Here is a 72,089-nt window from a genome sequence, read left to right as displayed (position 1 = left end):
CAAACGACAGAGGAGTAGCCATCTATGTTAAGAACAACATAGAATGAAACCAGGTTTTGATGGATACACACCATTTCGAAAGTGTTGGAATCAAAGTAGGTATAGCTAATATCTTTTCAATTTACAGGAAGCACTCGGAAGAACTAGCCATAGAAGAACTGGATGCCTTACTCAACTCTGCACCAACCGTAGTCGTAGCAGAAGATTTCAACGCCAAACACACAGCATAGGGATGTATGACGGACACAGCACCAGGAACAACTCTACTAAGATACTGCGAGGACAGAGATAGGATGTTATTCGCTCCAGACGAACCAACAAGGATCAATCCAATAAGAGGACACAACAACTCAACACTGGACCTGTTCATCACCAAGGATGTAATAATGGAAGACGTCAGAACATACTTCGAATGCAGTTCGGACCACAAGCCAGTAATAGGAAGGATGACATCGAGAGTCGACTTGCCAAGAATAGAACCAGTAGAAAGATGGAGATGGAAAGATGCTAACTGGCCTAACTACAGAAGACAGCTAAACCAAATGGAAATGAAGAGAGAATTCCAATCAACAGAAGAAGTAGAAGAAAAGATCGAAGAAATCACAAGAAGAATCCAACGAGCAATGGAAGCCAACATCCCAAAATCAATGACGAACAACAGAGGACTGATCATCCCAACAGAGCTACAGGACATCATCAAGGATAGAAACAAGGCCAGACGAGCATTCCAAAGAACCAGAAGACAGGAATTCAAGGACTATGGAGACATCCTATCCGAAGAAATAAGAGTAAGACTGAGAAGTCTTACTGAAAACCAGTGGCACAACAACATCAGAAGAGCTGAAGAAAATCATGGAAACGTTTGGAAAATGCTGAAGGCAAGAAGAAGAGGAAAACAAAAGATGCCACAAATCATGGACAACGAGGGAACACACTACGACACCCAAGGAAAAGTTGATGCAATATCAAGGAAGATGGCAGCCACACACAGACAAAACCAGGATATGTCGGATGCAAGAACAAAGAGGAAAGTCGAGCAAGAATACAACAGGATCAGAAGAAGGAACGAGTTCCAAATAGACGAGGAAGACCATATCAGCCCAAGTGAAGTCGCAAAAATCATCAGGAAACTGAAAGGAAGCAGAGCACCAGGACAAGAAGGAATCCACAACATCACCCTCAAGGAACTTCCGAAGAAGATCATAGTACAGCTGTACTATATCTTCAAATACTGCCTGGAAAAAGGACATTTTCCAAACAACTGGAAACACGCCAAGAATATACCTCTTCTGAAACCAAGGAAAGATGGAAGAAGACCGGAAAGCTACAGGCCCATATCACTCCTGGAAACGATGGGAAAAATCTTAGAAAAAATCATCTACAAGAGACTGGTGAAGCATACAGAAAGAAGAGGAGTCATCCAAGAAGACCAGTTTGGTTTCAGAAAAGGAAGAAACTGCGAACTCCAATTAGCAAGGATCATCAGCGACACGAAGATAAAATTCAACAGGAAACAGAAGACAGGATTAGCCATACTGGACATAGAGAAAGCATACGACACGGTTTGGAAGAAGGCACTAATCTACAAGATGGACAAAGCTAGACTTCCACACTACCTCATCAACATCTGCGACATGTATCTATCTAATAGAACATTCCAAGTTTCAGCTGACCAAAAGATGTCGACGATTCAAGAAATCCAGGAAGGAATGCCTCAGGGCAGCATCTTATCACCCATTTTATATAACATTTTTGTTTCAGACCTCCCTACAGATCCAAGGACTTCTACAGCCCTGTATGCAGACGACACAGCAGTGTATGCATCCGGAAAAGACGAAAGAAGAATCATAGACAACATGGAGAGCCACCTGGAAAGAATCACGGACTACACCGAAAAATGGAAAATCAAGATTAACGCCGAAAAAACGCAGTTCATCATTTTCGGCCAGGATAGACGACAACTACGGAACCAGATCACAGTAGGAGACAACAGAATTCAGGAAACAGAGACGGTCAAATACCTAGGAGTCCACCTCGACAGAAAACTCAACTTCCGGTTGCATACACAAAAAACTAAGGTAAAAGCTAATGCAGCTAAAAAACTAATACTTCCTTTCATTTTTAGGTCCAGTCCACTCTCGAAGGCGAAGAAAATTCAACTCTACCAAGCATATGTTAGGTCGGTGATTCTGTATGCTATACCAGTCTGGAGCTCCATTGCGGAATCACACTGGAAAAAGTTGGAAGCAACTGAGAACTCATGCTACCGAATCATCGACGGAGCAGCATGGGAGGATAGAGTTACAAACGCGACGATCAAGAACAGGTTAGGATACACGCCACTAAGGGAAGTGGCCGAGAACAGAACCAGGTGGTTCTTCAACCAGGCCACTCGAAGACTGCGAAAGACCAGGGATATCCTCGAGAAGAACAGGATCCAGAGGATACACAGATCCACCCATAGACTGATCGACCACCTGATCAGGGTCTAACCAGGCGTGCAGGGAAGTAGGTACGTTTGCCGATTTTAGTACCTACAGAAGCAGACGAGGACACCACCCAGGAAAACCCAGGAACCGAAAGGAGAAATCTTCAAGCGCTGGCGGTGCACGAGCGGGACGTCGAGGAAGAAAGAAGGCTAAAATTTCTCAAGTTTTGACATGTAAATATCTTAGAATGGCAATAAACGTTTTTATTTTTTTATTTTTATTTTTTTATTTTTATTTTATACGTCGCTACCACGCAACACAACTTATCTGTTCTATGGTGCAGTGTGTGCATATTGTAATCACTTGTTTCTTTTGCATTCTTTTGCAATTTTAAAATTAGTGTTTCTCTTCAGTTTATAATAAACTATTTCGACAGGGGACTTATAAATCAAGGTTTGTATTAATTTTTTAATTCATCTGCTAATAAAATCATTTCAAAATTTTATTTTCTCTTTTGAGGTTAGGTGCATCATGAACTTATATTATAGCCTTGTTATTCATTATTTTTCTCAGTTACTCAATTATTAGGCTTCGAACTAAATTATTTAATAATTAAATTATAATATAAAATTATGCATAAATTTTAGTATGACCATTGTTTCAGAACAATGGCTCATAGAAGCAATGGTAGAAGGCGTTTTTTAACCTCTGCTGAAATGGAACAAATTTTGAATAAAAGTACTACCGACAACGAAGATTTTAGCTCGGATGATAACTATAATGATCCAAATTGGACGCCAATCGTAACCACTTCTGTCCAAGTACACTCGCGTCCAAATTCTGCTTCTATGTACATGGGGGAAACAACTTCGGTCAATCAGCCCCCAGACAAACCAGCTGTCGACAAGCCTGAGAATACAACTGCGGTCTATCAGTCCCAGGACACGACTGCTGTCAATCAACCTAAACACACGCTTACGGTAAACCAACCTCTCGACACAGCTGTGGTCGAACAGCCCCAGGACACACTTACGGTCGACCAACCCCAGGACACACCTACGGTCGACCAACCCCAGGACATAGCTGCGGTCGACCAAACTGAGGAATCCATTACTAGGTTATCCAGAAAAAGAGCACCAGCTTGTAAGAGACGGACAGCTAAAAAGAATCGATTGATGGGAAAAACATACATTGGCTTCGAGAAAAATGAAAAAGGAAAGATAACTCAGGCAGTAGAAAGACAGGAGAGAGGTGTACTGCCAAGATGTAAACATGACGATGTCCAACAGAAAACAAAAAGAACTCATTTATGTGCCCAAATAACAGACGACGAAAGAAAAGAGATTAACATTATGTTTTGGAATTTAACAAGTTGGGAGGCAAAAAGAGTTTTCGTACAAAGTAATGTTGACATACACTCTCCGAAACAAAGAAAAAGAGGTAATCAAAACAATGTCGAACCGAAGAAAGCCTGTTCACGTGATTGCCATTTAAAATCACCTTCGTCAGGCAATCGAATCTTTGTGTGTCGAATGTTTTTTTCTAAACACACTTAATCTTGGTCATGATACATTTTTACGATGGACGGCACCAGCAAATACTACAGGCACAAACGATGTAACAGAGCCAGCTGTAGAAGAAGAAAGCAACTCTGTATCAAAATCAGAAATTAATCGTAAAAATGTTGAAAGTTGGATTGAACTCTTACCGAAAGTTCCAAGTCATTATTGCAGGAATCAGACAGAATATCAGTATGTTGAAAGTAATTTTAAATCATACAATAATATGCACAAAATCTACAAACACTGGTGTGTAGAAAATAATATTGATTCAGTGTCACGTAAGATTATGTGCCAAATATTAAATAAAAAGAAAATCTCCATACATCATCCCCGCAAAGACCAATGCGACAAGTGTGTTGAGTTTGAAACTAGAAATGTAAGCAAGTCCGAGTATGATCTTCACATTGTAATGAAGAATGAAGCACGTGAAGCCAAGGCAGCTGCAAAAGAGTCTGCTTCAGAAACAAGACTTGTAGTAACGATGGATTGATTTGCAGTGTGTTCTATTGAGTCCAAAACTGCTCGCATCTCTTGCTTACTATAGGCATAAACTTCAGTTGCATAATTTTACATTATATAACCTGAAATCAAGAGATGTATTCATGTACGTATGGCACGAAGCCGATGGCAAGGTATCATCAAACGAATTTACGTCATGTATTGTGGACTTTATTCGTAACTGTCCGCGTAGTTATACAGAGTTCATTTTGGTATCCGATGGTTGCAATTATCAGAACCGAAACAAAGTTTTGTGCAGTGCTCTAAGTGATCTGGCTAAAGAATTGAATATCACAATTGAGCAGATAATACTTGAATCTGGTCATACTATGATGGAAGTAGACTCGGTTCACTCGACACTGGAATCTGTGTTCATAGCTCCAATATGGACGCCATCTCACTATGTAACACTAATGAAATCAGCACGACCGCCCCAGCCTTATTTTGTGAATCAAGTACATTACGAGTTTTTTTTAAACTATGAAAGTGTCCCATCAAATTTCAACAGCATAAGACCGGGGAAGTCTGTAGGAGATCCACGAGTTGTCGACATACGAGCACTCAAATACACTCCTGATGGGTGTGTATACTTCAAACTTCGACATCCTGAGGACTATGCTTTGCTGCCACAAAGACGCCCTAACACACTCTTCAACCCTATACCTAAGCTTTATGATAGTCCACGACCTATTAACAAGCAAAAATATGATAATTTGCAAAATCTCAAAAGATTTATAGACCGGGAAAGTCATGCATTCTATGACAGTTTGACACACAAATAAGTTTAAACTAAACTACAAAATGTTTCAGTAAATCTAATGTTTCGTTTAGAAATTTCTAATTTTTGTTTCTGTTTTTGTTTAATTCTCAATAAATGTAGTTAAATATTCATTTGTTTTATTTTTAAATCAATAATAAAAGAAACAATTTGTTTGAACATGTTAGGCAAAATCTGATATTTACTAAAATCTCCCAAGTAAAATCTGCTATGTAATTTTTTTTTCACAAAAACAAAAATAAATCTCAGTGCCTATTTCAGACTTAGTAAAATACGCTTTTACATTAACCATATGATTATTCTACATATGTCTTCCATAAACAACTATCTTACACAACGTACCATTTTCAAACAAAACAGTTTTATGTCTCCCCTGTAAAATTTAGTTTTCTACACATAGCAGATTTTGCTCGCGCAACGACGATATATATATATATATATATATATATATATATATATATATATATATATATATATATATATATATATATATATATATATATATATATATATATATATATATATCATCATCATCATCATGTGCAGCTTTATCAACCGTTTCCAATTACGGTGCAGCCTCCCTTATTTCAATGTTATTTTATGTTCTTATTATTATTCGACGATGTCTTAGTTATACGTTGTTCTAATAATTTGCGCTCATTTGCGCCCATATTTTTCTATCTTGTGCTATTCGAGACCACGTTGTTCCTGTTAATTTTCTAATATCATAATCCCATCTGAGATTTGGGCGCCCCTTTGGTCTCTTAGCGTTCCTGGGGTACCACATAGTTGTTCTAGTGGTCCATCTGTTATCTGTTCTTCTTGCCATATGTCCTGCCCATTGCCATTTCAGGGATTTTATTCTTTGGATTACATCAGTCACCTGGGTTTGCCTCCGTATCCATTCAATTATATATATATATATATATATATATATATATATATATATATATATATATATATATAATATATCATTTATATATATATATATATATATATATATATATATATATATATATATATATATATATAAACTAAGGTACACTCGAAGAGTGGTGGGTTTTTCGGTCAAAGTGGAGAAATAAAAGACAAAGAAGGTGGCTACTTCATCTATTTATTGAAGACGTTTCGCTTTCTGCTCAGAAAGCATCATCAGTTCATCTAAAAAGAACAATATGAAACCAAACATCCATAGAGAAGTTACAACAAAAGTGTGTTACCTTACAAAGACATGTAGCAGTCAATGATGTTAAAAATATGAAAAAACTTACGAAACTGGACATTCAGAGTTAACGTTGTATAAAATAATTAATTGAAACTAGGTATAGTTTGCAATTTAACAAAATTAGCACAGCAAAAGAGCATGTGATAAAAATACATGTATTAAAAAGTTATTATAAAAACTTAAGTAAAAAACATTAAGGTTTATTTTAAGTGTAAAGAACTAAAAAGATCATACGAATGCACTTCCAACAAATTTATTTAATAAATTAGATTTTAATTTTAACTTTAGGTAACATTATAAGTTATTTAGATTAATAGTAATAAGATAAAATGAAGTTACCAGTCTTTAGCTTACTGAGTCTCGCCAATAAATGAATTTACAAGTTTAACACCCACGAAAACACGTGAAAATAGGTGGCCTTGAGGTCAAAGTGACATAAACAGCAAGGCAACCTACCAACCTCTATATATAAGGCGGTATATTCAAAATTTGTGATAAATTTGGTTGACAGCTTGTCGTTAAAAAACCAAACAATGAAAGGAAAAGGTGGTTAAAATCACCACTCACCCCAACAGTGATTGATCTGTCAACAAAGAACAAAGCATGCGAAGTCAATCCAAAATATCATATATTATAATATTATGACGTCACTAGTTAGCCAGCTAACAGGTGAAGATTAATACAACTTCCACAGTCCAAAGGTTCAAACATTTAGGACCGTAATGAGAAAGATTCTATGAATCAATTTCAGTTTAATTTTATCAAACAAGTTTATCAAAAAGAACAATTACTTAATTATGTGAGTGATATTGACAAATATTAATAAAATATAAGTTGATAAAACTAAGTTAAGGAAGGAATAATTTATTTTATTTTATTTTTATTTAAATTTATTATATGAAAATGTAATAACAAAACCCCAATGTGGGACAAAATTTAAGTAAACAACATATCAAGCCTAATTCTGTAAAATTAATGCATGATAAATTTGACTCAAATTACTAATGTCGGTTCTCTTATTAAGGGTATTAGGATGTTTTAATATTGAACATATTTCTAAAAACTGTCTTTTTACGAGATTGCGTTTCAGTTTCTGAAAATTTCAGTTTATCAAAAAGAAATTGTTCTTTTTGATAAACTTGTTTGATAAAATTAAACTGAAATTGATTCATAGAATCTTTCTCATTACGGTCCTAAATGTTTAAACCTTTGGACTGTGGAAGTTGTATTAATCTTCACCTGTTAGCTGGCTAACTAGTGACGTCATAATATTATAATATATGATATTTTGGATTGACTTCGCATGCTTTGTTCTTTGTTGACAGATCAATCACTGTTGGGGTGAGTGGTGATTTTAACCACCTTTTCCTTTCATTGTTTGGTTTTTTAACGACAAGCTGTCAACCAAATTTATCACAAATTTTGAATATACCGCCTTATATATAGAGGTTGGTAGGTTGCCTTGCTGTTTATGTCACTTTGACCTCAAGGCCACCTATTTTCACGTGTTTTCGTGGGTGTTAAACTTGTAAATTCATTTATTGGCGAGACTCAGTAAGCTAAAGACTGGTAACTTCATTTTATCTTATTACTATTAATCTAAATAACTTATAATGTTACCTAAAGTTAAAATTAAAATCTAATTTATTAAATAAATTTGTTGGAAGCGCATTCGTATGATCTTTTTAGTTCTTTACACTTAAAATAAACCTTAATGTTTTTTACTTAAGTTTTTATAATAACTTTTTAATACATGTATTTTTATCACATGCTCTTTTGCTGTGCTAATTTTGTTAAATTGCAAACTATACCTAGTTTCAATTAATTATTTTATACAACGTTAACTCTGAATGTCCAGTTTCGTAAGTTTTTTCATATTTTTAACATCATTGACTGCTACATGTCTTTGTAAGGTAACACACTTTTGTTGTAACTTCTCTATGGATGTTTGGTTTCATATTGTTCTTTTTAGATGAACTGATGATGCTTTCTGAGCAGAAAGCGAAACGTCTTCAATAAATAGATGAAGTAGCCACCTTCTTTGTCTTTTATTTCTCCACTTTGACCGAAAAAACCCACCACTCTTCGAGTGTACCTTAGTTTATTTTGGATTGACGGTCGTACTCCTTTTCTCGATATATATATATATATATATATATATATATATATATATATATATATATATATATATATATATATATATATGTATATATACATATATATATATATATATATATATATATATATATATATATATATATATATATATATATATATGTATATTAAAATAAAATCTCTGCCGGTTTAAGGCATGCTCCTCCTCCAAACCTTTCGATTCCATCGCTATTCTAATTCCTTCATTCCATGACCGTCAAGGTCTATCTCTTTTTCTTCTTCCAGGAGGCTTCAATTTGTGAAGTTTTTGAAGCCAACGTTCGTCAGGCATTCTCAATAGTTGTCCAAACCATTTTGAACCTCTTCTTTCTATTCTGTCAATGACCGTTTCTGTAGCATTAATCTTATTTCTTGTATATTCGTTCGTCTTCCTTTCCTGCCTTGATGTTCTAGCACTTCTTCTCAAATAATCCATTTCAACTGATAACAATCTTCTCTTCAGGTTTGCATTAATTGTCCATACTTCAGAGCCATAACAAAGAACTGATTCAACCATGGTTTGCCCTATTCTTTTTTTGTTCCTTTTGGAAATGTTGCGATCCCACCATAAGAAGTTCACACATCCTACAATTTTACGTCCCTGATAAATTCGGTATTTAATTTTGGTTTGTCCCAAGCCGTTCTTAGCAATGAGTGCACTAAAATATTTAAATTTTTCCACTTGTTTGATTTTCACGTCCTCGTCAATCAACACTTCGAACCTTGCATCTGAATTGATAACTAAATATTCTGTTTTCTTCATGCTGACTTGTAACTCCCATTTTACATATTCTCTGTATAGACGCTTCATCATAAATTCTAGATCATAAGAATCTTGAGCTAGGACGACTTGCTCATCCGCAAAGTTCAGGGAGAACACTACGTCATTTTCTATGTGGATTCCCATTCCCTGGCAGTGGTTTTTCCAATTTTGGAGGACTGCCTCAATATATAAATTAAACAGTAAGGGTGACATACTGCATCCTTGTTTTAGTCCTTTAGTTACTTTTATTGGCTCTAATAGTCTATTTCCGATTTTTAGGTAAGTAGTGTTATCCCTGTATACTTCTGTGATTATTCCTAAAAGGTATGGACTAATGTCGAGTTGTTGTAAAGCTTGTCACAATTTAAGTCTTGGAACTGTATCATACGCCTTTTCTAGGTCGATTAAGGCTAGATGTACTTTGGTAGCAACTACTATTCTTTTTTCTATTAATTATTGGAGTAGAAACAGGTTATCAGTGCAAGATCAAAGATTCAAACGTCAATAAACTTATTTTAACCTTTAATCGCGGCTTATTCCCATTAAAATAGTAATCAGATCTTATCTTTGTCGTTGGCCCGGTTGGTGTTTCCTTTCTTCTTCTTTCTTTTTAATGACTGCTCGTATGTAATTGTGAACAGTATTCCATCAGGGGTTTATACCTATTTCTTTATACATTCTGTTTCTCACCACTCTACATCTATTATACTCCAGCATTGTATGAGTAACAATGTCGGAATATTCGCAGTATAGGCATTTATCTGTATCTGTCTTTCTGAACCTGTGAAGATACGCCCTAAAACAGAGAATCTAACCAGTCTCCTTAGGCTCGGGATCAGCATCTTGGTCCACTGGACAACATCTGTCTTATTGTTCTCCTCTTCTTGCCATCTTTCCATTGATCTTTTCCTTTTTTCTTTTTTTTATAGCTGTTGTCAAATGCTCTCTTTTCTCATAGAGATGTGTCTTTTCTACTGCTAGCACATGCAGAGAAACACAACCCGTGATAGTCCACAATATCTACCACCTGTCTACTTTTGTCATAAGCCTAATATTAGGTATCTATATCTAAATATAACGAAAAATATTATTAATCATTGTGTATTTATACCATAATTATTATGTTCTACATATTTAACGTGTTAATTTAATTATTCAATTAGCGTTTTGGATTTTTTTGTATTGTGTGTGAAAGATAAGTTACATTTTCCTACGATTCTTTATATATTTTTTACTTTATATGACCTGGGGAAGGGGGGTGTAACCCCCAAAATCTCCTGGGTACGCACAGTGCATAACGTATTAGTGGTAATTTTTATATTAGTATTAGAATTAGTTTTAGTATTCGGACAATATGCCTTTTAAAAAGAATAGTAGGAGAGGATTACATTTAGTTAAACGGTAAGTAAATCTATCAATCTTTTGTTTATTCAAAATCTTGAAAATTTAAAACTTGATATTTTGTATTGTGTTGTATGTATTGTATATTAAAATATACTCGCTATATATCGCTACTTCAATACAAAAGAGCCACAAACCGGTAATTGTAAAATTAAGTACATTTACTTTCGAAATATAATAAACACTAGAGACCTCGCCCTGTGGACAAGGCATTACAGCCTGCAAGTCATATACTGCAACTATAAATATCTCAGTAACTTTTTGTTTGTCTTTTTCTTTTTCTGATTTTGAAAGAATTTTCTCTTTCATCTGGTTTTTGTTTCGCTTGTAAACTTGGTTTATCGTCAGCATTATTAGAGAATGTACATTCTTCACACTGGTCTTTCTTGGGCTGACAGGAGATATAAAAGTCTATCACAAAAATGTGATCATGCATTTGGTGTGGAATATATTGTTTATCCTCAGAAATACATTTATTAACATAATTTCGGTGTAAAGCAGCAATAGTAAGACCGCCTTCTATATATTCGCGTTTAGAACGAGATCTACAATAATGGCTCTCGATTCTCGGAATGGAGTTAATATGATCCCTGACATCGTCGTAGAGATGGATTAATCTGGTGATGATTATTGTGTCTTCCTATAAGATCTTCATCCTGAATGCCTTTGACAGTACAGTTGTTGTTCTTTTCCACAACAGTTCTGATGGTTTGCTCGGATATATCTAGGGTATTCATGAAGAATATTTTGCATACTCTCTTACGTTCAGTACTTAAAGGCAAATGTTTGCGTGTACTGTCAACGCGTATAATATAACGATACTTTGGTACAATATAGACTTTATATTAGATATCAGAGCTGGGAACAAATTAATTACAATTAAAAATTGAGTATGCACTTTACTTAAAAGTAAATGTAATTAATTTCTCTCTGTAGCTATGATGTGATCGTTATATTTTCTTTTTCGAGATAAAAATGTGATTACTTTTCACTATGGTATTAAGAAGCCTAAACAAAATAAAAATACAATCAGTCCCATTAAAAAATAACTGATACGGAAAGCGAATTAAAAAGGATTTTTTGTTTACGGACTGTAAATTCAAGTAAATGATTCATTGTAAAATTCAAGTAAAATTACTTGGTATTTCTATCATGAACTAATTTGATGAAGAGGAAGACATTGTAAAATGTATTAATCCATAAAGACTGAGATAGTATAAATATTACATAATACCAGATCATTTAATTTTTAACTATCAACATAAATGTAATATAATATGATGTACCAATTTAATGGTAATATGATATTCACAGATATAGCCTCAATAATTTATTTGTCGATAAAATTGTTTAGATAATTATTATATTCCGACTGACACAGCAGAGCAGTAAAGTATTATACATAAAGATAGTGTTAAAAATATCTTTGCTTACTTGGTCTACTAGTATTATAAGTTATAGCGTAGGTATTTCACAAAATTACTGTTTACACAACTTGGTAACTTAGCCAATTAATATAATGATAGAAAACTGCAATTTATGTTAGGGTTTGAAAATATTACAGAGTCATCATGTAGAAATCTACGATTAAGTTAAAAAAAAATACCACAGTAGTATGCCGCAGTAGAGCCATCTCTAGGATCAGAAACAAATTAATCGAGGGTGAAGATCAACCTTAACAAGAACGGAAAAGAATACGAGATATACTTTTTTAGCCGACCCCTCTAACACACCATATCTACTGCAAGTCACCTGGTAGAATAAATGTTTATTTAGGTTGAGGCTGGGTTTTCTGTTTTTTTTTGTATTTCCACCAAGGATTGGACTCTGTTCCTTTTCTTTCTAAGAGTTGAAGTCAAGTTGGTGTTCATCAATTTTAGATTCATTTAGACATACACCCGGAAACCGACAGAAGAAACTCCGACAATTTATTTTAAGTTTAATAAATTTTAAGAATTTATAACTTTAATAACGTTTAATTCACTTAGTTAATATTTTTGCTACTTTTACATAATCGTCACACGTAATTTTATTAACTTATTTATCAGGTATGTTTTAGTATTCTTACAAATCTCATATCTCAGGTATTTGTGTACACATATAACCAGAGAGATTTTATTTTAATATACATATATATATATATATATATATATATATATATATATATATATATATATATATATATATATATATATATATATATATATATATATATATATATATATATATATATATATATATATATATATATATATATATATATGTATCTGAAAAACTTTACAAATTGAAGCCTCCTGGAAGAAGAAAAAGAGATAGACCTTGACGGTCATGGAATGAAGGAATTAGAATAGCGATGGAATCAAAAGGTTTGGAGGAGGAGCATGCCTTAAACCGGCAGGATTGGTGGAGAAGAATAGGAATACGGCGATAGCCGTCTCCAAAATGTATTGTATTTACAAGTTGGATTAATGTCAAACGTTAATAAACTTATTTTAACCTTCAATTGTGGCTTATTCCCATTAAAATAGTAATTACTTTAAAATGCCACAAGAAAATAGCTTCAGAACAATAGATAAGATTTAGATAAGAGAAGGGAGTGTTCCAAAAAGTGAGTGTCGTCAGTCTTACAGTGACCTCCCCACCTCTTTCGGAGTACGGTACGTGCCTTCACACCACTTTCGGAGTACGGTACGTGCGACAGTCAAATGCACACAAGTACGAGAGGGTGGTTTTAGTAATTAGGCTGGATAATAAATACCTGAATTAAATCCGTAAAATAGTTTCGAAACACAATTCAGATTTCTGCTTTAATCTGAACCTTCTATAAATGCAAGGTATAACAGACGTTGGTAAAGATGTTAATAGAGACATGGGGAATCTAAAATTTGCATTCCACGACATGTCTCCTCAACTAAGCAGAAATCGTTAGCGAATTGGTTTCTTGTACTCATACAGAGTAGATCCGACTAAAATGAAAAAGACAGTAAAGATTCCATTTCACGTACAAATCGTCTATGTATCTGTTTATACGTATTTCGCTTTAATAAAGCTCATCAGAACAGTTATTCATAGGCGTTCTCAACGTGAAAAATAGATCTTTTCTGTCTTTCGGAAGCAACGATAAAATGGCTTCGAAACGGACGCAATAGCGACATCTGATATTAAATCCGTAAAATAGTTTCGAAACACAATTCAGATTTCTGCTTTAATCTTTATCAACGTCTGTTATACCTTGCATTTATAGAAGGTTCAGATTAAAGCAGAAATCTGAATTGTGTTTCGAAACTATTTTACGGATTTAATATCAGATGTCGCTATTGCGTCCGTTTCGAAGCCATTTTATCGTTGCTTCCCAAAGACAGAAAAGATCTATTTTTCACGTTGAGAACGCCTATGAATAACTGTTCTGATGAGCTTTATTAAAGCGAAATACGTATAAACAGATACATAGACGATTTGTACGTGAAATGGAATCTTTACTGTCTTTTTCATTTTAAAATACCTGAATCTTTGGCACTGCTATCTTTAGTACTTTAAATTAAGCTAAAACCCAAATTTTAAGGACTCACAATGGAGGTAGCATAAAAAATTTTTCAAAACCCCACCCTCAGAAAAATTGTGAGTACGGCACTGGTTATGCAAGGAGCACTATTGTTTATAAATATTAAATAGTTTTGTAAAACTAAATAGGTTTTTTATATTATAAAGTGTAAATTTTATAATATTGTACTTTCAAAATAAAAGTTACTATTGTGTAACTCTGTAAATTTCAGCATGACCGGTTCAAAATTCAAACCGATAACATTTATTTTAAATTTTGTTATAATCTGCCAAAGTGTTGTACAAAGTAATTGATATGGCAACCCTGTTAGTATGACGTTTCGTTTGAAGCGTTTCGAAGCCGAACGTAATGCTATCTATCGTTGATAAATACTACCATTGCTTCAGATGGAGCCATCTCCCTACATTACAATTTGAAGGCGGCATAATTCTTGTTTAACGAGATTTTTCATATGTTTAGGAAACATAACATATGTTTTATTGCAAATATTTTCCACTTTTACAGTTTTATATATGTTGTTATTAACAAAATTTTCGGTTTCTTACCGGTAACTTTATTATAAGCCGAAACATATTATTTTTTCCTATTGGGACAAAACTGTAAATTCAAAAATTTTCAAAAAATTCATAAGTATTTTTTATAATTATATCCTCATGCTGTAAAAAATTAACAAAATCCTATGTTTGGTTTTCCCGCTTTATACTTGAAAAAAAGTAGTTTTTTTGAGTTTTTTCAAAAACGAAAACATGAAGTTTGCTTAAAAGTTGTCAAAATACTTCTAGTCATCACATATAACTTCTCAAATTTTTTCAAATTTTTTGAATTTGGCGTTTGTCTTTTGGGGGGTGCAGATCAACCTTAAGTAGGGAAAGAGAGAAGAGAAAAACAAAAAAGGTTTTTAAACTTGTAGAAAGATAAACGTTTGGACTAGAAATTAGTATACAGATAAATTATAATAATTATATGGTTTTTGAAATAAAAATCGAAAAAAATGAATAAAGAATTAATATATTTCCAATATATTTAAAATATACAAAATATTTCTCAATGAAATGGAAGGAAATGTGATAATAGGAATCATTTCAGAGACGTTTACAATTAATTTGAACAAAATGGCTGTATATTACCTAGGTTAACTTTAGATACACAAGGCCAAATTACGGATGAAATTTAAATTAGCAGCAAAACAGCAATAACACATAATTATCACCCACGGACTGTTTTCACATTAAATTCCTGCCCAGAAGTAAAAATATAATTCAATGCAGGGTGATACATCTTGAAATAGGAATTATTCTATACTATTTTTTTTTTCTTTTAATATATTTATTTATTTTAAAATAATTAAAAACGGGTCATGAAGCAATATTTAATTTGTTCTATTTATAAAAGTATACACGATAAAAATATAGATTAATAAAAATACTCATGTGCTAAAGTTTTATAAAAATGAATAAAATCTTTTTATAATTTGAGATGCTCTTGACAGATTGCAGGTTTTTCACCTTTTATAAAACTGCAGGTGTACTGAATGAAATCTTCTACACTGAATATCTGTTGACTATGATCAAATATATCAAAAAATCTGAAATCAGGGCTGTAGTATGGATTAGGTATGGCCTTAGCTTGTTTGTCTGCAAATGACAATAATATCTCGTCCCCAAGAGAGCTATTCACACATGATTCAATATCATCGTATGGGAGATTGCTGTCTTCGGCACACTACAAAAAGTAAAATTAGTAAAACTAAAAAGGTATTACTAATAAATTGACTAATAACATTAACTTTAAAAGCAAACTCTATTTTAAATCTAAATATAAAAACCACTAAAAGAGGAACTAACCTTTAAATAGTGGAAAAATTACAATTACTACAATTTACGACTTTTGCAAACAAAAATATGAATGCTTCATCATCAAGTGAAGATGAAGCAACTTTCAATGTTACCAATGATTTAAAGGGGTGGTCTAAAGAACCAAGAATCTCTACTGAATTTAAAAATTGTAATTATGCAGAATTCATGGGTTCGAAAGTGACACCGTCTTCTGAAGACTCAGTAGGTTTTTTCAATGTTTTTTTAATGACACCTTACTACAATACATTGTAGAACAGTCAAATCTATCTGCTGTCCAAGTCGACAAAAATTTAAATTTGTCCTTCGAAGAGTTGAAAGCTTTCCTAGGAATTTTAATTCTAATGGGATTTAATAGTTTACCTTCTATCAAAAAATACTGGTGTGCAGATCCAAATTTTCATAATGAAAGGATTACTAATATTTTCCCTCTTAAGAGATTTCTTAAAATATTAAGATATATCCAGTTGAATGATAACCAACAAATGCCAGCCAAAGGAACTCAGGAATTTGACAAGTTATACAAAGTGAGACCTCTTATTTAAAAATTAAAAAAACCTTTATGGAATCTTTTTCTCCAAGCAGAAATATTTCAATTGATGAAAGTATGGTTGCCTTTAAAGGAAGGACTACTTTGAAACAGTACATGCCAATTAAACCCATAAAGAGGGGTATAAAAATTTATGCAATGGCATGTGCTGAAATAGGTTACCTCATTAATTTTGAGGTATATCAAGGTAGATAACCTGAACGGACTAACGAACATACTCTAGGGGAAAGAGTTATACTGAATTTAATTAAAGTGTTGGAAAAAAGGGGTCACTGCTTGTACTTTGACAATTTTTTTACCACACTTCCTCTTATGAATAAGTTATCAGAACTAGGTCATTTTGGTTGTGGAACAGTAAGACAAACACGAAAATATTTTCCAAAAGCCCATTTAGTAGATGACAGAAAAATGAAAATGGGTGAAATTGATGGAGTTGCCTGCAATGATATTACTATAAGTAAGTGGAAGGATCGTGGCTTAAAATCTGTGACCATATGCATCAATATGCATAATAATGCAGAAACTGGTTTTGTTTTGAGAACATCAAAAACTGGAGAACGAGAAAACATCCGCTTTTCTCAAGCCATTGCATACTACAATATATGTATATGGGCGGTGTTAGCGGTGATATATAATTTATAAAGAATCCCTTAGGAAAAGTAACAGTAGAAAAAAAAGCAATATCTCACCTTGAATATAGATCCAAATTGGCTACCAGTCTTATAAAAGATTTTTCTACGAGAAAAAAATTGGGAGGCCATTGAACATGGAGTATTTTCAAAATGTTGGTCATTTGCCGCAGAAAACCACGCGAAGACGATGTCAGCAGTGCTCAAAAACGGGATTATAGAAGCGCAATGATATAGAGTGCGTAGACTGTAAAGTGGCTTTGTACTTGGATTGTTTTAAAAAAATATCATTCAAGTGACTGAACTATTATTTTTATTATTATATTTTTATTTGTTTATTACAATATTGTGCAGTATTTTTGTATTATTTAAAGTCCTATACCTATTATTGATACACTTTTTATTATTTGGTAAACCCTATATACCAGAGAAACTAGCATGAAAATTATTCCTTGATTGAACTCTGGTACAACGGTTGACCACCTTTTTTTTTCATAGAAAAAACAAAAATATATTCAAAATCTAGTAACTGATGTACTAACTATAGTATTCCAAACTATCATCTGAAAAAACTTTGAAAAAGGTTCATCATAATAAACTTGCGCATTAAAGGGTTAAATCTCATATACCTAATATACCGATTTTCCTTTTATCAATTTTTTATCATTATACAGTAAATACACTGTATATTATACACTGTATAATATGCACTGTATATAATATACACTGTATATTTACAGTGTTTCCTTCTGTATTAGTTAGAGTTATGTAATTATACAATAATACTACCTTTATCCAAAGTCAAAAAGATAAAATTACTTAGATCATCTGAAACAAAAATAAATCAAGTATTGTTCTTACTTACTTCTTTTGCAAATTCTAACAGTTCATCATTTGTATTATACATAGATTTTTTGAGGTCACACTCAATGAATTTTAATAGCTGTGCTTGTGGTGGAGATAAATTGATAGCACAAGCATGGATTCGGTTTACAAAGCATTCATAGTGACCATGGGAGCATTTGAATTCGATTGAACCATTTGAATGTATCATGTACATCTGAAAGTTGATTGTTAATTATTAAGTTCTCAGGTAATATTTTATAAAAATATATCATTTTCAATTTTTTTTATTCATGAATTAAAAATAACTGACTTAAATACTTTTTAATTTCCATATAATATAATTAAAGATAGTCCAATAATAAAATCCATAAACACAATTGTCCTATAAGGCCTGTTTCTGTAAGAAAGAATTCTGAAAGTTTCTCTAACACTCCAGTTTCCCTATTATCAGAGTTTATTTACAACACAATTCAGTCTATCACCAATTTTAAACCTAAGTTCTCCATTACAAATTCTTTAGATCTAATTGAACTTTTAAATAACGTCAAAATAGAAGAGAGTTTTTATTTAGTTTCTTTTGATGTTTCCAGTTTGTTTACTTCTGTATCAAGAGATGATACATTACCTTTAGTACACAACCTTCTAAACAATTGAAACATACCAGCAAAAGACAAAGATGTCATCTTAACTATGCCTAAAATTTGTCTTGATCAGGACTTCCAATTTAATCTAAAAATACATAAACAACCAACAGGTTTAGCGATAGGATCTCCATTGTCACCTTTTTAGCTGATATTTTCTTAGACAGCTTAGAATAGAAATTTTTTAACAATAACAAAAAAATAGTTTTTTGGTCAAGATATGTTGATGATTGTATAGCTCTCATACAGGGAACCCAAGAGGATGCTTTACAGATTCTGGATGATCTTAATAACCTCCATCCTAACATCTCTTTAAAACTAGAACCAGAATCTGATAATAAGTTGAACTTCTTGGATATGATTATATCTCGTAATCAAGATTCTCTAGAGTACAATATTTACAGAAAACCTACTCAAACAGATCATGTTATACATGAAACATCTAATCATCCAACCCAACTACTTTCAACACTTACATTCATAGGTTGTTTAAATTTCCACTGTCCAATGATAACTTCAATTTTTTAGAACTTTAATACTATTAAGCAAATTGCTTTCAATAATGGTTATGATCCAAACATTATGCATAAGCTTCTAAATAGAGCTCAACTTAAAATTGAAGAAAAGTTTGCTTATTTATCACAATGTTTACTTCAACCCAATGCTTCAAATAACATAAAATATTTCTCCTTTACTTATATTTGCAACATTTCCAATAAAATATCAAAACTTTTTACTTCTACAATTGAATTCATTAAAATTTCCTTCAAGTCACACAACACTTTACGTTTCTTTTTAATCAACACCAAAGATAAGATGAACACACTTGACAAAAGTGGTATTTATAAATTAAAATGTGATGATTGTGATGCCTCTTATGTAGGTGGAACCATTCGAAGGTTGTCTACTAGAATTTTAGAACATTTGAAAAGACCATACTCTTCAAGTTTTGGTCAACATTTATTATCCAGTAAACATAATTTTAACATCAATACTGGTTCATCTATTTTACATGACATTTTAGAAAGAAAAACTACTTGGAGTTAGATTTATTGGAAGATTTGGAAATTACAAGAGAAACAAATGAAAACTCTCACTGCCTTAATACTCAAATTAATTTATATTGTACTAAATTTAAACCTAATTTTAAAAACTTTATTGTAGCTTCACCTCGTGGGTGACCCAGCTCAGCTATTTAGACTTTCTGCACGGAGTATACCCATTAACAATTTATTAATTTCATATTTTGATTACCATTACTATTTTATTTTTCAATAATTTACAAAACTAGCTTGCTCAGGTTCAATTGACCTATAGTTGGCGTTGATTATACTCTCCATATCTCTTCGTAATTTAGATATACCATCTCCACAGTTGTATATTTCCACATTTCCCACTGTTGGTCAGTTGGTCTTGAGTAATGCTTTGACATTTTTATTTTATGGTTCTCCTATTGACTATGGGTTTAACTGAACTATTTGGATTATACTCTATTTATACACTCCGCTTTTAATTTTGATTTTAATTCCTTAGTATTTCAATTTCATAGTTCGATTTCTTCTTTTCTACAGTATTGATAGTGCTTAGTAGACCCTTTTATTGTAGTCCACTTTCTAATAGCACAGAATAAATAACAATCAGAATGCCCACTCTCAGATGCCGCCTTTGAAGTTTTCAGCACGCGATTGCCATATTTTAAAATATTTCTTGCATTTATACTCTACGTCCACTTCAGTTGCCCCTAAACTAACACCCTAATTATTAAAGACACCTTTGAGTGTGAGATCTGGATTGTGCAATCTACTTAAAGTAATCTATATAATTTCATATTTTATCAAATGATTTTTTTTAGTAGTGTCACTTGGACTTTTGGTCAATGCTCAGTTTCATATAATTTTTAAATGTGCAGATCACATCACCATGACTGTGACTACCCATCCAAGTTGTCATATGTCACATGTCACTTTAATATTTCCGATAAGACCAGGAGCCATCTTTCTCCTGATGTCAACCAATATGTAGCTTCGTCATTTTTTTTTTAATTTTAAACTGTTTGTCTTTGTGTCTTGTTGTATTAGTGTATAATTTTTAATGTTTATGATATTCTCAATACATTGTTGAAATTAATTTTCTTCAGTTGAAAAAACGTTTCTTCGCTTATTTCAGATGCCCCTGAAGATGATCTAGGAGCAAAAGTACTTGGACAAGCTTTAATAAATAAAATGTACTCGGTATATGCCTTTGATTAAAGTTCATTTATTCGAGCACTTAACCTTAAAAAACCTTCAAAGCTAAATTAAACCGTTAAATTTTATATTAATATTTACTTACTGCTCCTCCATAAGAGACTAAGTTTACTTTAAGAATATCCCCCAACTTGGCATATGCAGGTACCATGATGTCTTCTATCATATATCGACTTGGGCCACAATAACTTTCATAATAAACTGTTAAATTTACTTCAGGTGACTAAAACAAAATTATTTTTATCTGAATATATACTAGGGTGGGCCGATTTGTATACGAAATTCAAAAATATTTTAATTTCAGATTTTGCAATCCAAAAAAACATGTGGAGTAGGAAAACAATTTTTTTTGTAAAAATAAATTTTTTCATATTTTGCAGTTTTGAACTGCCACAAGGTCACTAAAATTTTGAATTTAAAATTTTACTAGTGTTACAACTTGCATATCCGAAAATGTTATAATACATAGAATGAAACAAATTCTGTTAATTATTCATGTTTGTATTTTTAATATTTTAACTGCCACAACGTAATTTATATTAATATTTAAAAAAAATCATTAACTCATTAAAAATAAATTTTATGCTTAACTTAAACAAACAAACAACTGTTCTTACAACTTATAATCTTTTTTTGACCTAAAAGAAGGCATAATTCGGTGTAATTCCAGTTTGGTTCTGATCAAACCATCTCTGCTATCAGCACCACAAACTTTTGCTGAAGCTTCTGTCACAAGTTTAATCATGCGTTCAACGGCTTGCTTGTGAGACGGATATAACTTAAGCTCCGATAACAGTGCTGATGTCTCCGGATTAACCACAATTTCCTGTAAAGTTTCATTCGAACTTACAATTGTTAATGGTGGTTTAGTTAAGGGTACTGTACTCCAATTTATGATATCGATATAATCCATAGCGTTCATATTAAGCACAGGTGGTACCTCAAATGTTCGTAGTCGCTAGTTTATATTACTTGTTCGAGCTTTAAAAATACGGCGCACAGCAAGCTCTCTAATATGTTTCCTTGGATTTCTTAACATTCCAAGTAGCATATTTTCTGGATGTACAAAAAAACTATTTCGCAATAGAACTGGATTCATTACATCCTCTAGGGGTTGTGGTAAATACCTAGATAACTTAATCATTTTCCAAAAATTAAAGGCTCCACGTAGGCAGGACGGTCTAGTTTTTATGTTGCATGGCGGGAATGCTGGTTTGGAAGTTTGTTGTCAATACTTCCCTCTGAGATTACAACACACATGTCAAGAAGATATTGTTGATCTGTACTTAAATCAGATCTATCCACATTCTCCTGTACATATCATTCAATTACACTGAACTTAACAACAGGTAGATTTTCACATCCAATGAGTGCTTGTCCTATAGCGTTGAAGTGACGAGGTCCAGTTGTACTACCATCAAGGAAATTCATAAGGTGTCGCAAAGGTAATTCCTTACAGTGCAGCTGGCAAATAAGCCACTGCAACGTGCGATTTAAATGTTTTTCTAATTGCACAATTACACCATTAAACTTTCCAACATTAACATTCGTCCCATCACACCCTATTACTCTTAAGACATCTGTGGATACGTCAGAGTCACCAAAATAGCTCAACAGAACAGCTATTGAGCTTTATTAAAGCGAAATACGTATAAACAGATACATAGACGCTTTGTACCTACGTGAAATCAAATCTTGACTGTCTTTTTCATTTTATTCGGATCTACTCTGTATGAGTACAAGAAACCAATTCGCTAAATATTTCTGCTTAGTTGAGGAGACATGTCGTGGAATGCAAATTTTAGATTCGCCATGTCTCTATTAACATCTTTATCAACGTCTGCTATGCCTTGCAATTTTTAGAAGGCTCAGATTAAGGCAGAAATCTTGAATTGTGTTTCGAAACTATTTTACGGATTTAATATCAGATGTCGCTATTGCGACCGTTTCGAAGCCATTTTATTGTTGCTTCTTAAAGACAGGAAAGATTTATTTTTCACGTTGAGAACACCTATGAATAGCTGTTCTGATAAGCTTTATTAAAGCGAAATACGTATAAACAGATACATAGACGCTTTGTACGTGAAATCAAATCTTGACTGTCTTTTTCAAAAAAATATTAATTTAAAGACACTGTATTTTTTCCCATCAACATTTTATAAAATCATATTAGATTCAGTAGCCAAGTTTTAGTCCTAATAACTTTATTGGTCTTGCCTAGTCTATGTTCCTATGGTTGTAATTCACCCATTATACATAAATATCTCATAAAGAAAAACAAAACAAAAAGTAAACAAAGACGTGGGCATGATGGTAAAAGCTATTGGAAAGTGATAATATAGACGCAAACAGGTTACTTAATAGAATATTTATTGGTATTCAAAACATATATCAATAGTGATTTCCTACAGATTGACAAATTCTTGCAGACAATTTGTCAAAATTTTATTTGGCATTACATTTGCTAGTTTGTTAGTATGATATAGACTGTCTTAATTAGTTTATATTAGTTTCCTTTTTTTAAGCTAGCAGTGCTGTACCTATGGTAATGTAGTCAATTGACTTATTTTACATGTTCAATCAATTATTTTAAAAGTCACTGGGACATCGGCAAATCCAAGCTCACACCCCCAGTGACGTTTTATATAGACTATGTACTGAATAGGCTATTTTATGTACTAAAGGCTCTTAAACCAAGCTAACATCGACTATATTTATAGCAAAGTTCTACAGAAGTTGTCTTACTTTTGGCATGATTTGTATAAGAGATCCTAATTTGGATAATTAAGATCCATTTGGGACAGATACAGAGTCTACTACTGCGCGGCCGTCTCTCTGACAATTTGTTCTTCATTTTTAGTTCTGAACATTATTTTCTTTATATATATATATATATATATATATATATATATATATATATATATATATATATCGTCATATCCCGGCGAAAAGTCCCTAACTGACATTTTGTGAAAAAACTCATTAACTTCGCCGATCACATGAAATGCATCATATCTTTCTATTATAAAAGTCACTACTTGCTAAATTTGGTTCTAAATGGCTATTTTTGTGTTAAAAAATCACTAACCCGTTAATACAGAAAATATTAAGCAGCCAAAAATACCTAAGTGACTTAGTAAGTTTTTACATACGAACAAATTGTAGAGATATGCGTTAAAACTCATTAATGGCACTTAGTGACTTTTTCCAGAATAATAAATCACTGCTGTGTTTGATTTTACACTTCTATTTCTCAGTTATTGATATGCAGTTAGTGAGTGAGCACGTATTATTTCGCTAAAAAAATATTCCTTGGTGGCGTTTCTTGTTAGATATTGTTATACCAACTGATTGTTGAAGTTTAATAGTTAAAAATATAAGTTCCCGATGTTTAAAACTGGCAGAACTGGCCTTAAATGATGTAAGTACAATATTACTTATAACCTCACTTTTGACATAACACTTGGAATTAGCCATAACGGAAAAAGATATTTATTACGTGTTTGACACGGGTACAAGAACGTCTGGAGTATTACATTATACATAAAAGATTTTTACGTTATATAAGATAAATAGAGTAAGTTACAAATAGTTATACATAGTTACATATAGTGTTACAAACTTTGTTTTTTTTTACAAACAATGTTGCAATATTTGTTATATACGATAATATAACCTGCAATCTTTTAAAAAGTCAATTATAATCCAGTAAAATAAGGCAAAAAAGGGAGCAAACCTCTGAATGAAAGATAATAAGCTGAATTTGCATACGTCTTTATTTTGATGGTATAGAACTTACCTCAAAAGTCTCATATAATCACGTGTCCGCGACTTAAGATATTAAAGGTCAAAGGTCACGAAAATGAATTTTCTGCAAATATCTCGTTTCCCTTACACTTTATGACATTTAAGGTGGTAAGAAAAATTGTAGAATGGAAAATTCTCTTCAATTTTTGTCTCAAGTACTTTTATGTACCTTCAACCCTTCTTAAGATAGAGCGCAAAGAGTGGGGGACCGCTTACCTGTGTATACGGTAACGCGAAGTCAGCCAGTAGGATTCAATAAATAATAAGTTATATAGTTATTTATTCACTTAAAATACTATTATTATCATTAAATTTTTATTATTTATTATTTAATAAACTATATTTATAGATATTAATTATAAAATATATATTTTTTATATAATATTTATTTTATTTTTAACAAACATACAATATTAAATAAAATATTTTTCGTCCATATTACTACGAATATTATATCTCGAAATACAAATCTCTTGTACCGCGGTTGCTGTTTCTGCGAAGCTGTAGCAGATGCTCCTTTGTTATATATGACCTAACCGGTTTTTTTTAATATGACTTTCTACACACCATGGCGAATGAGTTTGGGACTTCTATGTATATACGCACAATAGCGGTGGAGGGATATTTCACTTGATGATGGGAATGGTAGGGTAGAGCTATTTCTCTGCGTTAGTATTTCTTTACCGAAAAAAATTTATTTTATCGTTCAGTTGAAAACGACATCTTAGCATCGACAGACGTATAATTGTGAGTGAATATTTTTAATTGCAATGGCTGATTTGTGTTTTATTTGTAACAAGTTAATATCACAAGGTGTCTCTGTGAGTGTTGTGCGTGGCTTACAAACATTAAAAACTGCAAGTATTGAAAAAAATGACGGTCATATAAATTATTTAAATACTTTGACTTCTGTGATGGTGCATGTTGAGTGTCGAAAAGTATATATAAGTAAACATTCAATTGCTGCATCGAAGCGACGTGCAGAAGAAGATGAAACTTCAACTGCAGCAAGTCCACCTCGTAAGAAACGAGAAGAAGTATTTGATTTTAAAACATCTTGCTTGTTTTATGGTCAAGTAGCTGATGGAGCCATAGAAAAAAAGAAAAAGAAAAATATAAACGCATCATCAGTAAAGTAAGTACTCTTGATTTTAAAGATAACGTTTTGAAGAAAGCAGAAGAAAGAGACGATTTTTTAGAAAAATTAGTCAAAAATCGTATACTTTTTGAATATGACTTGATAGCTGCTGAGGCTAAATATCATGCTGTTTGCTACTCTTAGTTTTTAAATCGAATACCTACAGATAAAAAGCATCACAAAGATGATAACGTTACAGAGGCCATGAACGAGATTTTTTTTATATAGAAAATAATAACGATTCACAATTTACATTGAAAGAGCTGAAAGATATTCTTACCGAGTACGTACCGGATAACAAGACAATAATTTCTAAATTGAGGGAGAAATATTTGACTAATATAATAATTACGACTAAGGTTGGATCATTCACTATTATATCTTTCCGTGACACACAGGCGAATATTTTATCGAAAGCCTGGTACGATAATAAAAAAAGCTCACCTAAAGAAGAACGATTACAAATAGTAGAAGCTGCTGCGGCAATTATTAGGGAAGATATTCGATCATCTGTAGTTAAAACAAAATCTTATCCACCTCCAAATCAAATGCTAGATAATATTAATGAAGAAATACCGAACAGTTTATTATAGTTTTTGCAAGAAGTTATTATGAAAAATAGAAAAGGAAAAATTAATCATTTGAAGACAAAATGCACATCAATAAGTCATGCTAAAATGGCTTCGCTACGAGAACGATCATTTTCATCACAGCTACTATTAGGTCTGTCTGTATTTCTTCATAGGAGATACGGATCTAAAAAACTATTAGATGTTTTGTCTAGCTTGGGGTTTTGTCCTTGATATAATAGTACAGTACAGTATGAAATTTCAGCAGTTTATCATCCGCAGCCTCGTATTTTAGCATCAGAATCTGGCTCTCTTGTATAATACGTTGGGGATAATGCAGATATAAATGTCAATAGTCTTGACGGTAATAATACGCTTCATGTAATGGGAATGATAAAAATAGTTACACCAAAAAATTCTATCATTTACGATGAACGTATAAAAAAGTGTACAACTAAACCAACTGCCAAAGATTTGGCAGAAGTATCAGATGTATCTCTTTTAACATATGAAAAGCCAGTTGTATCTGGATTCAGCAAGATTCAAGTTTAAAATCTACATGATGAACTGGTACAAACTCAACAACAATTAAATGCAATAGATTTTTTGTGGTTGTATGGAAAAAGGAACAATATCTCACTGTTACCAGGATGGAATGGATATCTTGAACAACTCACAAAAAATAATAAGAATTTTTCAACTTCTCGGATTTTGTTCCTTCCATTTATTGATCATCCTCCAAGTAAATTAACTACAATTTTTACCACATTGCAGTCGGCTTTAAATATTGCCAAGACAGATAGACAAAAAACGTGTGTGATAACGTTCGATCAACCCCTGTACTCCAAAGCACGTGAAATGGTTGCTGCGGCAGATACAAGCTCAAACTTATCCAAAATAGTTGTGAAATTAGGAGGCTTTCATATGCTTGTATCATTTCTTGGATGCATAGGATACGTAATGGACGGAAGTGGACTCAAAGAAGTTTTAAGTACAATATATGCTCCAAATTCTGTTGAAAAATTTTTAAGTGGTCACGCTTATTCAAGAAGTATCAGAGGTCATACGCTGTTACGACTTGCATTATCAACAATCATTTTTCAAAACATGAAGATTGAAAGCTGTGTTTTAGATGAGTTAGTTGAACAGATAACTAGTTACCATCTTTTCTATGAATATGTTGAAGGGTGTGTTAATTATTCAAGTATAATTGTGATAATAAGTGAATTAAAATCTGCAGGTCCCACAGCTCAGTTATGGGTACAGTATTTCGAAATGGTTTCAATAGCTTTGGACTTTGTTTGTGCTGAAAGGCTAGGACATTTTAAAGAACATCTTGATGCAGTGCGAAAAATACTTTCATATTTTCACGCAAGTGGTCGTTTTCAATATGCGAAATCAGCCCATTTATATCTCTTAGATATGTTAAAATTAGAAGAAACAATGGATGAACAGACTTTTGAGAATTTTAAGAACGGATTCTTTACGGTTAAACGAACAGAAAAATTTAACTCTGGTACATGGACGGACATGGTAATAGAGCAAAGTCTTATGAAATCTATGAAGACAGAAGGAGGAATATCTCGGGGTCGGAGTACACAAGAAAGTGTTTTATGTAAATGGGTATATGCTATGTACGCTACGAATACAATCTGCGAGGAAATTGAAAAATTTTGTAACGTTTCTTTGGATTCTTCAGAACAACACGTTGATAATAGAGATTCACGAGTGAAAAGAGATAATAGCGATGTAAGTAAACTTCTAGATTGGTTTACTCTTCATAATCCTTTTCAAAGTACAAAGCAGGTGATATCTATAGCTTCTGGAATCGTGGGCAGTGACCAAATAAATTGTCATAGAGCGTATGATATCGTCATCGAATCAATGGCGAAAATAACTGGTTTGAGCTAAACGTGGATAAAACTAAAACGTGTTAACAAAGTACTACCACTTTCAGCGGTTAATAACTTTTTCAAAATTAACAATTGTAATGTTTCCATCGATCCATTACTACTCTTCCAGAGAATAACAGCAAACAAAAAATTCCAAAATAATCTAAAAGAATATCTACAATATGAGTTAAGTCAGTATCCAACATCTTTATTTGATAATAATGGCATGAGAAAAACAACAAAATCAGCACTATATAAAAGTATGACTCCTATTGATATTGAACTGGACAAAATCACTACAACATATATTGTCGATGGTGGATTTCTTTTGCACCGCGTTGTATGGAATAAAGATGATACTTTCTGTGATATTTTACATAAATACGTCAGATATTTACAAACACATTATGACTCAAGTATCGTTGTTGTATTTGATGGTTACTCAGACTACACTAAGAACATTAAAGCAATGGAACAACTAAGAAGAACTGCCGGTACTTCAAAATCTTACGAACTCCGTTTTGATGAAACAATCTACAAACAATCTACAAACCTATCAGCCAAGAACAATTTTTATCGAACACATCTAATAAAAAAATCTTTATAGACATGCTTATCGACAAATTAAAAGCTGTTAATATCACTACAAAACAAGCCAGAGATGATGCTGATGTTCTCATTGTAGAAACAGCTATTGCATAGTCTGAACATGTAGGAAAACATCCGCCATTGTAGGAGAAGATATTGATTTGCTAGTTATCTTGATAGGACGAGCTCAATCACATCAACAAGAATTTTTTTTTAAATTGGTAAGGGTAATGCGGAGACAAAATTATATTCATCGAAAAGTTTTGATAAATACCCTTATTCTAAGAAACACATCTTATTTTTACACTCGTTTAGTGGATGTGATATGACTTCTGCGATTTATAGGAAAGGTAAAATATCGTTTATTAAAATGTTCGAAAAAAATCACCATTTACATCAGTCACCTCAACTATTTCAACAAAAAAACTGCTCTGTATAAGAATTATTTGAAATGGAGTACGTATTTTCTTAGCAGCGTATAATGCTCCAACATCAGAAGACGATATAGACTGTTTTCGATACACCCAGTTCATCAAATCAAGAAGACTCAACAAACCAGTGCAGTTATCAAGTCTTCCACCTTCAAGTGCAGCAGCTCGTCAGCATATCATTCGTGTCTATTATCAGACCCAAATTTGGTTGGGAAATGATTTGGAACCCCAAGAATTCGGCTGGGTAATGCAAAATGAATTTCCGAAACCAATAACAACATTATTACAGCCAGCACCAGAAGAACTGCTGAATACAATATTTTGCAATTACAAGAAAGGTTGTGGTTCTAATTGCGGATGCAGGAAATCAGGATTGCAATGTACTTTAATTTGTGGGCAGTGTAATGGACAATCATGTCTAAACGCTTCATTAACTTCAGATGATTTCAATGAAGAAAGTGAATATGCACCTGATATTCTTGAATATTTTTATTCTGATACTTTAATAAACGAGAATGATGATGATGAATCCGATATTGAGCAGTCAGAGGAAGAAGAAGAAGAAGAAGAAGAAGACGATGAAGAAGAAAATTAATACAAAAATATTAACCATACATAATAAAAGAGTATATATTATATTTGTTACTTTAATAAATCGATTATTGGATTAATAAATAAATATATAATTTAAAAAAATAATAAATATGATTTTTTCAGTATTTAATTAAATATAAACATGATTATTGTTGAATTCTGCACTTGATCTTAATTTATCGTATATACAGCTGTTAAAAATATCATTAAAGTTCATTTGAAATATTTCATTTCATAATGCATGTTTGTTAAAAATAAAATAAATATTATATAAAAAATATATATTTTATAATTAATATCTATAAATATAGTTTATTAAATAATTATAAATTATTAAATTATAAAAATTTAATGATAATAAAAGTATTTTAAGTGAATATATAACTATATAACTTATTATTTATTGAATCCTACTGGCTGATTTCGCGTTACCGTATACACAGGTAAGCGGTCCCCCAATCTTTGTGCTCTATCTTAAGAAGGGTTGAAGGTACATAAAAGTACTTCAGACAAAAATTGAAGAAAATTTTCCATTCTACAATTTTTCTTACCACCTTAAATGACATAAAGTGTAAGGGAAACGAGATATTTGCAGAAAACTCATTTTCGTGACCTTTGACCTTAAATATCTTAAGTCGCAGACATGTGATTATATAAGACTTCTGAGGTAAGTTTTATACCATCAAAATAAAGACGTATGCAAATTTTCAGCTTATTATCTTTCATTCCGAGGTTGCATCCTTATTTTACCGGACTATTAGAGCACTGTACACATTAGGCGAACTAAGTATTTGTTTCAGGTAACCGGTTATATTATGCGCTAGTCTATATATTCTACTAGCTGACCCGGCAAACGCTGTTTTGCCTTATAAATTATTTCTAGTTTCTAGATAAATTCTAGTGTAGACAAAAAGTTCCGTACTTATTATAAGTGTGTAAGTATGTGGTATATGCGTGAAATGGGCGAGGAGCGCTATGAACAATAAGGGAATATAAAAATAACAAACGCCAAACAATATTATTTTTAAATTATTATAGTTTATTACTTAAAATTACATATCACATATTAATTACGATAGTTACCCTAACAAACAAAATCAATCTCTTAATGCTATAGCGTGTACAATATTTTTTGTTAGCTCATCTTTAGCGAGCACAAACAAACTGGACGGTTTACCCACTCGAGAGCATGCTACGTACAATTTCCCGTGTGAAAAACATGGTGTACTCAAATCTAAGCCACAAATAGACATCGTTTGGCCTTGGGATTTGTTGATTGTCATTGCAAATGCCAATCTAATCGGAAACTGAATTCGTTTGAATTGAATTGGCACATCTGTAGGTATGATAGGAATCCGTGGTATTAATATATTTTCACCTTTGAATTTGCCATTTAAAATACTGGCTTCGATAACGTTTTTCATCAATTTTCGAATGACTAATCGCGTACCGTTGCACAGCCGTGGCGGGTTTAAATTACGAAGCAAGATAATTGGAGATCCAGTTTTCAATTGTAAATTATGCGGTGGCATGCCTGGCAAATCCAGTGAGTTCAAAAATTCCGTGGGAAAATTGACAGCTTCGCTGGCATCCCAAACTGTATCAATAGATCTGTATGATACCAAGTTCCCTGGCAACAACTGTTGTATCTTCAAATTTAAATTGTTGACGTCTGCATTTTTTGCTGCTAAAATAGCTCTTTCTGGAAGCCACTTATGATTTATGTACTGTGTGTGTACATCAGGAAATATTTGTTCAATGAGAGTATCTTGCGAATCAGCGGTTGTGCAGCAATCGGTCGGTAATTTTACGTATCCAGTTTCATCTGTAGCAACTTTTTCATCACCGATATCTAAGAGTTGTTTTGAGAATATTGCAGCGGATGGATCTTGAAGCAGTTGAACGCGCATATTTACTTTCAGCTGTACTTTTTCAACATTACGCTACAATGGAGATGATTTTAAGCAAGCGTTGATCTCACACAGCGTATGTTGAAATTGGAATGATAGGAAGTTTTTGTCTGAAATTACCTGAAAGCACCAACAGAGTGCCGCCAAATAGTTTGTCGTTGTTTTTAATATATTTCAATGTCCTGTTTAACGCCTCAATTGAATGTTTGTGTGCCATAGTACATTCATTCCAGATGATAATTTTACACTGTTTTAGTACGGTAAACATGGACGATTGTTTTTTTAGTGTTACACACTGCGTCAGGGTTATTTTGAATATTTAGTGGCAGCTTAAATACTAAATGAGCTGTTCTGCCTCCATCCAATAAAGTTGCCGCAATGCCCGATGATGCAACGGCCAATGCGATGCCATTATTAGATCGTATTTCAGCAAGAATTAGTGAAATAAGGAATGTTTTGCCAGTTCCACCCGGTGCATCCAAAAAGAAGAACCCACCTTACATAAATGGTCATAAATGGTTTTTTGTTCGTCATTCATTAGTGGGATATTGCGAGTAACAATCGCTGCCATTTCTACAGTGTTGTACTGCAGTTCACGATTCATTTCAGTTTTAATTAAATCAGATACAGTTCGATTTGGCGAATTGATACCGAAATGAGTGAGTGATAAGTTGGTAATGACAATGCAAAGATCCTCAATAGCAATCAATGCTTCATTGTATATAGCGTCGCTGAATGTTATCGTTAGATTGTTGCACCGTGTACGATGTTGATGCAATATATCATCAGTCATTGAATCTTTGTGATTATCCCATAATATCTGTGCTCGAGCTGGGAAACATGTAGTCAACACTATAGCGAATAGTAGACGAATTTGTATTGCTGTACAGTTCAATGCAGCTTAGCAAGCATACACTCCCGCTGGTTGTCGTCTTCCAGAAAGCCGAGTGCAAGGCGTGCGTCTTTATATGTCGGATACTGTTGCCCATTCACTTTACGTATATCTTGAAATAATAATGGGCCAGTAACATTAACCAACAACAGTCGAAGATAAAAGCACTCAGTGTGTCTTGGATTAACTGTAAATAATCGCCCCAAAACGTTCGATTTAAATAAATTGAGACATGCATCAACTCGTGAGCCTTGCTTGCGGGGCATCCATTTTTTTGTTTGAGCCCATGTGAAATATTCTGGTACCTGTGAATAGAGTAATGTTCTTGCAAAGGCACCAAAATTATCCATACTATTACACAATTAAAAAAATGCTGTGTGAAAAATACACGCTGACCGTTTTCAAGATGGGCGGCTAAATGAACAACTACTGGATCCCGTTCATGAATTGGAAAACCGAAGATACGCCAAGCAACTTCATTGGAGCTGATGTACCGTCCAATTTGGTAGAGCGTAATTTCATCGTTTTTGTTCATTGGAGGAACATTTACATTAGTATTTTCTACTCTAAACGCAGCCATATCACTGCCTTTATGGACATACTTGCAAATATATTTGATGCTCTTCACAGAACTACAAAACTCAACATTAATATGAGGATTGTATGTCTTGCTTAGCAGAGGTGAATACGGCACCACCCAACGATTGTCAATGTCAATGTCTGTGTTGCTGATATTTTTAATAAATGAGTATCCGCCATTATCGGGACTTCTTCGACGATATATTGGATATCCCTTGGTATTTGTTATCGTATCATTAGTGAAATCTTTAGCGAAATTTTTAGTACATTTTCCATCTGCTATGCAAGGCGATGAACGATGAAGAGTACCACATGGACCATGGATCATGTTTGCTGTAACAATATCAAACAGCACTTGGTCAGTAGACGGATCTGGAATTTCCACAGAAATGATACTATCGATTTTTTTAGGACGGATTTGGTCGATTAACCAAACCAAAATGTGCGCATGAGGTAATCCCCTCTTTTGCCATTCAACTGAATACAGCCAGCAACGTGTGGGACCGAATACATGTAATTTAGTAATGTAACTTATTAGAGACTTCAACTTTTGTCTGAATACACGTGCTGTAATGTCATGACGATGTATTGCATTTTGGCCAGGCAATAGCAAAGATGTAATGTCTGGCCATTTTGGATTACATGTGAATACATAATAATTACATGTGATTACATATTCTTGCATATGACGTGGACTGCCTATATACGATGATGGTAAAATGACAGAGTTACCAATTTCGGCAACGTCGGCGTTGTTGTTAATAGCGTCTCGTAAGTCAATGTACTCTTCCGCACGCAGCTTGAGTTGATTATATCGTAAGTATCGTAGTCGTTCGCCCTCTATCTTCGCGTACATGTCGACAATGAATTGTTGACAAAGCTCACAACATCGTAGAATGAAGTTGTCCAGGCCGCGCCGAATCATTAATCGGTACGCATAATAATCTTTCGATCTAACGTTCTTGTTTGTTTCAGCTGTACCTGTACGATCGCCAACCATGATTCCAGCAACGTCTTCAACAACAGGTGCATTGAATCTACGAATATGTTCTCCAGCTGGTGTTTTATCAGGGTTAATGACAATAGCGTGATTGTCGCTTTGTAATTTGTGCATGTGTGATTTGAATATTCTCAACAATTCATTGTGCTCGTTCAATAGAGCGTCCAAGTCGCTGACAATGCGCCTGGTAAAAAATGAATCAAGGTTATTATAGTCACAACGTGCATTCACGCGATAGTTGCTCCAAACGATGTCATTTGAAAGCAGGAATTGAATGTTCGAATTGACTTCAGGAATACGTTAGAATCTGGATCCGTGCCGATAAGTAAACCATTCAATGGTTCAGGTGGTGTTTCAATTTCAGGTAGTTGCACTTTTCCTGGCGCGCAACACATCCCAGGTGGCTCATTTTTGAATTTGAGAGCATGACAATGCGGACATTTCTTATCCATAGCACCAATAACCACTTTTGAATGAGCATAATATTCAATATCGGGCTCGTACTGGAATGCTAGACGCAAAAATGAATAAGATGTAAATGCACGATGTACCTGTTGTTAAATGCGTTGTTGGTTATTTGTTCTGCGTCTATTAACCGTAAAACGGCGTTATTGTCGTTGTTCTAAACGTATAACTTCATTGCGCTCAGCTCGTGTATCTTCTGATTGTTCTTGACGCAATTGCTGAATGCTCACACGTGCATCAGCATTTTGTTGCTGGACCTGTTCTTCGGTTCTTTGGGATCTTTTATCTCTCATACTTCTGGACCTACTTATATTACGGCTCAAATCAGCCCCTTTGCGTTTTCTTGGCATTGCTCACTGTACAAAATACATATAAATAGAATTAATGAAATTACTTAATAATGGAAAACGTTATAATTATAATTGCGGCCAGGATTATAGCGAAAATATTAGTTTTATAAAAAAAAATTTGAAACAATAGTTGTAAAAAATTCAAATAATTATATAAAAAAAGTATACTTACAACACAAAAGCCGTTGTTGGTTGGAGCTCGTGACACGTGTTGAGTACTTTTAAGGTTATGTAAATCACTTGTTTAAATAAAACTTCATTAATTGATCTAATCGTGCCAAATACACTTAAAATTAATAATTGTATTACTATGAATAAAATAGTAATAATTAATAGTTATTATGAGAGTTACACAGAAATAGAAAATTGATAATTGTGAACGTTACTACTACACTTGATGCATAAACAATAATCATGGATGATAGAAGGAAGATCTTTATGTTGAGTCAGAGTATTTGTGTAGTTGATTTTTGCTTTTATTATGAAAATGAGTTGCCATAATTTTAGCAATTTGATCATCTTCAATTACTATTAAATTATGATAACTAAGCGCTGAAATTGATAAGTGTGTTGTTTTCCCGTGCATTTGTTTAATTTTCTTCCAAACTTGACTCGAAGGGGCGTCAATAGATATGGAAGATATGTATTTATTCCAACAGTCTTTTTTGCTTTGTTTGATCACTCTTTGCGCTATAGCTTTTAGTTGTTTGAATTTAATCAGGTTTGACTCAGTTCTGATTCTACGATATTTATTTAATGCTGTTTTGATTTCTCGGATAGCTTTCTTACATTCAGTATTCCACCAGGGTACAGTTTTACGAGAAGACGATATTGTGCATGTTGCAATGTGCTTTTGAGCAGCCAGGGTGATTAAACTCACTAGGGAGTCTAGTGCCATATCAGGATCTTCTGGCAGTTGTAGCTGGTTGATCTTGTTTTCAATGAAGTCTGAAAAATTCTTCCAGTTAGCGTGAGATAATTTCCATTTTGAAATTTTTGCTCTGGGTTTGCTGATAGAATTAGAAATTAAGATAGGAAAGTGATTACTGTCATAAAGGCAATCCATTGTAGTCCAAGTAAGAAGTGGTGTTAACCTTGGGTCACATAAGCTAAGATCAATTGAGGAGAAAGTACCACTAGAAATGTTGAAGTATGTTTTGGATCCGGTATTCAATATACAGATGTTAGAGGAGTTTAAAACATTTTCAACGACCTTTCCTCTACCGAATGTTTTTTTCGATCCCCAAAGTGAATTATGGGTATTAAAATCGCCTACTAAAATAAAGGGTGCTGAAAGTTGATTAATTAAGTTTATTAGCTCAAATTCAGTAAGCCTGTGGGAAGGTGGTATGTAAATGCTACAGATAGTAATTTTATTTAGACACCAAAGAGTAACAGCAATAGCTTCTAGTGTGGTAGTTAAGTGTACTTCTTTACAATAGTAGTCTTTAGAAGTATATATAGATGTGCCTCCACTGGCTCTGATATAATTTGTTCTTAAAAAGTGATGTGTTTGAAAACCATTGAGCTATTTCTTGTCTGTTTACTTTAAGTTTGTTTCTTGTAGGCAAATAATGTCAGCATTCGTGTCCATGATTAGTTGTTGAATACGTTCTAGACGGGGGTAAAACCCGTCGCAGTTCCACTGGATTAAATTAAAAATGAGTATGTTATGTTTCTGAAGTGGTTGCCCCTTCGAATTCGAAATTGCCTTGTGAGGATACCGAGATTATGCTTTCTGCGTCAGAATTATTAGAGCCTAGTTCCGTTTTAATGTTTTTACTAATTCTAGTTAGTCGATTTTTGAGAGTTATCTTAGTTACTGATTTGTAAATCTTGGAAATGTCGGAGAGAAGATCTTCCATATTTTTTGGTTTAAACAGGAGTGCTTCGCTCAGTGGGCTGGTTTTACCGTAGCAATTCTGTAAGAAAGCTATGAAATTATCGACCGGTAACGTAAAGGAGTCTTTTTGACAGTGATCTATGATTGTATTCTTAGATTCAAGCGATATTCTGCTGTCTTCTTTAATAGAAGAGTTCCTTTTGGGTTTCTTCTTGGCTTGATTCACTCTTTTTGTGGCTTGCTCTGGTACGATAAACTCTGAATCAGTTGGGTGTTCTATTTCTGATGACTCAGTTAATTTTGGTCTCTTTTCACCTTTTGAAGTTATATTAATTTTGCGCGTGTCATTAGGTGTTTCCGAATTGTCGTCTTGTGGAATTACCGGTAGTGTATTTAGACTTGCAGCTTGGGAAATATCAGAGGGAAGTGGAGATGTTTTGTTGGATTCAGGGGTGGTGCAATTTGATGCTATGTGACCGGGTTTTTTACAGTAGAAACAAGTCATTTTATCTGTGGATAAAAATATTCTATGATCATTATTGTCAAATGGAATAATCAGGGATGTTTGAATCTCAGAATTATCATGGGATGGCACAAAATATACTTGCCTGCGGAAGGACAAGATATGGTTGTATTCATCTCCTGGGATGCCAGCTCGTAGGAATGATATTGGAGAGACTAACTGAAGTCCTATGTTTTTCAGGGAGGCCTCTATTATTTCATTGGGTATTGAAGGACATATATTAGACATGATCAATCGTTTTGCTGGAGCGATTAATCTTCTGACTGAAAGGATATGATTTCCGATGGTAATAGTAGGATTTGTGGAAATCAGCTGCTCAACTAGATCTGTTGTGGTTAAATAAATACATATTCTGCTGTTTGTGATCCTTGAGGCGAAGCATATATTGCTTGGTCCGATAATAATATATCTCCTATGGATTTAACTTTAAGTCTTCTTCTGAATGGATCACTATGGCTTGCTCCTTCTTTGGAAAGGAGCATTTCGGCGCTGATTTAACTGCAGCTGTGTAAGAAATGGTCACAAAAGCAACCCTTGAAGTCTTTTTAGTTTTGTCTTCCATTGGTGAATATTACGTTTAGCAATCAGTAATTACTCATCGTAATTCTGGCTGCCTATTCGACAGGTAGTTGTTCCAATAATAGGTTTATGTTGATTGTACCGTACTAATTATTGATAAGAGGAGCAAAAAGTCGTTTACTAAATGAAGTGTTGTGATGCGTTTACTAAATGTTTTTATGCCAGTAAATGCAAGTAAAATTAAATTTTACTTACCAAAATATTACTGGCAGGTGCACAACACAATATCTTTACTCCACTGTGATTCTTATCAGTTAATATCAACTATTTCGCTATTTAGACAACAAAATATTAAAGAGGTTGTCCGATTCAAACATACACGTTCTAGCTCGATTAGGCCAGTCTGATATAGTTTTAGATGACAATACATACATGATTTTAAATGAAACGAATGTAATATGCAACTTGGTAAGTTTGTTGATATTAATTTGTATGTATCATCGAGTTAGAATCTATGGAGAAGCTAAGAGCATATTAACGTGTGTATTAAAAACGGGGTAGGTAGGCGTGGCTAACGATGATACCAATATGGCGGTGGGATCATGGCCGCACTCAATAATATTAAAACCACTATAAAAATGTAACTAGTTATTCAGAAGATTTAATCATAACCTAAAAAAGTGCAATACATTTTTAATAAACTATGATTTATTTATCCCGCGGTAAACACTAAAAACACGATATAATATACATAAAGATAAATTAAAACTGTCAAATACTATTAATTTATTCTCTGAAGTACAGGCCATTACTTTGTTTACATATTTGTATACTAACCTGTAGAGAAGATTTTTTATTAACATTGCTTCTGCTACTGCAACTGCGTTGAGAACAAGAAACCATTATTATGCACTATCACAATATATTATTACAGTTTCTATAAAAGTATTATAAAACTAAAAATATTCGAAAAACAACAAACGTAAACAAACATATATAATCTGTCAAAAGTGTCAAAACAATCTTAACAATATGGCCGAAGTGAGGTCGTTTTTAGTCACGTAATGCTCTCTCCATAGATTCTAGGTATGCATGTATTTACCAACTTTATCAATTTTAAGGATTTGACAAGTAATCATAATATTATGTTGATATTCAGTAAGATTTTGCAGACAGAGCAAGTTACGGAAAAGAAAGTCTGTATGAATTACAGTAAGACTGACTCATTTGATAGTTATGTAAGTTTATTTAAATGATTTATTATCTAGGTTAAAAGTTTGGTAAATTTAAACTTCATATTATAGCCTAGTAAATGACCGTTTTGGAGTGTAATTTTCAGCATCACGACGGATTTGCGTGAAAATTTGGATTATGTTTTCTCTTACGCTCTATTTTATTATTGGACGTGTGCCGTTGGTTGTTTTTACTTGGAGGGTAAAAGTCACCCCTTCTCGGGGGCGAAAAATATACGTTTAAAATAGTTATGGATAAATTGACTAATTCTAAATAACTTCTGCTCTATAGACGTTTTTAACTGTCAATCATTTTTCGAGTTATTTGTGAGTGAAAATGTTTATTTTTCAACAAAAAAAACTCGTTTTCAGGCGGTTTTCGCATGTAAATCATAAAGTAAGCATATTATCGAAAAAAAAAAATTCTTAGCAAAAATATAGCTTATTATTACACGTTATCGCCGTATTTCATGATCATTTACTGGATTATTAATGTTTTCACTGACTTAGGTGAAATCTATTGTTTGAAATATCATTTCTGCTGTAATAATCCTACATCCTACATAATTCATCCTACAAATAAGTAATAAATACTTATTTGTAGGATGAATCAGAAGACGACTCCGTTAAAGATAAGGACTGGGTTCAAACTGATATCTCAGAAAGTGGTAATGATTCGATGCAGTATGAAGAATTAACTAATATAAAAGAAACAAGCGACATAAATAATTCTGTTGGGAATAATGATGAGAATACACCTCTAAAGAAAGTTTCTTCTCGATGTAGAAAATCTGATTCCTCTAAATGGTCAAAAAATATTGAGAAGAAAAATAAGTTTAACTGTTTGCCCTATAAAACAAAAAAAGGTATAAAGCCAGCAAAGATTCTACAATCAGCAAACTGTAAATCTTGAAAATTTATCAAGATCAGCATTTGTAAAAAGTACTGGTCTCTTTCTAATTATAAAAGACAGAAAGATTTCATTTCAAAAATGGTTCAAACAAAAGAACCAGCGAGATCTTTGGCAAATGTTTCAATTAATAAAAAGAGAAAGTGCAGCGGAGCATACTTTCTTATATGCAATGACAAGAAAAATCGAGTTTGTCAGAATTTTTTTTTTAACTCTTAATATTAGTAACGGTCCTATGAATAAAGCTTTTAAGGATTCTAACGATGGTGTTTTTACGGCAGAAGATAGACGAGGTAAAAAATCTCCTCATTATAAAATTAAACCAGAAGATGTGGCTTTTATGAAACAACACATCGAGATGTTTCCTACAATAGAGTTTCATTATTGTAGGAAAAATACTCACAGATGTTTCAGAAAAATGTCACAGAAAAATTTTCTATTAAAAAAATGTTTTCCTTGTATACCGTCCATTGTAACGAGAATAATCGAGTTCCGGTGAGTTATTTAAAGTACAGAAAAATTTTTTGCGAGTGTTACAATTTATCATTTTTCGTGACAAAAAAGGATCAATGCACCCTTTGTAATAAATTTAGGGATGCAAAACGAATAGATTCTGTAACACCTGAATTAGGACAAAAATACAACGCCCATTTAGAAAGAAAACGGCAGGCCACAATTGCTAAAGAAGAAGATAAGATCATATCTGAAAATTACCCCACATTTATGTCTGCAACGCTTGACTAACAGAGTGTTCTTCAAATACCGTCTGGTGAAGAGTCTCTGTTATATTACTGTCGTAAACTTTGCCTTCATAATTTCACTTTTTAAGAGTCACGGTTTCCAAATGAAGCATATTGCATGGTGTGGTCTGAGGTGAATGGTAGAAGAGGCAGCAATGAAATTGGTACAGCTTTAATGCAGTAGATTAATGGACTTCCAAAGAATATTAAAGAGTTCATTGTTTTCAGATACTTGTGGGGGTCAAAATCGCAATCAGCACATCTCTGCGCTTCTGCTCTATTTGACCCAAACTACTCCTATTGAAATCATAGGGCAGAAATATCTAGAATCCGGACATTCTTTCATGGAAGTTGGCAGCATGCATAGTGCCATTGAAAGGGAAAAAGGCATGTGTCCGTTAATTCTGTTATGGAGTGGATGAACATAATGAAAACAGCCAGATCAAACAGAAACAGAAGTTTCACTAATCCCTACCATGTTAAACAGCTTCATTTTTCCGATATATTGGATCTTAAAGATCTCTCAAAACGCACAATTGAAAATCGTCTGAAAGATGAGAATGGTAACACAGTCAGATGACTTGAAATCAAATCTTTACGATATGGAAAATCAAATCCAGACATAATAAAATTTCGGTAAAGTTACACAGAGCCCTATATTGAACTCAACGTACGCAAAAGAGGTTTTAAAAATTGTGCGAATGAAATAAAAAGAGCTTATAATCAACTACTGCCTATTAGTAACAAAAAAATGTCAATTTAATGAAGTTATGTAAAAAAGAAATTATACCAGAGGAACTGCATGGATGGTATGCATCTTTACCAACAGCCAATAATATACCAGATACAATAACCGAGCCAGCCGTTGAGGATGACGAAGAAGAGGAACTTTTTTAATATCCTTTTTCATTATAACTTATTACGATGTATTATTAAATAAATATAATATGTAATAATTATATTATACGTTACGTAATAAATAATTATTACTAAAACTCATTATTATTGTTTATGCAAAAAATCACTAACTGATACTATTGCACAAAATACATAGTAAAGTATCTTCAAAGTATTAGTAACTTCAGATTAATAAATCTAAGAGCAGTAAATATACCTTAAAAAAGTTTGTTTTAGAAAATTTTAAAAACCTGATTTATAATGAATATTTTATCTTTAACTTCAAATATCGCCATAACATCAAAATGTTAGTGACTTTTCGCTGGGATATGACGATATATATATATATATATATATATATATATATATATATATGTAAGAAGTGTTATGAAAATAATACCAAAATGAAGGTAATATAAAGTTAGGAAGGTAAAATAAACAAGGTAACTTTAGGAAACATAAAAGTATATATATATATATATATATATATATATATATATATATATATATATATATATATATAAATATATATATATATATATATATATATATATATATATATAAATATATATATATATATATATATATATATATATATATATATATAAATATATATATATATATATATATATATATATATATATATATATATAAATATATATATACGTATATATTACGTATATATATATATATATATATACTTATATATATATATATATATATATATATATATATATATACGTATATTTGTACAAAAGTAATATATTTTTTTAGACTTACTGTTTGTGTACTCAAAGCAGTACAGGCGAAAAAAGTACAAATGAATAACAATTTGGAGACGTCCATAATGTTTGTCTTATCGTTCACTTCTATTAAATACAAAAATAAGTTGGTATTTATATACAATGCATCTCTATATTCTATTGATAACATACTATCAAAGTTTAAGTACATTTTTGTGGTATCGATATCTACATAATCTTTATCTGAGGGGAAAATTTATTTCTTCTAGTTTTTGCTATACTGACATCGTTAATAAATTACATTCAGTGTCTAACTTTCCCTTTTGTTAAAAATATATGGCGAATTCAGGCCAATATAGTTGGATATATCACCCTGTCAAGTGTCAAAATATCGATGAAATTTGATATAAATGGGTAACATTATATAAACAGTTCTCTAAGTACCCATATACGTGGCATATCAGTAGGTTATAATTTCGGTCACGGGGCTCTAGGCACAATGGATGGGGACTCGTTGTCAGTTGTCACTACTTGCTAGGGGGATCATTGATAGAACATGGGAATTTTAATATTGTTGATTCTTGCAGACATTTGTTAAAAAGTATGTTTAAATAAATATATTGAACACAATGAAATATTATTACTTGGCACAGTGTAGTGGAAATTAAATGAAAATTATGAAAGCAACGTTACCAAATCCGAAGGGAATGTGGCCGAAAATTTTAAACGATTTAAGCAAAGTTTTGAAATATATCTGATGGCATCAGGAAAAAGTGGTAAAATTGCTGAAGTTAAGGTAGCAATTTTACTTAATTTGTTTGGAGAAGAAGGCATTGAGATTTATAACAGTTTGGAAGAAACAGAGGTCCAACAAGGAAAGCTAGCAGATGTATTGGAAGTATTTAAGTCTTATGTCACCCCTAAATAAAACATGGTTTATGAAAGATATTTGTTTTATAAGCCCATTCAACAAGAAGGAGAGCCTTTTGACAACTTTTTAACAGATTTAAAAAATAAAGTATGAAATTGTGAGTTTGGAGTTGAAGCATTTTGAATGGTAAGAGATAGAATAGTATCAGGCACCAATAGTAAGGATGCACAACAAAGCATATTAAAAACAATTCATTTAGATCTGACCAAAGCTATTGAAATATGTAAAATGCATAAAGTATCCCAAACTCAAATAAAAGAAGTTCAGAACAGCTTAGAAAAGGTGAAAATTGAATTAATTAGAAGTAAAGTCAAGCAGGGGCATAATTCAGTCCAAATAGTCAGGGGTGCAAGTTCTTCTAGAGGTGAATTTAACTGCAGAAACTGTGTGAGGGTCCATGGACCAAGGAGGTGTCCAGCATATGGAAAAACGTGTAGAACGTATGGTAAATATGGACACTTTGATAAAGTGTGTTATCAGGGTAGGTTAGTAAGAGAGGTACAAGTGAAAGAGAGTGAAAGTAATGAAGTAGACGATTCATGATTTCATCAATTACTGTTAATGAAATTAAGAATAAACATAATAAGACTGGATGGAAAATTTAAAAATTAATAACGTTGATATACCTTTTAAAATAGATACAGGGGTACAGGTTAACATTTTACCCAAGGTTTTTGTTGAAAAAGTTTGCAAAATTAATGAGTTAAAAGAAACTAAAGTGGTACTTGATACATATGGTGGTTTTAAGATCCTTCCTTTGGGTATAATAAAACTTGTCTGTAAATATAAAAATATTGATCATTTACTTATTAGATTTTGTTGTTGTAAAGGAAAGATCAACACCTATATTGGGTTTAAAAATTGATAACATAACACTGCATTCTAAAGAAAAATTTGTAGAAATGAATAGGGATGTTTTTTCAGGTTTAGGTAAATTTAATAAAAAATGTAGTTTAAAGCTTAAAGAAAATACAGTGCCAGTGGCTAGGCCACCTCGTAGAGTCCCACTTACGATTAAGCCTAAACTTAACAATCAACTAAGTGATCTTGAAAAGCGAGGAATCATAGCAAAGGTTGATGTCCTACGCAGTGGCTTAGTAACCTGGTAATCGTTAAGAAAACTGATAAATCATTGCGTATCTGCCTAGATATTCGTGACCTGAACAAGGCATTGGAAATGGACTTTTGAATAATACCTACTGTTGATGAGATTTATTCAATATTACAGGGTAAGTCATTTTTTACAGTTCTAGATGTTAAGGAGGGTTTTTACAAAGTAGAATTGGATGGGCAATCCAGTAATTTATGTGCTTTTGGCACTATATTTGGCACATATAAATTTGGCCTTAACATAGCACCTGAATACTTCCAGAAATTAAATTCTGAAAATTTGCAGATATTCCAGTCTAGTCTCTTGTATAGTATACTTCGATGATGTATTAATTTGTGGTGAGGCAATAGAAGAGGAATAGAAGAGAACAGAAAAAAGAATAGATGCCTTTGAGATGTATATATACAGACGAATATTGAGAATACCATGAGTACAAAGAGTTACTAATGTTGAGGTACTTCATCGCACGTGTAAACAAAAAGAATTACTAAGAATAATCAAAGAGAGGAAAATGCAATACTTGGGTTATGTGTAGAGAGGTGAAAGATACGAATTACTTTAAGTTATACTAGAAGGAAAAGTACAGGGCGAAAAATCAGTAGAAAGACGCCAGAACTCGTGGCTGAAAGACTTAAGGAGATGGTTTGGCCGCTTATCCGCAGAGATCGTTCGCGCAGTAGTGTTCGAAACTACAATTGCCATTTGGATCGCCAACCTTCGAAAGGAGACGGCGACATGAGAAAAATATAGGAGCATATTAATACACTATATAAGGTGTTAGATAGAGCTAGAGAACTAAATGTGAAATTTAACCCAAACAAAATACAATATTGCGTTGAAAGTGTTAGATACTTGGGTCATATCTTTGAGATAAAGATGGGATGAGAGCTGACAACAAAAAAAAAACGGGTGTGGCAGTCCAGTGGGACTGCCGGTAGAAGTTATACTTCTATACACGCGTTCGCCGTTAAAAATGTATATAGCAGTCAATCTGCACAATCATTACATGTGTAATGCTATAGGTAAGAGAGAGCAGAAAGAGAAAAATAATTAGTTATATAGGTATATGGTGCATCGTTTGCTGTATATAAACATTTGACCTGTAATAAGAGTACCTATAGTAAATGAAGGATTGTATCAATATTTTAATGAAAATATATATTTTTATTTTTATATATGTATAAAAGGAGTTGAATGCAAAAAAAAATTTACACATACTCTGCAGTAAAATTCATTGTTTATTTTGTTATTACTATAAAAATTACAATACAATAAATACACTGCAACATAATTCAATAAAATATTACAATATAAATTAAAATGTATTATTCATAAGTATTTAAAACTTTCAATATACATAACTTACTTTACGAAGATAAAAATAAACAACCAACAACTCGGATTATGTTGTAAATTTTTATTTTAAAATTTATGTTTTTTGCGTATATTACATATATTTAATAAGATTAACGTGAGGTTTTTAAATATTTCAAAAATAAAAAAGGAAATTCATAATTGGGATTCGAACTCACAACCACCAGCATATGAACCAAACACGTAAAGGATTTGCCAATTATTGGCATGACACTAACGACTTTCAAAATTGACAGTTCTCGGTAAACAGTGATTATTTTGAAATACAAAAGCCTAAAATAATTATAAACGTTTAATTTTAAATCATACAAAACATATCACATAAATAATAATATTAATACATATTATATTAGATATAATATTATATATATATATATATATATATATATATATATATATATATATATATATATATATATATATATATATAAATTACTTAGTTCTCGGGAAGAACCGCGTTGAGAATTTATTACTAGACGTTTCCCCTATTACTAGCACCCATTTTGGAGCCATTATCAAGAGTGATACGGTTCGGTTCGAGTTCGGGGTCTCAATCTGCCTAGTCCCCTCACTCGAGACGTACCAGTATCGTGTTCTATATTGCAAGAACTGTCTCTCGGCACTGAGGTCTCACTCTGCCTACTCCTCAGTGTCGAGTGACAACCGGTCTTACCCTGTGTGGCTGCTTTTATACTCGTTGTATGCGCGGGAACGGTATGCGCTGACGTGGTCTGAACTGACGTGGCCTGAGCGATGTGGGCGGGAGGTCGCTGAAGCAGGGGTCGCCATGTTGCTGGCAATCGTTTCGCGTCATCGCGCGTGTTCAAGCTGTTAGGCCGTTTTTCGATTTCGATAGATTCACGAACGATTCTCTATTTTAAGGAGCGGATGGGGGCGATGGTTTTTGCTTTTTCGAAATCTATTTTGTGGCCTGTTTGAATATGATGTTGGGCTAGGGCTGAAGTAGTATCGGAATGTTTGACAGATATAGAATGTTCGTATATACGGTTATGGATTCGTCGGTTTGTCGTCCGATGTATGTACGTGGGCAACTGGAACAGGGTATCTCGTAGACACCATGGTCTTCATTAGGGATTTGGTCTTTTGCGGATCTGACGAGATTGGACAACTTGAAGTGAGTAGTGAAGATGGTTTTGATATTTAGAGGAAGAAGAGTTCTACTGATCTTATCAGTGACACCTTTATTAAAAGGTAGAAAGATTTTGGGTTAATCCGGCGGCAAGGTTTCTTTTTTGGATGGAATGAGGTTTTTGAATGCTCTCATTGATTTGGGTTTTGTGGTAGCCGTCTCGTAATAGTGTTTGCCTTATTGAATTAATTTCGGATGACCTATGATTGTTGTCGCTAAGTCTTATGGAACGAGAAATTAGAGTGCTGACAACTGAATTGAGTTGGGCGGGGTGATGATGTGACTGGGCATTAAGATATCGGTTTGTATGAGTGGGTTTCCGGTACACGGAATAGGAAAAACGTTGAGGTAAGTTTTTCTGAATAGGAACATCAAGGAATGGCAAAGACGCTTCAGACTCAACTTCCATCGTGAATTGAATACTAGGATTTATTCCATTCAGGTGGGAGAGGAAGAGATCTAACGTGTCTTTACCATGATGCCAAATGACAAAAGTGTCATCAACCTACCGTAACCAGCAGGTGGGTTTGAGATTTGATGAGGACAGGGCTGCTGTTTCGAAATGTTCCATGAAAATATCAGCTATTACGGGAGAGAGGGAAGATCCCATTGGGGCACCTTTGATTTGACGATAGAAATGATTTTGGAATGAAAAGTATGTATTAGACATGCAGTGTTTTATAAGAGATAGTGTGTCTTGGGGGATTTGATGTTTAGAGTCCAAGATGGAAATGGTTTCATCGATGTGAATGTTGGTGAACAAAGAAACAATGTCAAAACTAACTAGTATATCTGAGGGTGAAATAGAAATATTTTTCAGAAGATCAATAAAATGAAAAGAGTTTTTGACAAAAGACGAAGCTTTTTCGGCTAATGGTTGTAAGGATAAAGCGAGATGTTTTGCCAATTTCTGAGTGGGACAATTGTATGCACTGACGATGGGACTTAGGGGAACATTGGGCTTATGGACTTTTGGAAGGCCGTATATCTTTGGAATTCGGGATGATTTTTCTTTGGGTATAAGAGATTTTTTGATGTCTAAAGGTAGAGTAGACGAGTAGACTTATTTATGATGGATTTGGTCGTTTTTCAGATAGGTGGTTGGATCGTTTGGGACGCGTTTGTATTCTGTGGAATTGAGAAGTTCGAACATTTTGTCGAAATAATTAGAAGAGTTAAGAATGACGGTGGCATTACCTTTGTTAGCTAGAAGAATGACAATGTCAGGGTTGTTATAAAGTTCTTTGAGGGCGCGTCTTTCTGAAAGACTGATATTTGATGGTAGGGGTTTGGAAGTACGGAGAATTCTGGCGACATCTTGTCTGGCTACTTCGGCTTGGTCGGAAGGAAGATGAGAAATAGCTTCTTCAGTTTGACAAATGATTTTCTCAGTTGGGATTGAAAGAGGTGTGACAGAAAAATTGAAGCCTTTTGATAGAGCTTTGGTAGCTGAATCGGATAGGTGGATATCTGAGAAATTGCGGACAACAGTAGAAGGTTGTTGATTTGAAATGGGCTTTGGATTTTGTTGAGAGATAAGTTGGTCTAGTTTACGTTTCTGGTTTTGGGTTTTGTTGTCAGAAATGTGTTGGGCTTTTTGTTGAGAAAGCCGATCGAAAGTGTCCCATAATAATGGATGGATATTAAAAGAGTGAGAAATAAATTCTCAACGCGGTTCTTCCTGAGAACTAAGTAATTTTAATTCATCTGACCGCGGAAATTTATCCGAACATAAATATATATATATATATATATATATATATATATATATATATATATATATATATATATATATATATATATATATATATATATATGTATATATATATATATATAGTGTGACGATTGGGGTTTATAGAAAATAATTTATAAGTTATATACTACATAATATTAGATATAAAAAAATATTTGATTATTTTAAATAAGTTATATACTAGAGAATTTAATAAAAATATATTTATGTGAGGGCATTTTTAATAAATTAGCATTTAATAATTGTAAAAAGTTGTATTTTAATATTGTAAATATATATAAGTGAGCCATGTGCTTAGGCAACCAAAAATACTCTCGGAGATTGACAGATATTTATACTCTGAAGTGACGTTTAAGAATATTTACGAATATAAGTGGGTTATAATAATATATTGTTTGAAATGTGTATTTTATTAAATTAGAATGTTAAGTTACTAATTTAATTATATATTCTGATCTGAAAAGCCTAAATGTAAACAAAATTATTAATAGAAAAGAATGGAATTCTCTGGATCTCCGGAGATGGCCATGTTTGCGAAATGGTTTGTTCCAGAAAATTCAGACAAGTAGTTAATAGAACAAATTGGAACATGATATCTTACGAGATAGTTCTAGAAAATCCAAAAACATATAAATACCCGTGATTTGGATTCAAGATGGCAGTTTTTGGCAGTTTTGGAAGTTTTTAGTCAGAAGTCAAGCAGTTTATTATGAAAGTTAGTTGGAGTCAGTGAATCAAGTACAAATAGTCAAAATGTTTAATATAGTGAGTTAAATGAAGATTAAAAATTATGCATATAATTTAATGCACATTTATAATTATACACAAATAATTATTGAAGATAAAAAAAGGTATATTGGAAGAAATTAAATTATATTATGGTTGGAGATTAGTATAAATCAACTTATAATAATTGGATATTGGTATATTGAAAAGAAGAATAAATATAAATGCTGTTTGCTGGTTTGGTTGGTGGTGTATAGATGCTGGTGAAGAAAAATATATCTTAAATTGGTAGAAGCTGATAATTGAAAAAAGTAATTTCACAAAAAAACAAGGATAACCGAAGTACGAAGACTTTCAGTGGTGATTAGAATATATATAGTGGAAAACAGTTCATTTAGGCATTCAGTGAAAGAAAGGTACAAAATTTTGTTAATATAATTTAGTTAGTGTCATAACAATTTCAATTTTGAAGATAGTTTGTTTAAATTTTAGATTGTCTATAGAATTTAATTAGTTTTATAAGAATATCAGTTTAAAGATAGTTTATTTTAAATTTACATTGACTAGGTTAGATATATATGTGTGTTTCATAATAGTTATAATAAAGATAATTTAAAAAAGTACTTACAAGCTAATTCTTTGAGAACCGCGATAAAAACCCTATATTATTAAAAATACTCATTGCTCATCATTCAAACAAAAAAATCACATCATAACAATTTTGGCACCCAACGCGGTGGCTCTCTATTTAAAAGAATTAGTTTGGGAAGATAAGTGCTCTCATATAATTAAATTAATTATCAGTAGAAAGGAAAAATTATAGATTTTATTTTTAATTATATTTGAACAACTAAAGTCTCAAAATGTCTCAAGGAAAGAAAGGTACAAGAAGCAAAAAGAATGAAGAAGATGTGGAAGTAGAAACACAACCCATACAAGAGGAGAGTTTAGTTCAAGTTCCACAAGATACTGCAGAAATGAATCCAGAAAGAGAGGAAAATGTCAATATGGCAGCTTTGATGTCATTAATGATGCAGATGAACAAGACAATGGAAGAGAATTCAAAAGAAATCAAAGAAGACATGAAAAAAATGGAACAGAAAATGGAAGAGAATTCAAAAGAAATCAAAGAAGACATAAAAAAATTGGAAGAGAATTCAAAAGAAGTCAAAGAAGACATGAAAAAAATGGAACAGAAATTGGAAGAGAATTATAGAAAATTAGAAAAGAAAATAGAAGATAATAATAATAAAATTGTAAAACAAATGGATAAAAAACTTGAAGCTGCAGAGAAAAAAGTAGCAAATGAAATAAAAAGTATACGGAATGACTACAAGAAAAGGATAGACAATGAGAGGACAGAAGTAAAGAGGATTATTCAAGATAATAAAATAGATATAGAACAGAAAATAGAGTTACAGATATGTAACTTAGAAGTAAAAATTAACGAAGACAGGAGAAACACAGAAGAAAAATTAGACGATATACAACAAAATATCCAAATAAATAGTAATCAAATAAGAAATGTGGAACAGAGAATAGATGATATTTCACAAATGAGAGACATAGGGAGACCTTACTTAAATTTAACAAATGAGACTGGGATTAAATTCTCTGGTAATATAAAAAATTTGCATCCTAGAGTATATATAAATAGTTTAAAACATAAATTAAGATTTGTGAATAATATTAATGATATTAAAGATTATATTAGAATGACATTAAATGACAATGCAGCAACTTGGTTTGCTAGTATTGAGAATGATTTAGATAATTTTCAAACATTTGAAAATAAATTTTTAAATTATTATTGGGGTGAATTAGAGCAAGCCAAGTTTAGAGAAATTCTATATTTTGGAAAGTATAATCAAAATTTAAAATCAAATATGGTAGATTATGCATTGAAATTGATAACAGTTGCAAAATATTTAGAACCACCACTTAGAGAGGATGAAACAGTCTTAAATGTATCTAGACATTTTGATGCTGATGTTGTGCAAACCGTAACTGTACAAAATATTCAAACAATAGATAGTTTTATTAATTTTATTCAAAGAATACAAAGAGGCAATATGACAAGTAATAATAACAACAGAAAAAACAATAATAACTTTCAATATAATAAAAATGATATTCAACAATATAGACAATCATATAACATTAATACTAGGTATGGTAATAATTTACAAAATTTTAATAATAATAACAGTAATCCAAATAGACAGAACTTTAATAATAATACTAGTTATAATAGACAAAATTTTAATAATAATACTAATTATAATAGACAACATTTTAATGACAGTACTAATAATAATAGACAAGATTTTAATAATAGAAGAAATACAGAGCGACCTAACTATAACAGACAGGTAAATTGTGTTCGAAGGAATAGAAGCTGTGAAGACAGGGAACAAAATAGTACAAGGCAGGAAAATGTGAGTAGAAGTCATAGTAGGGAAAGACATAGGACATCAGATCCAAGTGGTCAGATACAATCTGACAATTCTAATAATCAAAATTTTGTGCAGTAAACTTTCTGAATTACAAGTTAGGCCATTGCTATTATGAAAAACCTTCTGAATTTATTTCTTTAGATGAGGATAAAATTATTGACTCTATTAATTTAATTTATATAAATGCTTTGGCCAAAAATAAAATGATTAAGATTATGATAGATACTGGTTCAGAAAGTACTTTAGTCTCGGAGAATTTTATTTTTAATACATTAAAACTATCAGATATAATAAAGATTCCAAAAATTAAAATTATTGGTGCAAATAATAAGAAGTTGGGTGAAATTGATAAACTAGCCAATTTTAAAATTAATATTCTTAATAAAGAAATTAATATGCAAGGATTTATTGTCAAGGATTTATGTGTTGATATATTAATGGGAAATGATGAATTGGAAAAGAAGAAAGTAAAGATAGATTTTGAAGAAAAAATGGTAACTTTGGAAGGGCAAATAATTAAATTTATGCAGAAAGATGAGGTAGAAGAAGGAATAAGAGTTGATAGGATATTATTAAAAGAAAATAATGATGTTTATGAAGAAGAAATGTATTTTGATGATAGGGAAATGTCCCAGAAGAATGTAAAGAATAATTATTGTAGTGAATATTTAAGGAATGGAAATTTTAAGCAGATGGATGCCTACGAGGCGGAGTGCGTAAAATTGGAAGCAAGGAATAATGAGTACATAATGAAGAATAATGTTATTTGTAAAGAAGAAGATATGATGAAAGTTTTAAATTGCCCTGAAGAATATAAATCAATAGTCATTTCCATATTGCAGCAACACAAGGGACTTGTCAATAAAGAAAATAGAATTGCACAAAATTATATCCATAGTATAAAAGTTAAAGAAGAAAAAGATTTTAAAACAAAATCATACCCAATACCATATAAATACAGAGAAGGAGTAAACAAAACAATTTATAATATGTTAGAAGATGGGATCATTGAGAAGGCAGACACACGTTTTATTAACCCCATAGTAGTAGTACAAAAAAGATCAGGTGAAATCAGGTTATGTTTGGATGCAAGGAATATTAACAAGATTACTGAAAAGCAATTTGAAGCACCAATGAGTATAGATGGAATATTAGGAAGAATTACAGGAATGTCATTTTTCACTAAAATCGATTTACAGCATAGTTTCTGGTTAATACCTCTAGAAAGAAAAAGTAGACAGTATACAGGATTTCAGATAGATGGAGTAGTATATCAATTCAAAGTAGTACCATTTGGACTTCAATCATCTTGCAGTGCTCTATGTAGATGTCTTCATGATATTTTGGATCAATATGAACATTTTGTAATTCACTACATTGATGATATATTAATTTTTTCTAAAACTGCTGAAGATCATGAGAAACACCTAAAAATTATAATAAATAGATTAGACAAAGTTGGACTAAAAATAAATCAAGAAAAATGTACATTTTTTCAAAAAGAAGTCATATATCTAGGTTATAAACTTAACACTAAGGGAATCGAAATGGATCCAGAACGGACACAAGTCATTCAGGAATATAAAACACCACACAATTTAAGAACTTTAAGAGGATTTATTGGAATAATTAATTATTATAAAAGGATGATACCAGATCTAAGTATAAAAGAAATTCCATTACTTGAACTACTGAGAAAAGGTGTAAAATGGAGATGGGATCAGAGAAGAGAACTAGCATTCCAAGAAATTAAAAACATTTTTCTGTCAAATTTGAAAATATACTATCCTGACTACACACAGCCATTCATATTAAGAACAGATGCATCAATAGAGAGATTATCAGGGGTATTATTACAAATACATGATGGGGTCGAATACCCAATACAATTCATTTCAAGAATTACAAAGCCACATGAAAAGGGTTACTCGGTTTCAGAATTAGAACTAGCAAGTATAATACACTGTGTCACAAAATTAAGATTTTATTTGTTGGGTAATGAATTTACAATAGAAACAGATCACCAAGCTTTAACGTCTATATTAAATAACAAATATGGAAACAGTAGAATACATCGGTGGAGTCTAATACTTAGTGAATACTGCTTTGAAATCAAATACATTTCTGGAAAATCCAATATAGTGGCAGATGCTTTATCAAGGTTAGAAAATACACCACAAAAAGGGCAGCGAACAATAAAAATTGGATTAAATCAATTAGTAGAAAGTACTGGATTATATTCTAAAGAAGAAATTATAAGAGATCAGATCAATTTGAGTGAAAAACAAAAAGTCCTTAGGAAAGATGGGGTATATTATAAAATAATAAATGGCATAGAAGTATATGTAATAACTAGAACTTTAGCAAAGAAAATATTGAAAAATTTACATAACAATTATATGCATATTGGTTCAAGAAAGCTATGGATGCTATTTAGGGACAATTATTTTGCAAAGAATGACATAAGTATAGCAAAGGAAATTACTACCCAATGCCCAATATGTCAACTAAACAAAGAAAAGAATTTCAAAAACCAGAACACATATAAATCTAATGTTGTATATGAAAAACTAAATACAGTTTCCATGGATTTTATTTCAAATTTAGTTCTCAGTCCAACAGGAAAAAAGCATATACTAGTGATAGTTGATTTATATACAAAATTTATTAAACTATATCCCTGCTCTAGAACAAATGTTAAAACATTAAAATTATATATTAATCAATTTTTCGAAGAAATAGGACCATTTAGAAATTGCATAATAGATAATGCTACATATTTTAACAACCAAAAATTTCGGACATTTTGTGAGAAAAAGGGAATTAACATTCATTTTACAAGTATCAGACATCCTCAGGCAAATCCTGCAGAAAGATATATTAAAGAAGTTATAAAATATTTAAGGATACTGTGTCAAAATCAACACGAAACTTGGCAGCAACATATACCACAAGTAGAATATTTTTTAAATAATACACATAATTTGAATACAGAGGAAGTACCAGAATATTTAATGTTTGGCCATATAGGAAACAGAAAGTGGATTAGTGAATATAATCAGGATATGTTAGAACAAGTAATGCAGAAAGTGAATAACCGAATTAGGAGGAAAGCTGAAAAATATATCAGAAGACAAAATCGAAATATAAAAAAACCAATCACATTTCAAAAAGGAGACCTAGTGTTAATTCGTTCACTTAGAAAAAGTAATGTTAAAGAAAACCGTTGTAAGAAATTACAACCAATGTTTGAAGGTCCATATACAATTGAAAATCAGAATGGACTAAATAGTTATGTGTTAATAGATGCAGAGAACAGACTAAGAGGCATATTTCATATCAACGACATTTTTCAATATCATGAAGAGATTGAATAATGATTTCTATACCTTTAACACAAATATAATAACACTAATAACTTACTGATAAATCCATTTCATAGATAGATGGTAGATTTCTTTGTTGTGAATAAATTTGACATCATACTTGTTGAATTTTGTATATATGGAAATTAATTTGTACCCTAAAAATCATAATTTGGGGTTAGACACAAAATTGATACTATAATTGCTATAAAAATGTCTTTCTAATATGATAAAGTGGAAAAACTTACCAATTTATATTGATGAAAGTTATTTTGAATGGAAATACTTCCTAGATTTTGTCTATGAATAAACATAACACAATATAGATTATATTTTCAATTAAGGTTATATTTTATTATCTGATAAAATCCATTCTCCATTTGACATGACAGTTTGACCATAGAATAGCCGAACTGTGATCCGTTGTTCTTTGCTGTGACATAGACAGCGAACAGGGATGTATTTAACACATTTTAAATAAAAAAAAAATTGAATTATTAATTTATTAAATTTAATAAGGTATGAGAAAATTAATATTTAAAAAAATAATAAGTAAATTATTTATTTTAAATATTATTTTTGGGGTATTGTGACGATTGGGGTTTATAGAAAATAATTTATAAGTTATATACTACATAATATTAGATATAAAAAAGTATTTGATTATTTTAAATAAGTTATATACTAGAGAATTTAATAAAAATATATTTATGTGAGGGCATTTTTAATAAATTAGCATTTAATAATTGTAAAAAGTTGTATTTTAATATTGTAAATATATATAAGTGAGCCATGTGCTTAGGCAACCAAAAATACTCTCGGAGATTGACAGATATTTATACTCTGAAGTGACGTTTAAGAATATTTACGAATATAAGTGGGTTATAATAATATATTGTTTGAAATGTGTATTTTATTAAATTAGAATGTTAAGTTACTAATTTAATTATATATTCTGATCTGAAAAGCCTAAATGTAAACAAAATTATTAATAGAAAAGAATGGAATTCTCTGGATCTCCGGAGATGGCCATGTTTGCGAAATGGTTTGTTCCAGAAAATTCAGACAAGTAGTTAATAGAACAAATTGGAACATGATATCTTACGAGATAGTTCTAGAAAATCCAAAAACATATAAATACCCGTGATTTGGATTCAAGATGGCAGTTTTTGGCAGTTTTGGAAGTTTTTAGTCAGAAGTCAAGCAGTTTATTATGAAAGTTAGTTGGAGTCAGTGAATCAAGTACAAATAGTCAAAATGTTTAATATAGTGAGTTAAATGAAGATTAAAAATTATGCATATAATTTAATGCACATTTATAATTATACACAAATAATTATTGAAGATAAAAAAAGGTATATTGGAAGAAATTAAATTATATTATGGTTGGAGATTAGTATAAATCAACTTATAATAATTGGATATTGGTATATTGAAAAGAAGAATAAATATAAATGCTGTTTGCTGGTTTGGTTGGTGGTGTATAGATGCTGGTGAAGAAAAATATATCTTAAATTGGTAGAAGCTGATAATTGAAAAAAGTAATTTCACAAAAAAACAAGGATAACCGAAGTACGAAGACTTTCAGTGGTGATTAGAATATATATAGTGGAAAACAGTTCATTTAGGCATTCAGTGAAAGAAAGGTACAAAATTTTGTTAATATAATTTAGTTAGTGTCATAACAATTTCAATTTTGAAGATAGTTTGTTTAAATTTTAGATTGTCTATAGAATTTAATTAGTTTTATAAGAATATCAGTTTAAAGATAGTTTATTTTAAATTTACATTGACTAGGTTAGATATATATGTGTGTTTCATAATAGTTATAATAAAGATAATTTAAAAAAGTACTTACAAGCTAATTCTTTGAGAACCGCGATAAAAACCCTATATTATTAAAAATACTCATTGCTCATCATTCAAACAAAAAACACATCATAACAATAGATATATTTTCTCTCTCTTCCTCTCTCGAGAATAAAAATGTTCCTTTTGTATATATATTTAATATTATATATATTATAAATATATATAATATTGTATATATAACTTCAAAAACTTCTCAGGTGGTCATCAAGGAGTTAAAGAAAATTTTTTCAACACACGAAATACCCTACGAAGTTATATCAGATAACATGCCTTATAATTCGTGGCATTGTCAGCAATTTGCTGAAGACTGGGCAGGAAGAACGACCGTTCAAATTGCAAAAAACATACTTAGAAAGTGTGACGACTTATGGTGGGTACACATATGCGAGCCGAACTGTTTGCGAACTGCTCGTGAGCTGTTCGCGAAGAGTTCGTCGAAAATATGTTTATGTTCAGGCTATCCAATACCCTAACTATCTAATAACAAACCAAGAATTAATTTACTTCGTTATTCTAAACATTTCGGTATTTTGTTTACATTATCTGTTATTAATTTCTCTCGCTACTTAGGTAAGCCGCGCTCGTTCAGCAATTTTGTTTAACAGAATGATATCATCGCACACTTAGCAGAAACAATTTATAGACACAATTTATAGTTCTGCGAACATTCTTTGTGTTCGTCCCAAAAACCGACATGCTGTGGTTCCTGACGAGCAACGAACGAACAGCTCGCTAGCGGTTCGTCCCGTCGTACAAATTAACGAATATAGCGTTCACAAACGGTTCGCGAACAGTTCTGCTCGCATATGTGTACCCGCCTTTAGATATCGCGTTCCTGGAGTATCGCAATACTCGAATGAATTAAACAGATAAAACACCGGCCCAATAATTAGTGACTAACAGGGTTCTTAGATTGCAGCTACCATCAAATAAAATGCACAAAGACGTAAATCTAAAGGAAGAGTCTAGAGGCAAAAAGAAACGAATATAAAATTAATATGATAAAAACACCAAAGTAAGAAGGGAAATAGTGCTGGGAGGGAATGTAGGTGTCAGAGAGGGTAGAGAATGGAGACCAGGTAAAATTCTGGAAAGTATAGATAAGGCACCCAGATCTTATTTAGTGCAGAAATAATATGGGGAAGTGGTCACCCGAAACAGTTATCACTTGAGGCCTTCCCTAGTTAAAACGGAAATTAAGAAGAATACTCATTTTACACATAATGATAGATCATTGAACATTTGGGAATGAGAGTCGTGGAGTAGAGAAACCTTCAACCTCCCAAATGAATGCTGGAAAGAGAACTAGCGCTAGATTCAAAAGGGCTCCACTGCGTTTTAATGACTATCAAACGTAACAAAAAAAAATTATTGTTGATGTAAATTTTTTTGTCTTACAGTATTTTATTTTTTTATTTATTTGTTTTCTTGGGTTTTTTATTTGTCTTTCTTTTATTGTTAGTTTTAATTTTAAGATTTGTAGGTTAAGTCTTTATAATTATTGATTGACCGATTAATATATTGTAGAATATTTATGTTCTACACATCAGTTCTTTTATGTAAACAGCAAAGGGAGATTTAGATTTCGTAAATCCTCATACCTACATTTTTGCAATATTAGTTATTTGTTTCTCACACTCCAATAAACTCTGAGTTAATGTACAATTTGGCGAATTCGAAAGTTTTTTTGGATATACATATTTCTGGGGATGTTAAAGCATAATCTGACCTTATATTGTTAATATTTTTTGTAAAATATCTATTTAATTCTAAATGAAATTAATGTTTTTATGGACGTGTGAGATTCCATAATTTAAATATTGGCGCTTTTGCGATTCTATGCACACATACACTTTAAATCTTGAATGTGTTGCTTGTGTGAATCCAATATATACTTTAATGTACAATTTGATGTCTAATATTGGAACTGCATTGCAGTTATGAATTTTTCCGTTTGAGAAAGACGTTTTGGCTAGGTTATTTGCTATCATGGTTGCCGCCAGCATCTACACATACTAAGTATTTACCAATACAAAATATCGAACTATATATGTATAGCTATATACTTTCCCTCCGAACAGGGGGGTGTACTTGCACCCACTTGTACTCTACTACCTGTGCCCATTGCTGTTATATTACATTTTATTCCGGAATGACCTTTGACTTAAAGAAAAATAACCTATCCACCAAGTTTTAATATATCAATATAATAATCTGATAATTTCTACCTCAATATAGTTCAGTTGCTTACATCTTTTATTTTCTAAAAGAATATTTTCTTGATATGGGTATTTAAAAAATGTATCTTAGTTTTTTTAATACAATCCATGGACTTTACAGTAATATGGTGGAATCTAATTCTTATATAAAACATTTTTATATTTGAAAAGATATCTGTAGTTTTCAACATTAATCATGTAAAAAGTTTTAAAAGTCCAATATAGCAAACTGCTGTAAGCATTTAAACATGGTGTGCTCTCCAAAGTTTAATATCAAACTCTTGGAATATTTACAGTATTTTAGGATTTTTGCTGATGTGTTTCACATGATATTTCCATAACAGTATTATGTTTAAATATGGAAAATATTTAATAATAAATTTAAACTGGCTACAAATTAGGGATCGTTTTAGAACTTTTTGTTTACTCAAGAAAAGAAATTTCTGTCTTTGATTGTAATATAGTTAGTACATTTATTTCGTAATATGAATGCATTGATGTAATAGGTGTAATTAGATATTTTTACATCTTTCAATGAATTTGTGTGCTAAAAAAAGTACATCACATGTTAATTGAAGTATTCTTTTATCGGGTGGTAGGGAAAGGTGTTGTACCTTCGGTATGCGTGTACCGTGGTCCACTTGCTAATACTACTACAAAGAAAGGATCTAGCGGTTTAAGGTGGTGAGGATGGTAAGGAGCAAATTCAATTTAAATCCGACTTGGTGACTTGGTATTGGTGAAAATTCAGGGTTATATCGCTGGTTCAGGCTAGTTATAACGTTTATGAGATATTTTTACCAAGAGTTCTATATAGTGGAACTCCAGGGGTAGTTTACCTCCTGCAGGTGGTTAATTACTTGAACTCACTAGATACTCATAATTCCTTTTATTAGCTCTCTAAGTACAATAATAGATAGTACTCAGTTGACGGATGACAACACTAACTTTGACCGTTATCTTGATTCTTCATTCTTATTAATAATCTTAATCCCGTCTCACGTGCGTTTGTTGATATAATATTGTTTTTACTTGTTTAATTTGTACACAATATTTAATAAGCTTTTGATTACATTTCAAATTTCACTAGGTCAGCGTGCGTCCTCGTTACACCGATATTTCAATGTCATAAACAAACAATCGCGTTTAGCAATAATAGTGTAGTTGTTATTATAAGAATTTTAAATTTTAAACTGAATTGGGTTGCTTAGATCTGATGCTTAATTAAATCCCGTTACAGGACGTTCTAGGTGTAGAATATTTCTAACTACAACAAATGTATAATTTGAAATAGCTTATGGTACCCAACTTAGTGAGACTTTTTTAATGAAATACTGCTATCTTCTTATGTTTATCTGGATCAATAGTTAACTTATTTGATTTTATCTATTTTGAAAACATTTAACCTTTTTCTATACACCTTTATTAGGATTAAGACTAGTTATTTTATGACCTTCCTGGCAGGTTTTGGGATGTGGTATGTATTAGAGATTTACGTATACTCTATGATTGATAAAGGCTGACAATAAATCAATTTTTATGGGTAAATTTGAAGATGTAAATTTCAATAAGTACAAATTCGAATCTGCTCTATGAAAGTTTTAATCTTTGATGTCATGGATTTATTTTTTCTTATAACCTGTATAGTATAATATCTTGCATGACGCTTTAAACCGATTGTTAATAAATTGTTGGTAAGTTATGGATAATTTGGAAATAAAAGGCCTTCCAAAGAAATAGAGCTATGATATTTTAAGTGCATATTGTGACGTCTACTGCAGGTTTTCCTAAATAAGGAGTTAATGGCGCAATGGTGGAGGAACCGGCTTTTAAATATACTGTTATATTGTGCACTAGCATTCAATAAAGATTTACATGCTAAATAAATCTCACAGCCTCATACAAGATATTATGCAACATACCCAAAATGAAGGGTTTAGAAATAATTTAAAAAAATACACATATGTATTTACGTGTATGTATATATATATATATATATATATATATATATATATATATATATATATATATATATATATATATATATATATAGGTATATATAGATATATATTAAAATATATTTTGTTCAAATTTTTGACATCTTTTTTATCATTGATTGCATTATTTTTTTTTATTTGTATAGACTCTAGAAGCTCTCTCTTCTTCTTGTTGGGTTCACTTCCCAGGATCTTGGTTTTTCAAAATCAAATTTATGTTTTTTTTCGTTGTCATATTTTGTGAGGGCGATTGAGTTTTTTTGTCAGATTTGTGGGAACGTATTCTTGCGTTAAGTAGCTGACTGGTTTGTCCAATATAAACTTTTTTTAGTCAATATTACTTCTTGAAAAAGGCATGGATTTTCTGTCGAAACGTCGAAAAAATATATGAAAATGTCTTAGTATCAAATCAAAATTTTTTTATGAACCTAAGCATAAGAAAATCCACTAAAAAAATATATATTAAGGTTCAAGAACTAAACTCAAACTATATATATATATATATATATATATATATATATATATATATATATATATATATATATATATATATTGTTATGTTTCTTCTTTCCCAACCAAAGAAAAATAAATAAAAAAATCCATCGAAATAAAATTTCAAGATATCAATATAAACAAATTGTATATAGTAATTTAAGATAAGATTTAGTGTAGATAAGAGTAGAAATTTGTTTGGCAAACGACCTTTTCCGTTTCAAACAAAATTATCAAAAATCCTTTGTTTAGAATTCGAAGACATTTTACCTGAAGGTTAATCTTTTCATTGTTTGTAGAGTCGAGTATTAAATGACCATAGACTAATCTTTTGAAATATGTATAAATGATGTATTGAAAAAAACCAATTTTAAAGTAAGCTATTTAGTTTTCTCTGAAACCGAAATTAGGCTTTTCCAATATCATAGTAAACACAATTTAAGCTTTTTGATTGGACGGTCGTTTTTAAATGGGAATTTGGTGAGTCGATCATGAGAGAGGAGAAGTTAGTCATATTTTGGTCATCGAAAGGAAACAGTGTGTCCCAAGATAAGGTGTGGTTCGTGAGTTTGGATACCGGCGTAACGAAAAGAAGTGAATAGTTTGAAGGAGATAACAAGTAGATTAAAAAAGGTTCCTTGTATCTACCGTGGGCATTTTATAAAGTATATGTGAAAGTATTCTTACGGCATCAAGTTGACAAAAGGAGGTCCTGGTGTCATAAATAAGTAGCGGAGTTTGGAGAAGTGAATCAGGTATTTTTTGTGTAGTCTGCAGGAGGTTTTGCAGAGACGTAAAGAAGGAGCCGAGGTGCCAAAAAGGGGAGATCACATCTTTGAGGAGACTGGACTTTTCTGGGTATGTTCCAACATACAACTCAAGAAGAAAATAAACTGTAAGTGTTTGTACAATTGAATTTTATATCTGTGAAGGATCGTTTCGACATCATGGTCATTAGCATTTAAATTTAAGAACTGAGGTTTTGTTAGGCTAATCAAAAGTTTAAAGTTTTGTGGTTTCTTTTTTTTTCAAGTAAAGAAAATTTTAAGTAAAATTGGTTTTTCACGTAATATAAATGTATGTAGCTTTATAATCTTATTATCATAATAATTTGATTTATTATCTTGTATGCTGATTGATAAGATAACGACAGAATTTAATAATTGTTTTATTCGTTCATATAAAATAAAGAAACGTAAATCTTTGTAATATAATATATTTGTATTATTATCCTTTCTTCTCATTCCCGATAAAAGACAACTAGAAAATCTTTTGAATCCATCGAACACAGGTAATATAAGGATTATTTTACTTTTAATAACAGATAAGTTATATTTTTATCGGCTCAATAAGCTAAGTTTGAACTCAAAATAAACAATCATAACAATATATATATATATATATATATATATATATATATATATATATATATATATATATATATATGCTGTCACTATTTTTACGGGTTTGACTCCGCGTTGTAAAATGCTGGTTTTCTTGAAAACCATTGTTTTGGCGACGTTTCGGCAAGGTCTCACTTGCCATTCTCAAGCCTGGTGGATCTACTTCTCGTCGTTACTCGATTAGTACTGGTCTAGTACTGGTCTCGTAACGACGAGAAGTAGATCCACCAGGCTTGAGAATGGCAAGTGAGACCTTGCCGAAACGTCGCCAAAACAATGGTTTTCAAGAAAACCAGCATTTTACAACGCGGAGTCAAACCCGGAAAAATAGTGACAGCACATATAGCTCCCGCGGAAACCTTAAAACAAACATATATATATATATATATATATATATATATATATATATATATATATATATATATATATATATATATATATATAAATATATATATATATATATATATATATATAAATATATATATATATATATATATATATATATATATATATAAATATATATATATATATATATATATATATATATATATATATATATATATATACATCCTACTATCATTTTCGCATCGATACATTATGCTTTTACCATCAATTTAGCATCGTCTTGCAAAGTAGCATCTGTATATCGACGCTACTTTACAAGACCTTAATAACTGTTTTCCCGTACTTGTTACAAGAATTTTAACCATCTCATTGATTAGAGTTTTGATACCGTGTTGGTATTTTAAAATATCCGCTTTCTCTTTTTATCCCTTACTGAGTTATATAAGTTTATTCCAGAAAATATTTGAGTCTAAAATGATGGTACAGTGAAAATATTATATATATTTAGTTCAGGGTTTTACCGGTTACACGCTGCCATTATATACATGAAAATGTATATTCCATATTCATTATCAATCATTTTAGCATCAGAAATTTGGCATCGCTGTTGAATATAATATTACCCACAACGAAATAGTAAATTTAAGAATATATATATATTTTTTTCATCCACAAATCATTCTGGCATCATGTTTGGTTAAAAGTAACGGGTTATGATATATTGCAACTACCTATTGTATCTTCGCTCTAATTGGTCCAGTCGCGACGTACATTCCCTCAAATGATAGGATTTAACCAATAAAATACAATAAGACAGAAAAATCAAATATAGCAAAATGTCAAAAAGGCCTTAATTATATATCTTCGTTTCTATAAGTCCAATCGTGACGTACAGTATCTCAAATGACAGGATTTAACCAATTGAAAACAATGAAATAAAAAAAATAAATACAGCAACATGTCCAAAGGGCCGTAGTCACGTATCTTCGGTACTCTTAGTCCAATCGTGACGTATAGTACCTCTAATGATAGGATTTAACATAAATAATACAATGGGATAGAAAAGTCAAATGCAGAACAATGTCAAAAGGGCCTTAGTTGTGTATCTTCGGCCCTGTTAGTCCAATCGTGACGTACGATACCTCAAATGATAGTACTTAACCAATAGAATACAATGACACAGAAATCAAATACAGCATCACGTCAAAAGGGCCTTAGTTACGTATCTTCGTTTTTAGTAGCCCAATCGTGACGTACAGTACCTCAAATAATAGGATTTAACCAATCGAATACAATAAGATAGAAAAATAAAATACATCAGCTTGTCAAAAGGGCCTTAGCTATGTATATGCGGTCCTATTAGTCCAATCGTGACGTTTCGTACCTCAAATGATAGAATTTAACTAATAGAATACAATGAGATATAAAAATTAAATAGAGTAGCCTGGCAAAAGGGCCTTAGTTATGTATCTTTGATCCTATTAGTCCAATCGTGACGTACAGTACCTCAAATGGTACCATTTAACCAATAGAATACTACGACGTAGAAATCAAATACATCAACACGCTTTAACGGAGATAATACGATGGTGTATTACTATATAGACATACGTCCACTTTTAGTTAACTACTTAGTATGTATTCAGTACTTTGCTTTACGGTTGTTGAGGCATGGACTCTTAAACAGAAGAATGTTAAAAATCCTGAAAGCTTTGAGATGTGGTGTTACCGCTGTATACTAAAAATAAGTTGGGTGGATAAAATTACAAATGAAGAGGTAATACGCAGAATAAATAACGATCCAGAAGTTATACTGAATATAAAAAAGAGAAAACTTGAATAGTTTGTCCTCCTGATGAGAGGACAAAAGTACACATTCCTACAAAATATAATGCAAGGAAAAATACAAGGACGCACAAATCCAGGCCGTAGAAGAATGTCCTGGATGAGAAATTTAAGAGAGTGGTTTGGCTGTACCACTAACGAATTATTCAAAACAGCGGTAAATAAAATTAGAATCGCCCTAATGATATCCAATCTCCGATAGGAGAGGCACTCAAAGAAGAAGATATGATAAACTCGAAAAATCTCCAACGTTCACTGTTAGACATATGCCTCCCGTTCAGTGCACACATTTACTGCTTCTTGGCGCTGTGACGAGAATGAGATAGGATTTAACAAATACAATGACAGAAAACTAAACAAGACAGTGTGTCAAACGTGGAATGCGTCGCAGAATGTGAAATATTAGCGTAAAATTATATGATGGCCATAGACGGTTCTTTAATACCCAGCAAACGACTCGCTTTGTAAAGTTACATAGGAGGGATCTGTGCGAGAAAAAGTCGATCATTCGTTTTATAACCCAAAGGGGACCATAAAATATTCAACGTTAAAATGTGACATAATGTAACGGTATGACAAATCTTTTTTCTCCCGCATGTGCATGACTGTGTACCTATACAAGGGGAGTCGTGCATAACCTTTAACTTGATCGTAATACATAACTGCAACAACAAGTATGTTGACGACTTGGGTTAGTATATACAGTGCATTCCGTACGTTTTTTAAACATGATTGGGAAATTGTTGACTGGAGGCTATTAAAGAAGTTCTTAAAATTTTTGCGGGTCACCGCCTTTTCTGTAAATGGAGTGAATATTGTTATCCATTTAATTTTCTTTTTCTCAGTTGAATAATTCCTGCTGGCCTGGGCCTGAAAGGGCCTGCGTAGCGCAGGCCCTTTTTGTGGATTTTTGGCAAAGCATAAAACTTTGCAATGTTCCCATTATATGTTGTTAGTTTTTTTCTTTGTGTTGTGTAATGCAATACATTAATCGCATCCTTAGCCTCTTCCAATGAGATTGACCGTAACACAAAGAAAAAACTAACAACATATAATGGGAACATTGCAAAGTTTTATGCTTTGCCAAAAATCCACAAACCAACACTATCGGTTCGTTCCATAGTAGCTTCCATTGGAACACCCACTGAAAATATCTCAGCTTTTGTTACAGACATACTTACTAATGCATATAATTATGAAAGTCAATATTACATTAAAGATTCTTTTGAGATGGTAAATAAATATAATGGCTACATACTACCATCAAATTATGTCCTCGTTAGCCTTGACGTTGTATCCTTATTCAGCAATGTTCATCTAGGAATATGTTTGACATCAATAGAGATCAACTGGGACCGTATTAGAGGTTGTTGTTCGATGTCTTACGACAGATTCATCAGCATCGTCGAATTTCTCTTTAACAACACTTACTTCTCATTTAATGATAAATTCTATCAACAAACTTTCGGTACCCCTATGGGAGCTAAGATTTCTCCTATCATTACAACTTACGTTATGGATTATGTATTAGACTCAGTCATTCCTTTACTATCCTTTAATATTCCATTTGAAGACCACACGGAAGAAAGGCGAAATGTCACAAAGAGGTTAATTCGAGAAAATTGAATTTTTAACTTTCAAACCCTAAACATCATCATACAATTAAATATTTTGCGTACTTCTTTATTTAAGTAGTCTTCCTACTTATTTTGTAACGTATTATTTAATCAACGGAATTTAAAATAAAACACAAAACTTAGAAATATTGCTTTATGTAAACACAAGTCACTACAAACACGGGAAAAAAGCGAAATATATGACAACAATTTTTTTTCTGATCTTCATTTGTCTAGCTTTTATTATTTTCTCCTTATTTTGTTTACGTTTTTGTTGTAAGGTAAGCCTTTATAGAACGATCTAGCCCTTTCAGATGTGCAAAACTGACTTAAGTGGACCAGATCGTTAAATTTTTCCTTAGAAATTTTCCTTAGCTCTAAAAAACATCTCTATGAAAAAAAGAGAAAAGGAAGGGAATTTTTAAAACAAACTCACCTGTATATAATTTTGGTGGCAAAATAAACTGGCTCTCGGGTAGTTGCACACCATCGGAATTTGTAAATGGTTTGCGTATAATCGACGCCTCCCATTGTCCATTATAGGAATCTCGGTGTTTGAAAAGGCGTGGATGATCTTTCAATATTTCGAGTTCTCTGATTGGTCTTGATTTATATGTTGGTTTAGTTACGTAAATTGTGTCCAAGAATAGTAACCAGTTTCTTATAAGTGATTGATCGACCTCTACGACATCGAACGGATTTGGTTTTACTCGACATGATCTAATTTCCGTGTACCGATCCTTAGGAAGTTCAGCCATAATTTTTTTGTTTATCACACCCATAACTCGATCGCACTCCATGTAAGAATGACCTCGTATTGGGAAGGTTACTTTGATTGAGTCCAACCTTTTTGCAGTATTAACTACATAGTGAAGATAACGGAAAACAGTGAAGTTTTTATTTTGGCCGCCACATGAATCACAGAATATGTGGAGGTGACGAACTCACAGATCAAGCTGAACAAAGATAAAATGGTGCAGAAATGACACTACTTCGTTTGAACCTTTGCCTCCTATGGTTTCTGGAAAACAATAAAATGTAGCATTTCCTGTTGACAATACATGAATATTAAAGGAGTGAAGCGTCAGTTGTCTCTTATAGTAGACGTCGTTGGTCGGAATATTTGGAGTGGATAAATTTTTTTCAAAATCCATAGATACTGCTTCACAGTTAACATTCTGCATTGCTGCTTTCCTTGCCCTTCTCTTTATTTTATAAAATGCTTCCGCTTTGGATTTGTGTAGGCTATTTGACAAAGTTATTCGTTTTATCTCAACTTCTATCTTTTGTTTTTCAGAGGCATCAATTGTTTCATTCAGTTTATTGTGAAGGACCTTAAGTTTAGCCAAGAAATGATCGCAAGCACTACACGTATCACTCCACGGATAGCCGAAGCTAATGTTAAAATGCTTATTAAAGATTTGTCGATATGTTTCGTAAGACAAAGGAGCGCCCTTATCGGATTTGTACATAGTGTACATTTTCTTAATATTTAAGTCATCCGGAAGGTACATTTTCTTAGTTTTATTTTTACTATAATGGCTTTCTCTTCCTTTAAAACGCTTTATGTGTTCAATAACTTCATCTAGCTGTTGTTTTGTTAATGCGTGTTTTTTTGGATTTTTTCCGCGTTTGTCAATTGGTGCACTACCAGTAGCTTTTAAACTTTTTTGAATATTTTCAAGCCTCTTCCGACCAATGCCATGAAGGCTTAGAAAAGCTTTAAAACAAACTGGGACGTCAGTAGTTTTATCGTCAGTCGTTATTCTAACTCTAAAAGAATACGTTGCATCATGCAATCTTGATGTAGCTTCATCTCGGGCTCTTCTTTGCTTTACGGGCATTAACGTTATTAGGCCTGCCAAGTAAATATTTTGTTCATCACGCCCCATACGGTTAAAATTGTTTATAATGTTTGATCGATTTTGTTGATCTACTGTTTTGAAACACTTAAGTCTCTTACATTGACAATCGTCACCTGTTTCATGGCTCTGTTGTCTTAACCGCTTCATTACTTCATTTATTCGACCTGTAATTTTCCTTTTTCTAGTGTTTTTTTCGCGACACGTATCATCTCTTTCCACTGCACTGACATTCCACCTTTCTCGGATTTACGCGAGGACCATTCGCCTTTCTTCCCTGTACGAAGAATTTTATAACGTGTTTTAAGCTATGAGGATTCGTCTTTTTCCCATGTTTGAACGACTCACATAAAACTACTACTAAAAACCTACATATTGCTGCTCTGAACAAAAAATAATCAAAAATTGACATTTCGCCTTTCTTCCGTGTGGTCTTCATTTATTAAAAAATATGTTGATGATATCATTTTGGCTATACCCAATGACAAGGTAGATGAACTACTAGATACTTTTAATGGTTATGACCCCTACATCCAGTTCACTATAGAGAGGGAAGATGGTAATTGGTCCGTCCCCTTTCTCGACATAAGGATGATCAGGGAAACCAACAACATCAAAATAGATTGGTATCAAAAACCGACCCATTCTGGTAGATACCTTAACTACAACTCATACCATAATAATTCTACCAAAGTCAACTTAATCAAACAGATGAAAAATAGAGTAACAAAACTATCAGATCCTTCATTTCATACAAAAAACCTACAAATCCTACAGAAACTTTTTATTTCAAACGCTTATCCAACACCATTAGTTAATAAGATTTTGTTTAATACTATCCATGACGAAGATATTTCACCTTCCTTCGCGACTAACAATGCTGATCCTGATGTCTTAAGTGGGAACCCAGTCTCGGATACTCCTATAAACAAATATTTTTCATTACCATATTTCAGAGATATCACTCCGGGGTGAACAAGGATTCTGAAAAGTGTTGAAAATAGCTTTGGCAATAATAATAACAACATTAAACTTAATGTGGCTTGTAGATCAGCCCTAACAATTAATAATCTTTATTCTAAGACAAAAGATAAGACTCCCATAGATAGGCTTAGTAATATTGTCTACAACATTCCATGTCTCTCTTGCAACAATTCCTACATCGGTCAAACATCTCAATTATTGAAATCACGTATTACACTACACAAAAGTGATTCTCGACTTCACCCTGACCGTTGTGCATTAGCCAAACATGTCCATTCCTCTGGTCATCTCATGGATTATACTAACACCACAATTCTCCACCGTGAGAACAATAAATCTAAAAGAGAGTTCATTGAAATGTCTTATATTTTCCTTAACGATTTCTCCATTAATGTTAAGAGTGACATCAAGAATCTAAGCGATATATACCACCTGTTACTTAAATCAGATACCAAGAACAATACTATATCACAGATAACTAACTTGACTGATATATCCATTAACAACTAACATACCTTTATAATTAATTTTCATTAACAAAAAATATATAACATTCCCTTGCTTTTCTTAGATACATATCAATAAGATGCAATAATACATGAACAATATAATATAATTAAATAAAGAAAATCAAAATAATATTCCCTTTACTGGGATTTAAATTCATTCGTTTTTTACCAATGAACCTTAACGACATAAAGATTCATACGAACTAATGAAGTTGTCAGCGCTTGCGTTCTGGCTAAAACAGAACCTCACTTTTAAACTATCTAAAAATCAAAAATTTAGTTATTGCCGACAATTCAAAGAATTACCTCCTTTTAAATGTAGTTACATTGGGTTTTTCGATTAACCTTGGGTAAGCCTTTACGTGTCAGTTTCAAAGCTACCATACATTTCAAACCTTAAAAAAACTTTTTTTGCACATAGTAACAAAAAACACCACTATGTTACTAGCAAAGTTTTTTAATATTCTAACTCTACAATTCTAAGTTACGGTAAGATCAATAATGTTTTAATAGATAATATATGGTAGCTAATTATAATTTATTCTCTTTCAGCCCTGAAGAAGCCAAATTAATTCTCTTTGGCGAAAACGTTCGGCGAAACAATTGATACACATTAGAGTCTTTCTTGCAGATTTCCCCAATATTTAAGAGTTTACTATTTAACTAATCTGCAAAGATTAAATTTCTTTTCTATATATATATATAGATATATATATATATATATATATATACATATATATATATATATATATATATATATATATATATATATATATATATATATATTATGAATACATTATTATGATTGCAAACTGCGCCCTTTTTGCTGTTTTTTATACAAACTTTAATTTTGCGAGAAAAATAAAAATTTATTTAATTAATCAATGATCTCAGGGCTAAAAACTGTTTATCTCTAATTACTAAACGTAGGTTCCAAGTAATATCTATGATGTGTCCTTTAAGAAGAAAATTAACAAATGGGAATGGGATAAATGAAATTCAATAAGTTTATGATAATAAATTATCGCACCATTTATTAAATTACCAAATCGAATATAAATTTTAATTAAATCCTAAACATATAACCTATGCTCTACTACATATGATAAAATCTAAAATTCTTTACTGTTTATACACCAATTATCAATATTAATTTTGATTCGTACACAAAAGAAGAAGATCAAACAAACTGTGTAAAATGACAAAATTTAGATTGATTGTGTGAACGTTATGAATGTGGTTGAAAATCCTTTTTCTATTTAAAATCAGACTGACCTTTTTCAATTCACACACTCTTTCTAATGGCTCCATGATTATGTT

The 72,089-nt window shown here is 32.0% G+C and overlaps 1 protein-coding gene across 1 annotated transcript; it reads right to left on the bottom strand.

Moving 5' to 3' along the window:
• Nucleotides 1-15,727: 15,727 nt before the first annotated feature.
• Nucleotides 15,728-42,956, bottom strand: LOC140443506 (GILT-like protein 1). The gene is made up of 4 exons (XM_072534816.1): nucleotides 42,797-42,956; nucleotides 21,223-21,360; nucleotides 18,270-18,464; nucleotides 15,728-16,094 (listed from the first exon to the last, which is right to left on the bottom strand). The coding sequence occupies exons 1-4, from the start codon at nucleotides 42,947-42,949 to the stop codon at nucleotides 15,837-15,839; spliced, it is 744 nt and encodes a 247-aa protein (XP_072390917.1). The 5' UTR covers nucleotides 42,950-42,956; the 3' UTR covers nucleotides 15,728-15,836.
• Nucleotides 42,957-72,089: the final 29,133 nt, after the last annotated feature.

The sequence above is a fragment of the Diabrotica undecimpunctata genome, chromosome 6 (assembly GCF_040954645.1).
Source record: "Diabrotica undecimpunctata isolate CICGRU chromosome 6, icDiaUnde3, whole genome shotgun sequence".
Taxonomy (NCBI): domain Eukaryota; kingdom Metazoa; phylum Arthropoda; class Insecta; order Coleoptera; family Chrysomelidae; genus Diabrotica; species Diabrotica undecimpunctata.
This window is presented reverse-complemented; position numbering and strand designations above follow the sequence as displayed.

Excerpts from the sequence above, each read along its gene's own strand:
- LOC140443506 (XM_072534816.1), bottom strand. The coding sequence starts at position 42,949 with ATGTTATCAATAGAATATAGAGATGCATTGTATATAAATACCAACTTA. Across the intron at positions 18,465-21,222 it reads TAGTCTCTTATGGAGGAGCA|ATGTACATGATACATTCAAA; the intron begins GTAAGTAAATAT and ends ATCAACTTTCAG. Across the intron at positions 16,095-18,269 it reads TGTTAGAATTTGCAAAAGAA|TGTGCCGAAGACAGCAATCT; the intron begins GTAAGTAAGAAC and ends TACTTTTTGTAG.